At 38.2% G+C, this 71,114-nt stretch overlaps 6 protein-coding genes, 1 non-coding gene and 1 pseudogene across 11 annotated transcripts; 4 read left to right on the plus strand and 4 right to left on the minus strand.

Moving 5' to 3' along the window:
- Nucleotides 1–2,840: 2,840 nt before the first annotated feature.
- Nucleotides 2,841–8,412, plus strand: LOC125592955. The gene is made up of 3 exons (XM_048768679.1): nt 2,841–5,298; nt 5,388–5,447; nt 6,035–8,412. Exon 3 carries the CDS (start codon nt 6,519–6,521, stop codon nt 7,605–7,607), a length of 1,089 nt encoding a protein of 362 aa, XP_048624636.1. The 5' UTR covers nt 2,841–5,298; nt 5,388–5,447; nt 6,035–6,518; the 3' UTR covers nt 7,608–8,412.
- A 5,939-nt stretch (nt 8,413–14,351) lies between these two features.
- On the minus strand, nt 14,352–15,112 carry LOC106407588 (pentatricopeptide repeat-containing protein At1g71460, chloroplastic-like). Its single transcript, XM_048768004.1, has 2 exons — nt 14,594–15,112; nt 14,352–14,444 (listed from the first exon to the last, which is right to left on the minus strand). The coding sequence occupies exons 1-2, from the start codon at nt 15,110–15,112 to the stop codon at nt 14,352–14,354; spliced, it is 612 nt and encodes a 203-aa protein (XP_048623961.1).
- Nucleotides 15,113–19,705: 4,593 nt separating this feature from the next.
- LOC106416604 (WEB family protein At3g51720-like) lies at nt 19,706–22,041 on the plus strand. Its single transcript, XM_013857524.3, has 4 exons — nt 19,706–20,101; nt 20,176–20,378; nt 20,625–20,704; nt 20,795–22,041. Exon 4 carries the CDS (start codon nt 21,160–21,162, stop codon nt 21,733–21,735), a length of 576 nt encoding a protein of 191 aa, XP_013712978.1. The 5' UTR covers nt 19,706–20,101; nt 20,176–20,378; nt 20,625–20,704; nt 20,795–21,159; the 3' UTR covers nt 21,736–22,041.
- Nucleotides 22,042–35,901: 13,860 nt separating this feature from the next.
- On the plus strand, nt 35,902–37,395 carry LOC106416497 (abscisic acid receptor PYL8). The gene is made up of 3 exons (XM_013857391.3): nt 35,902–36,333; nt 36,584–36,799; nt 36,900–37,395. Exons 1-3 carry the CDS (start codon nt 36,211–36,213, stop codon nt 37,113–37,115), a joined length of 555 nt encoding a protein of 184 aa, XP_013712845.1. The 5' UTR covers nt 35,902–36,210; the 3' UTR covers nt 37,116–37,395.
- Nucleotides 37,396–58,613: 21,218 nt separating this feature from the next.
- LOC125592956 (ATP-dependent zinc metalloprotease FTSH 11, chloroplastic/mitochondrial-like) lies at nt 58,614–63,243 on the minus strand. Its single transcript, XM_048768680.1, has 17 exons — nt 62,674–63,243; nt 62,437–62,590; nt 62,215–62,307; nt 62,032–62,117; nt 61,787–61,910; nt 61,361–61,480; nt 61,179–61,229; nt 60,954–61,015; nt 60,779–60,836; nt 60,549–60,674; nt 60,385–60,465; nt 60,106–60,235; nt 59,878–60,026; nt 59,517–59,798; nt 59,337–59,426; nt 59,201–59,254; nt 58,614–59,088 (listed from the first exon to the last, which is right to left on the minus strand). The coding sequence occupies exons 1-17, from the start codon at nt 63,186–63,188 to the stop codon at nt 58,939–58,941; spliced, it is 2,325 nt and encodes a 774-aa protein (XP_048624637.1). The 5' UTR covers nt 63,189–63,243; the 3' UTR covers nt 58,614–58,938.
- A 139-nt stretch (nt 63,244–63,382) lies between these two features.
- On the minus strand, nt 63,383–66,814 carry LOC125592957 (annotated as a pseudogene).
- A 647-nt stretch (nt 66,815–67,461) lies between these two features.
- Nucleotides 67,462–69,656, minus strand: LOC106418021 (bidirectional sugar transporter SWEET3). Of its 5 annotated transcripts, XM_048768684.1 has the most exons (6): nt 69,470–69,653; nt 69,224–69,260; nt 68,928–69,150; nt 68,688–68,849; nt 68,353–68,472; nt 67,462–67,852 (listed from the first exon to the last, which is right to left on the minus strand). In XM_048768684.1, the coding sequence occupies exons 3-6, from the start codon at nt 69,084–69,086 to the stop codon at nt 67,646–67,648; spliced, it is 648 nt and encodes a 215-aa protein (XP_048624641.1). In that variant the 5' UTR covers nt 69,087–69,150; nt 69,224–69,260; nt 69,470–69,653; the 3' UTR covers nt 67,462–67,645. The 5 variants fall into 5 exon arrangements, with proteins under 5 accessions (XP_048624641.1, XP_048624642.1, XP_048624640.1 ...); XM_048768685.1 differs by lacking the exon at nt 69,224–69,260 and having other exon boundaries at nt 69,470–69,656; XM_048768683.1 differs by lacking the exon at nt 69,470–69,653 and having other exon boundaries at nt 68,353–68,401; nt 68,688–68,785; nt 69,224–69,456.
- A 319-nt stretch (nt 69,657–69,975) lies between these two features.
- On the plus strand, nt 69,976–70,078 carry LOC125593786. The gene has a single exon (XR_007329677.1). It is a non-coding gene; the product is annotated as a U6 spliceosomal RNA (small nuclear RNA).
- Nucleotides 70,079–71,114: the final 1,036 nt, after the last annotated feature.

Here is a 71,114-nt window from a genome sequence, read left to right on the forward strand (position 1 = left end):
TCCTACCACCATTTCTTCATTCATTGCATCTCTCTAAAAGGCGGTGGATCTCCAGCTTTAAAAAAAGGTTAGCTTTCATCTGTAAATATCATCCTCAAAAATCTTTAAAACAGTAGAAAGTTCTATTTCGCTTGAATGGCTAACTCATATATCTTACTCCCTGATTTGAAGTCCGGCCCATGTCCTCCACCTTCGACGTGCGACTTCTGAATTTTTGGAAAGCCAGAAACGTTTAAACATGATGGGAAGCTTATGGGTATTGATATGGCCAATGTTATTCCGTTCTTCTAACTAATTTGGTTCTGGTAAATCAATCTTTATATTTTTTTGAGCAACAAACATACTTATATTAGGAATTGGGTTCAAGCCCAAGCAGAGGTCATATTACAAGTGCAGATTTTGCCACTAAATCTGCAGGCCCATTAAGGGTTCTTGGAATAAAAGAGAAATAAACGAAGCTGAAAGGGTTTCGACGTCCGAGAGAATTCCGTAGAGATTCTTTGGTTTTGATGTCGAAACAATGGCTTTGATTAGCCCAAGGGAGTCTGAACGTAGCCAGATTTTGTTGTAGCCAAGCTGAATGGCGTGTGAAAGCGCAACACGGACCGCAAGAGCTTCTGCTTGGAAAGCAGATTGGATCCAAGTGTGCGATTCGGAGCCCTGTTGCAATTGGGAGTCTTGAGCTGTGAAGATCCACCCAATCCCCGCCGCTTTTGTGATCGGGTTCCAAGCTACATCTGTGTTGCACACGATCGCATCAGGGGGAATCGAAATCACCGGAGATTGAGTTATCAAGGTGGGGGTGACTTGGGTACTAGAGAGGTCTCCTTGGACCCTTGTCCATTCTTGTGCGTTTGAGAGAGCTATGGAGATCACATCCATCAGAGTTGAAGATCGTGATTCGAAGATTCGTTGATTCCGGGCCATCCATATTGTCCAAGTGATCCAGAAAAAGATGTCTCTCGTGACTCCAGTCGGTGGTAAGCAGGTCCAGAGAGATGAGACTTCCAGCGTCGTGACGAAGCCTGTGCATGATGCATAGTCGAATCGAGTTTTTATCGGAGCCAAATCCCAGATTTGGGTAGCAAAAGGGCAGTGGAGGAAGAGGTGATCTATGGTTTCGTATTCCCCGCAGTGGGGGCAGGTAGCGATGTGTGGTACTCCTCTCCTCTGCAGGTTATCACCGGTGGGAATGGCGTCATGGAGGATCTTCCATATCAGAAGCTTCTGCTTTGGCGGGCATTTGACGTTCCATATCATCTTATTCCAGTTCAGGGATGCTGTAGCTATCGGCAAGACTGGCTTGTTTGGGTTACTCTCTAAAGCTGCGGCGTAGCCCGACCGTGTTGAGTACGTTCCTGATGCTGCTAGGTACCACACATAGGAGTCTGGCGCTCCAGTCTCGCTTGGTTTAATAGCCATGATTTCCTTTACAAGGTCTGGGAGAAGAGCTATGATCTTTGTGATGTTCCAAACATCAAAACCTCTTAACAGCAGATCGGAGACAGCAAGATCACTCATATCTTCCTGTAGTGGGCTGTGGGGGTAAATTGGAGCTTCAGATGAGATCCAGGGTTCTCCCCAAATCCTGGTTGTTTCTCCATTACCAATCACTCTTCCTAGGTGTTCGACAAGAAGGTCTCTTCCTGCAAGAATACCTCTCCAGCCGTGAGATATTGACTTGTTAGGCTCCACACGAAGGATGCTTGCATTATGGCAGTACTTGCCCAAGAGGACCCGTGCTAGCAAGTAGTTTGGTTGGGTGAGTATCCTCCATGGGATTTTCGCAAGCAAGGCGGTATTAAACCGCTGAATGTCTTTGAGTCCAAGGCCTCCTGAACCTTTAGGTAGAGTCATTTTATCCCATGAGATCCAATTTATCTTTTTCTTCCCGTCGTTTGAGTCACACCAGAATCGAGTCATAACCGCTTGAATTTTCTTACACAGGCTTACTGGTATTTGGAAGATGGGGTAGGTTGAAATAAAAAAATCAATCTTTATATATTTCTAAAAACAAAGCCGGCCTCAAAACTGAACTATAAAAAAATTATGAATATATTTATTTTACATATTTGGCAATTGAATTCTACTAAGATTGTTGAAGGTTTTTCCACTTTTCAATTTGTTGCAGGCGGCTCTCACGCTAGCCACGGTGAACGTCTATCGTCTGCTCACTTTCAGACACCTTTCCAAGGCGGGTTTAATGTACTCCGTCACCAGATTTGATATTATCCGAGCCAATCAAAACTTCAAGCTATTCAACTCTCATGTCTTAATACAGTATAATGACTCAACTGTTTTTGATGAGATAACGGAACCGGTTTCTCCCCTGAAGAACGTTTCTGGTTCTGTAATCACAATGAGCTACTATGCGTAGACAACACTATCACCCATCTTCCAGGTAAACCGAAATTTTGGCTGTTTATACCAATTCCTCATTTTAACTGGTTCGATAATTGCATGTTTTTTATTCTTTCAGACATTATTGGTGAGCTTGCTGCTATAAAGAGTATTGTAAGAGCATCTGCATTGAAGGTTCAATGCAGAAGTTCACACTTTTCCCAAAAAAAAAATATTAAAATATTCTCTTTTTTGTGAACTCAGCTCCTGCAGGTTCAGTGGGATGAACCTGGTTCATCACTGTATCGCGGGTCCCACGCTACGTGGTGGCCCGCGATTGGTCTGCTTAATTTTTTTTTTTTTTTTTTTTAAATCAAACGAAAAAGTAAAAAAAAAATAATAAAAAATTAAAGTTATGAAAGGTTTATTGATGCAGATGCCCTAAAGGGAAATATCGTGTCATGTCAACCATCAAAATTGTCGGGTAATAATTTATTTCAGGTTAAGACCCTCAACAATTTAATAATTAATGGTACAAAGCCCTCATAACTTTTATAACTGATAACGCCCTTTTTGATGAACTTACACGTTGTTTTTTTCCTACTCTGTTTGCCATTGGCAGTGATGTGTCTGTGACCATGAGTATGTTCGAATCACAATGGAAGGCTTATGGGTGGATCCAAGGGTTGTTATCGCAACAATCATAAATCCCAAGATTGTAAGAGTATTTTTGTTTCTATATTTAAAACAATTAACGTCTGCTACTTACTTTGTGACTCACTCTGTTTTTTGTTCAGAGCAATAGTTACTGATGTGTACGTCTGTTGTCCGAGACTAACCTCAAGCTCCCAAAAAAAGACAATCAATCCTTCATGATCAAGACTGTTTTCAAAAGAAAAAAACATGTCTGATTCCTTTTGATAGCAGTCAAACAATGCCCATAAATTTTTAAACGCTCAACCAACAATTATGATTTTCATTGGAACATTGTTTCTAGATCATATACAAGTTTTGCTTTAGATCACCTAAATAGCAACCGCCTACAGTGACCATCACAATTTCAGTCTTCTCACCTTTCAGTTTTAGTGCTCTTTTATTTTGTTTATATTTACTTTGCTACTATCCTTTTCAACAACTATTACTCTAATTTTTATACAAAATCCATTTTCACATTATTATCAGTATCACTCACATTATTACTCTATTTTCCCATTACTCATTTTATTGCATAAAACAAGATTCTACACATACTTGGACTGTGACTGACTTCACATACACCATGGTCGTATTAGTTACAACTTTAACAATATTCTTTAACAATATTCTTATAATAGTTCTTTCTAACGTAAGTAAACTTGATAATGTAACTTACCACTACTAAACCCTTCGGCATCTTCATGCATGAGATGATGCATCACAAACATAATAAAAAGCAGCATAAATATAACTCTGACTAAATGGAAACTTTGATTCTTTCCTCCGTGTGAAGTTGAACTCGCCTCTTAAAAAGGGAATTCATCACTTCAATGATACTCTAAAGTGTAATAATTCCACCTCCACTACTCCTTATATCCCATTTTACAAAACGTTAAAATAACAAGCGAACATTAACATCTGTTTGTTTACCTGTTGCACAGCTATGACCAAACAATTTGAAGAAACTTTGACAACCTCTCGAGATCATCATACTTCGGATAATCATTCCTCATAATTCTTAGAAAAATAATTAAGGCTAAACAAGTTACAAAAATAGCCATAGTCAACCAGTTGAAGATGGAGAACCAATAGATTAGCAAAACAAAATAAACTCCTTAAAGTCTTATAAAGCTTAAACAAACACTTGAAAATATGAATTGGATATAGAAATTGTGACGCAAGAAAGCAATGAAACACTCAGTATGAGTACATTATGATAGTGTGAACCATAAATAATAGACAACCAAAAAAGAGTCTATATACAAAAGCTGACACATACACGATGCTCAAATAAATGATAATACAAATATACATCAAAACGTAGGGCTAATGGAACATTCGTCGAAATCTTTGTACATAATACCTCAAGCCAACCTTTCCACTTCTTCCTAAATTATATTGGTATTGGGTTGTCTTGGACGAGATTAATATGAAAGATCTATAAAATGAAACAAAAAAATTTAAAACCTACATACCAATCCTTCTCAACCCAAAACATAATAAACTACAATAACCTCAAAATTATGAGTTAATCTTAAAAAACAACCAACATCAAGACCATTTTAAACCAACTCTATAATATAGATACAACCATTAGGAGCAACTACAATAATGCATACCACATATAATTCTTCTTCCAATCAAACCATCCACCCTAAGCATAATTAAATACATAAATCATTATCATATATATCCTTCCATTCAAAATCCTAAAACACGAATTTTTTTATCTAACAACAATTATACAACCCAAAATAACAACAAATGCATATCCATATCCCGCGCGTAGCGCTGACCGACTCTAGTAAGTATAAAATTAATACCGTGAATGTGAATGTTAATTTATTTACGTTTATGATGATTGATACGAAAGAAGAAAAATTAAGAGAAAAAAAAGCTATAAAGACTGGATATTGCGGCAATATATGTTTAGAAAATGACCGACCCAAAGTGTAACATCCCGGGCCCGGCCCAAAAGGAAACTCAAGTGCAGGAGGCCCAAGGAGAAGAAACCCTAAACATAACCCCTCCCATTGCTTACAAAAGGAGAAGTTTCCCTAGGGTTCAGCCACAAGAGAGACAGCAAGCGAAGCCCTGCCTGAGCAGAACCCCGCCGCCGCCTCCGCCTCAAGCCGCCGCCGCTCCATCTCCAATGAAGCCAGCCGCCAGCCGCCCGCGAAGCCCTAGCCGCCGCAACCGAGCTCCTAGCCGCCGCCTCCTTGATTCAGTTTCGTGCAAGCAACTGAGATCTGAACCCTAAAGGTAAAACTAAGATCTCTAGCTCTAAGTCATTGGAAAATGACAGATTCTAAACCCATCTCTCTCTTGTGTGAATCCGATTCTCAAATCAGATCTCGAGAAGTGACTGTTCCCCAAACCTAGATCCAGATCTACTTCTGCAAAAAGCTAAGGTGAGGACTTGGCTGTGAACTTGCCTCATGTTGAGTAACCAATGGGACTTAGTCCTTTGTTAATCAGTTCTAGATATTGTGTGTATGTGTGATGTGATATGTGATTGATCTTGTCTAGACGATAGTACATGTTGAAGTGATAAGAACGTAGGCATGTTAGGGTGGTCAAGAATATGATGATAAGGTGTTGAGACGTGTTGTGAATGATAAGTGAAAGATGTAAGAATAAGTACGAATAAGGGATCATATAGAGAGTCTAAGGAAAGTATGTGGGGTAGTAGTCCACGCTAGGTATCCATAGGAGATGTGGCCAATCCACAAGAATATGGAAGCACCCATAGGAGATGTGGCCAATCCAGAAGAATATGGGGTAGAAGTCTAGTTGGGGCTACCCACTGATGAAAAGGACGAAAAGATGAAAAGGATGTGCATTGTAGGGTCTTTAGTTCATGTCGGGTAGTATGGGTTTCTGTGTAATAGATCTTATTAGCTCATGACTTGTGATTGTTTGCTCTTCCTGAGTTGAGCTCGTGGGTTCCTAGAACCTACCCTCACTGAGTATTATGTACTCACCCCTCTTTTTACAGGTAGGGCCGAGAGGGAGCGGGAGTAGATGTCCGTATGGTGCAAGTGTTTTCTCGAGTCTTTCATTTATGACTCCTTTCTTTCAACCATTTCTTCTTAAGTTTTTATTCGACATTTCAGTTTTGTTGAGTTTGGTTTTATGTAAGATAAATTTGAGTTTTAATAAGAGTTTTGAACGAAAAGGTTTGGGGTAAAGCATTTGATAAGGTTCATCGGGCCAAGGCCGTTACAATTGGTATCAGAGCCAGGTTAAACCCACCCGGTGTTGTCCCGGGTGGGAAGGGCAGGGTCGGGTAGAAGTAGGAAAAAAAAAAAAAAAAAAAGGTTTCAAAAGGACTTCTTCCGAACGTTTTTCTAAGTGTTTCAAAAAGGAGTTTAAAAAAAAAAAAAAAAAAAATGCACCACTCGGACGGAACTCCTAGCTCACTCGGTGGACAATAGAATACGAGTAGAACCGTAGCTAATACTCCTTCACTTGTCAACAGAATGCCTCCCAAGAATGCCAGAGTTGCAAGGCCAGCTGCGGCCATCCCGAGAGCGACACGACGGGTCACCAGGTCTGCGTCTCAAGCCTCCAACGAGGCAGAAAGCCGAAGAGAGGGCGCACCCGAGAATGGGAACCAAGTGGAAATGCCGAACGTGGTGAATGCAGCGCTCCTGGAAGAACTGCAAAAATACCGTGATGCCTATGGGGGTCAATTGCTCAATGGTGAAGCCGCCGCAGAGGCGGGGGAAAACCCCATACCACCTGGGGCGGCCCAGAATCTGCCACCACCGCCACCACCCCCGGCAGCGCCTGCGGTGGTGCACGCCCCAGGCCCCAACTACTGGGACATGCTGAGACACATGAAGAGTATGCAGACGGAGTTTTTCAATGGAAAGGCTGACGCAATTGTCGCGGATAACTGGAGACGTCAACTCGAGAGGAACTTCGCTTCTGCAAGGTGCCCACCGGAGTTCCGTAGGGACCTGGCTGCTCACTATCTTAAGGACGACGCACTAGTGTGGTGGGACGAAGTGGTCGAAAGGTCACACGGGACACGACTGACCTGGGATGATTTCCTGGAAGCATTCAATGGGAAGTACTTCCCCTTAGAAGCCATGGACGCGATGGAAAGCAAGTTTCAGGACATCCGTCAGGGGTCAAGGAATGTACGAGACTACGGAGACGAGTTCAACCGACTTCGGAGATTTGCGGGTTACTACCTGAGTGATCACGACTTAATCCGCCGTTTCCTCAAAGGCATGAGAGGGGAACTGAGGAATAGCTGCAACGTGAGGGAATATCGTGATGTCCATGAGCTGATTGAGAAAGCCGCAGAACAGGAATCAGGGCTCGAGGAAGAACGAAAACAGAACCAGAACTCCCAGAACCGGGGTGCCAAACGGCCCCGAGATGCACTGCCCGCGACTGAGCCTGCCCCGTTAAGGCCCGCATGTGAAAGGTGTGGACGATTCCATGCGGGGGAGTGCAGAACAGGAGCATGCTTCGCCTGCGGCGAGCGCGGCCATATGGCGAGGGATTGCCCGAAGGAGAGACAGGCCCAACGCAGGCGCTGTCACCGCTGCGGCTAGGAGGGACATCAGGCGTGGGAGTGCCCAACACTCCAAAGAGGAAACGCGGAAGGGGCGTAACCCTAACAGCAGAGAGGGCAAGCCGCAGGGCCAAGAGCGTACGCCGTCGAGGGTCGCGAAGGAGCCGAACCAATCGCGGGTATGTTTTGATTTAACGCTACGATTATGTTATATGAAAAGAACTGTTAGTAGTCGTGTAGCTTAGTGTTAGTGTTGTGTAGGGTCTGTCGCGGTCGGAGGAGTGACAGCGTTCACTCTCTTCGACACCGGGGCAACTCACAGTTTTGTAAGCCCTAGACTTACGCGTGAGTGGGACTTTAAGGGGAACTTCAACCCCATGGTAACGGGAGTCGAGACGGCAGGAACAGAGAAAATGGCCACGAGGGGAAGATATGAAGAAGTACCGGTGATCCTCGCAGGAGTGAATTTACCCGGAGACCTGCTGGAGTTAGAACTGGGGCGTTACGAGGTGATCTTGGGAATGGATTGGCTAGCACAACACAGAGCCGTGGTCGAGTGTGCCAAAGCATGCGTTAGGATTCCGCTTGATGGGAGGCAAATCGTGTACAGAGGAATGAGAACTAGGACCGGAATAACTGTGGTGTCGATGGCCCATGCTGAAGAAGCAATCCGGAAAGGAGGAGAAGCCTTTTTAGCCACTATTGAAATGGTGGGTGAGACCGAAACGCCAGATCTGGGAAATATCCCTGTAGCAGCAGAGTATGCAGATGTGTTTGAACCATTACGCGGACCCCCACCTCAACGAAATAATGCTTTTACGATTGAGCTAGAACCCGGAACCGCACCGGTTTCTAGGGCCCCCTACCGTTTGGCGCCTGCAGAGATGGCCGAACTGAAGAAACAACTGGAAGAACTAATGGAAAAGGGATTCATACGTCCGAGTAGCTCGCCTTGGGGGGCGCCGGTACTCTTTGTAAAGAAGAAGGATGGGAGCCTTCGACTGTGCATCGACTACCGGGGATTGAACAAGGTGACCGTTAAAAATAAGTACCCCCTACCCCGTATAGACGAACTTATGGATCAGCTGGAGGGAGCCACCTGGTTCTCAAAGATCGACCTTGCTTCAGGTTATCACCAAATCCCTATTCACGAAGGAGATATTAGGAAGACAGCTTTTCGTACCCGGTACGGACACTACGAATTCGTAGTAATGCCCTTTGGGCTGACGAACGCGCCGGCAGCTTTCATGGGGCTAATGAATGACATTTTCAGAGATTATCTGGACCAGTGTGTGATTGTTTTCATCGACGATATCTTAATTTACTCCAAGAGCCGGGAGGACCACATACGTCATTTGAGTATCGTGCTGGACAAGTTAAGGGAGCAGGGGTTATATGCTAAGCTTAGCAAGTGTAGTTTCTGGCAACGTAAGATTGGGTTCCTAGGACATGTGATCTCCGAAGCAGGGATAGCGGTGGACCCCGAGAAGATCACCGCGATCACAAAATGGCCAACACCAAGTAACGCAACAGAAGTACGAAGTTTCCTCGGGTTGGCAGGATACTACCGTAAGTACGTTTTAGGGTTCGCCACAATAACCAGGCCACTCACCCGCCTTACGGGCAAGGAGGTTAGGTTCGAATGGACAGAGGCGTGCGAGGAGGGATTCAAACAACTAAAGGACATGCTGACTAGAGCCCCAGTACTAGTCCTACCTAGACCGGGGGTGCCATTTGTGGTCTACACCGACGCCTCCGGGGTCGGAGTGGGGTGTGTACTCATGCAGGAAGAAAGAGTGATCGCCTACGCGTCCAGACAACTGCGGAAACACGAGTCTAATTACCCGACACATGATTTAGAGTTAGCAGCAGTGGTATTCGCATTAAAAATCTGGAGATCGTATCTATACGGAGAAAAGGTGCAAATTTTCACGGACCACCAGAGTTTGAAATATGTGTTCACTCAAGGAGACTTGAACCTACGGCAGCGCAGGTGGATGGAACTGCTAGCAGATTACGACCTGGTCATCGATTACCACTCCGGGAAGGCAAACCTGGTGGCAGATGCCTTAAGCCAAAGGAAATCAGACATCTCCGGAGCAAAGGAAACTCAGGAACTCGCCACGGCCTTAACGAAACTACACCTCTGTGCGACGACCGTGAACGAGAAGGGCGCCTGGTTAGAGGTTGTGGAACAAGCTGACCTACTGAGTCGAATCAGTAAGGCCCAGGAAACGGACTCCACACTCCAAGGGATGGTCGACAAGGAGGTGAGCGGGTACCGTACGGCTGGGAATGGTACTATCCTGTTTAAAGGCCGAGTGTGCGTACCACAGGGAGGGAACTTGAGGGATGAATTACTGGCACATGCTCATCAATCACGGTTCGCAATTCACCCGGGACGGACAAAAATGTACCAAGATCTGAAGCGGTACTATCACTGGGAAGGAATGAAGAGAGATGTCGCCTTGTGGATAGCCCGGTGTCAGACCTGTCAGCTGGTTAAGGCGGAGCGCGGAGTTCCAGGAGGACTGCTGCAGGAGTTACCCTTACCACAATGGAAATGGGATATGGTGACAATGGATTTCGTCACGGGGCTACCACGGACCACGAGAAACAAGGACGCTATATGGGTGATAGTAGACCGCCTGACAAAGACGGCTCATTTCCTACCTATACAAACCACCGATAAGACTGAGGACTTAGCTCGAGAGTACCTGAACACCATAGTGAAGTTGCATGGGGTACCGGTAAGCATAGTATCCGACCGGGACCCGAAGTTTACCTCAACTTTCTGGCAGGCGTTTCAAAGAGCGTTGGGAACCAAGGTTCGCCTTAGCACCGCGTATCACCCACAGACGGATGGACAATCCGAGAGGACCATCCAAACACTTGAAGATATGTTGAGGGCGAGTGTTTTGGAATGGGGAGGTAAATGGAGCGAATATCTACCATTGGTGGAATTCTCATATAACAACAGCTACCATGCGAGCATTGAAATGTCCCCGTATGAAGCATTGTATGGGCGACCCTGTAGGACCCCCTTATGTTGGACCGAAGTGGGGGAGGAACGAGATATGACCCCCGAACTAGTTGGAGAAACGATCAAGCAAGTAGAACTCCTCAGAGACAGATTGAAAACAGCACACGATCGCCAGAAGAGTTACGCCGACAAACACCGGAAGAAACTAGAGTTTGCAGTAGGGGATGAGGTGTACTTGAAAATGAGAATCTCTCGAGGGAATGACCCAAACCGAAAGTTGAAAAAGTTGAGACCCAGATACATGGGCCCATACGTGATAAAGGAGAGGATTGGTGCAGTCGCGTATCGGCTGGTCCTACCGCCGGAACTATCAGATTTCCATGACGTGTTTCACATCTCCGTGCTACAGAAGGTTGTAAGGGAGCCTGAGCTGATCTTTCCGCACCCGCCTACGGATGCGCAACGTAACTTGACCTTGGTTAGCAAACCCATAAAGATTGTGGAGGAAAAGGAAGTAAATAACCGGGGACGAAAGGAAAAGATGGTTCTCGTACGTTGGGAGAGGGATGGAATCCACGAGGATGTGTGGAAACATGAGTCGCATTTGAAGGTTAACTACCCCGGGATTTTTGGAAACGCGGAACGGGACCAGGAGGAGGTCCAGAATTCGGGGACGAATCCTTTTCTAGTGGGGGAGAATTGTAACATCTCGGGCCCGGCCCAAAAGGAAACTCAAGTGCAGGAGGCCCAAGGAGAAGAAACCCTAGACATAACCCCTCCCATTGCTTATAAAAGGAGAAGTTTCCCTAGGGTTCAGCCACAAGAGAGACAGCAAGCGAAGCCCTGCCTGAGCAGAACCCCGCCGCCGCCTCCGCCTCAAGCCGCCGCCGCTCCATCTGTGGCGAAGCCAGCCGCCAGCCGCCCGCGAAGCCCTAGCCGCCGCAACCGAGCTCCTAGCCGCCGCCTCCTTGATTCAGTTTCGTGCAAGCAACTGAGATCTGAACCCTAAAGGTAAAACTAAGATCTCTAGCTCTAAGTCATTGGAAAATGACAGATTCTAAACCTATCTCTCTCTTGTGTGAATCCGATTCTCAAATCAGATCTCGAGAAGTGACTGTTCCCCAAACCTAGATCCAGATCTACTTCTGCAAAAAGCTAAGGTGAGGACTTGGCTGTGAACTTGCCTCATGTTGAGTAACCAATGGGACTTAGTCCTTTGTTAATCAGTTCTAGATATTGTGTGTATGTGTGATGTGATATGTGATTGATCTTGTCTAGACGATAGTACGTGTTGAAGTGATAAGAACGTAGGCATGTTAGGGTGGTCAAGAATATGATGACAAGGTGTTGAGACGTGTTGTGAATGATAAGTGAAAGATGTAAGAATAAGTACGAATAAGGGATCATATAGAGAGTCTAAGGAAAGTATGTGGGGTAGTAGTCCACGCTAGGTATCCATAGGAGATGTGGCCAATCCACAAGAATATGGAAGCACCCATAGGAGATGTGGCCAATCCACAAGAATATGGGGTAGAAGCCTAGTTGGGGCTACCCACTGATGAAAAGGACAAAAAGATGAAAAGGATGTGCATTGTAGGGTCTTTAGTTCATGTCGGGTAGTATGGGTTTCTGTGTAATAGATCTTATTAGCTCATGACTTGTGATTGTTTGCTCTTCCTGAGTTGAGCTCGTGGGTTCCTAGAACCTACCCTCACTGAGTATTATGTACTCACCCCTCTTTTTACAGGTAGGGCCGAGAGGGAGCGGGAGTAGATGTCCGTATGGTGCAAGTGTTTTCTCGAGTCTTTCATTTATGACTCTTTTCTTTCAACCATTTCTTCTTATGTTTTTATTCGACATTTCAGTTTTGTTGAGTTTGGTTTTATGTAAGACAAATTTGAGTTTTAATAAGAGTTTTGAACGAAAAGATTTGGGGTAAAGCATTTGATAAGGTTCATCGGGCCAAGGCCGTTACACAAAGCATCAAATAACTGGTCGATAACAACGTCATCGACGTATGTAACTACATATAGATGAAGAGATGCATAATACATACATAATATAAGCAAGCATTAAAAAAAGAATTGGTAGTTGTAAACTTCGTAACATTGGATTGCTAGTTCGTAATACCGGACAAAAACTTGGCTTCGGTAGTCTGGTTCTCCCGATCCATCCCAAGACATTCCACTCATGACTGATGATGATCTTAACTAGATTTCCAACCAAAGACATGATGCTTCAATGGGGACTCCAAGTTGACACAACTTGTCTCCTGTGTAACCTGCATACAGAATCAAGAGACCATCTCTATTTTAACTGCTGCTATAGTTGTTATATGTGGTCTATGATAGCGAGGAGATGCATGATCACCCCTAGGCGTGCTTGGGATGAAACGGTCACCCAGATGCAAGCGCTGCTTCCGCAAAAAGCGAACCGCCTCCTAACACTTCTTTCATGGCAGGAAACTCTTTGCTGGATTCGGAATGAGCGGAACTCTCGCATGCACACCAACACTTTCTGATCCGTTGATGCAATCTTCACAATCATTGATGGACAGATCAGAAACAAAACCCAAAGCTTTAGGGATTCAAACCCAACCCTATCTTCTACTATGTTCCAACGATAGATTGATATCGCTCCTTGATATGCTTCATCGTGAACTTTTTCCACTTCCTCTTCTCTGAAAACTGATGTCGGAGAATCAACATTCCTCTGCATCATCCAACTAGGTCGTTGTGCCTCACATCAACATGAGAGTTCCTAATTGAGATTCTAGGGTTTATTTCAATTTGTATGGGTTGTACATGCACTTGCCTTCCAAACACTAGCCCATTGGGTTTGTACTTTTTTTTATTTTTGGTAGTAACGAAAACCAGTTTACAAAAGAAAAAACATTGGATTGCTAGTTGCTACCATGGTAGGTTAAGCGTTAGAGGATAGTGTGGAGAGACCAGTGGTTGCCTGATACAAACTAAAATCTGATTGCCTTCTACTTTGAGAAGATAATTACTATAAAGAGCTCATTATTAGAAAGACACTTAGACCGTGATTAACCCGGGGTTCTTAGAGAGGGGTTTTTAGCGGAAGTTAAGAAACTGTTTCTTAACTTCCGCTAAGAACACCATTATCCTAGAGACCCTAAATGGGTTTCTTATTTTTTTTTTAATATTTTTTAATTGTAAAAGTGAATTAAGAGACTGGAGTAAAAGACCCAAAAATTTACGTGATCCACTGCATGTCTCTTATTTAAGAATTCTTAAAAAAATTAATTAAACACCAAATTTTTTTAATTTTTGTTATTAAACTTAAACTTTTTTTTAAAACATATTATTTTAAAATAAAAACATAAAAAATAAAAACAAAGAATTTGTTTGATGATTTTGTGAGAAGAATGAAAATTGTTTTGTGATTAAATAGAACTTGTGCATGATTGTGAGAATGAGAGAAGAAGGAACTTGTTTGATGAGTGAATGACTTTGTCTATAAAATGACCAAGCTGAATAAACACATATATATATAGAACAACACAACAACAATACTAAACTCAGAGATGGGAGAGAGTAACCACAAACACAGAGACACATACAATGGATCATTGTAACGTTTCCTATATATGGGACAGCCTCTCAATATGAAGAGACAGAACCAACTTAAAACCACAAACACAGAGAGATATAACCAATAATTGTAGCTTTCCTATGAGACAGCTTCTCAGTATGAAAAAAACTTCTAAAGGGCACAGTTTTATTTACACTAACTTCCATTTTAATCTATCTAAAACTCAGAAACAAACAGAAGAAGCTACAACTTCATATCAGCAGTTGAAGCTAGCTTATAACTCACTACAACATTGTAGCCCAAAGCTAGCAATCCTCCAAGTGTCATCCGACCAACCTGCTAGACAATAGCAACCAAGTCACACAGAGAAGCGTTGTGAGGAATATCTTTAAAAAAGATATGTTCAAGCTGGCTGCCATTAGGACCATAGCCATGATGCTTTTCAGCAGAGACTATCAGAAATTAACAAAATCAAGGAAAAATACTGCACCAGAAACCATAAACATTGTAATTATAACAGAGTTTGGATAAATCCCGTCTTGACTTATCATCATCCTAAACAACCCCAATGCTTCCCACTGCCTTTTGTTGTGAGCCAATCCAGCAATCATTGCCCCCCAAGAAACTATATCCTTCTCTTCAATCTCATCAAACACTCTACGCGCAAGCCCTACTTTACCACATTTAAAATACATATCAACAACCGAAGTCTTGAGAAACTCACTACTAAACAAACCGTTCTTAACCGCAAGAGCATGCGTCTTCAACCCCTGCCTCAAAGCAGACGCGCCAGCAAAGCTCTTAAACACGTTAGACAAACTATAAACATTCAAATCAACCCCTTGCTCTCTCATCTCCGTAAACGTAGAGAGAACATCCCCATACCTCCTCTTCCCGGATATCACCGTCCCTCTAAGCAACGCGTTCCACGAATAAACATTCGAGCTAGAACTTTCGTCGAACACCTTCTGCGCATCCTCAATTGAACCGCAAGCAGTGTACATATGAACAAGCTTCGTCCCAAGGAACTAGATTTTCTCTAACCCGTTATCTGTATGTGAACGTGGACCTGCTTGCCGTGAACGAGCGACTTCCGGCGAACACAGGCGGTTAAAAGCGCGGAGAAAGTCGTCGCGTTTACGGGGATCCCTCTCTGTTCGAGGTAGTCTAGGATGGTGAGAGCGTAACATCTCGTCGGAGAAGCGGTTCTCCGAGTATGGGAAGCGGGACCGTCTCACGCACATGTTCACAGTCGCCGATCGGAAGGAAAGCAAATGTGCGCGACTGAAAGAGAGCTGGTGTATCGCCGGCGAACGGAATCCGGTGGAAACGGCGGAGGAGGACGTCGACGCGTGGAGGCATCTGAGTAGTGTAGTAGCCATGAAAATCGTATCGGCGACTTCAACGTTTTGGTTTTGGTGGCTGCACCAAATTAAGAAACGTCTCCTATTTAGGAGAAATAATAACCGTCTCTTGTTTTAATAGCTACTAGATCCGGACCGCCCGACCGGGCGGTGTTTTTCTATTTACGTGATGTAACTAAAAATTATTACACCATTATATAATGTATCAAAATTATAATATAAATGATGACAAAAAAGATCACATAATACCAAAATTGTTGTAACATAATTTGATTACAAAATTGATCACAGTGTGATAAAGTAATTTAAGTTGGGCCACATTTCTATTGACAACCATTAAAATATGATGAAATAAAGAATTATGAGTTAGTATGATATATGAAAAAGATAAATAATGTATAATTTTTTACGGAAATTAATTTATTCAACGGCTATGAAAAAAATAACTTATTTAAAATTTGATTAAGATTTGTAAAAGATTTTTTTATACAGATTATGAATAATATTGAAAAAGTTACAATTTAATTAAAAGCTTGAGTTTGTGTTAAATAGAAAACTATTTGAGTCATTTAGCATTGAAAAAGACCCATAATTTTAAAAGCCCATGTGTAACAGTTTTTTTTTCCGGGAAGCAGACATTTTTTTTTTGGGAACTCGGTTTTGGCAAACGGTTGATGTTCTCTTATCTCTCTCAATCTTCTACGATCTCTCTATCTTCTTCAATGAGAAGAAAACAAAACAAATCCGATTCTGCACCTCGAATTCCTTCTTATAAAGATAGATGATCGAGAATACTAATTCCATCAGAAGAGCTATGCAAGGTTATCAACTGTAAACCTAATCGAGTACTTTAAATAATTTTTTTGTTTAGATATATATTGAACTTGCAGATCTTACAGTGATTTGGAGATATTAGACATGGAACAATCAGATCTTCAAACTTGATAGATCCACCGACGACTTCATCTCCTACGATCATGGAAACGGGTTAAATATTTTACTTCTCTTTGAAATCCAAAGCCTCAGCCATAGTTGGATTGAGATCCAAAAGCGATGCATCAAATGCATTTGTTATTTGAACTTCACTTACGATATTGATAGTTAAAAACAATTATAAAATCGTATAAATGTTTGATATTAAACAAAATAATTAATTATTTTCATACCTCCAAATTCACTGATTTTAGCAAATCTTATCAAGCAAACAATGTCTTCACCAACATGTTTCTCAAGATGATGTTCGATTTTCTCAGTATAACGGCCCCATAGACAACATGCCAAAGCATTACCACTGTTTTACACACATGAAAACATAATTTTATATTGAAATCAATCTAAGTTTATTGAAATCAATCTAAGTTGCGATCTAATTTATTATATTGCGTTAACTACAATACATGTTGTCTCGTATGCGAAACAGAATCCTTTTCCTGTCTTCATTATGGACTTGGATGATCTGAACTTCACCAATATCAATAGCTTGGCCTATTATGTCTGTCATAAGTAAATATAGTAACGCTAGTCAGAATATGTAGTACTGAAAAGATAAAATAATCTAAGAAAAGCAGTTCAAAATTATATACCAATAAGACACTTAGTATCAGCACTTCCATTTAATATCTCTTCGTAACTTGCTAGAGATAAAAAGCTGCTATCGTCAGTGAGATCTGAATCTGTAAAAACAGTATCGTTTGTGATATTCATCTTATAGCCCAGTTTTGTTGGTTTGTATTTGCCACTGGTTCCAGATATTTTCGTGTTCTGAATAACACGCCATTTTCCAAGAGGAAGGTTACGTTGAACTCGCTTAATGAGAGTTATCTTGCACGAGCACTGATCTTTAGCACCCTAATAATAACAAATGATTGTTTCAGAAATAAAATCTACTTTATTAAAATTCAAAAAAAAATACAAAGATTATAGAACTAACAGTTTGATCAGCTAAAACCATTTATAATGTTTCATCAGCGTAAGGTGGGTTTTGTATCCATGAGTGAACCAGTTTCACTTGGAAACGCCACGCATCCTTAAAGGGTTTAAGATCGCTGATCAAATGAAATCTTTTGTTAGCAGACATGATTTTTTTGTGAGGTAAGTCGTAAAAGAATGTGTAGAATGGGTTTGTACTCGGGTAGAATATATAGTAGAGGGACAATACCCTAGTTGAGAATAAATACCTTTGCTTATTTTGCAAGGCATATTAAGCGAAATAAATGAAAAGAAGATTTTGTTGATTCTGTTTCTTGTTTTCGAAATTATGGTAAAATCTTAATGGTTATGATTTGAATAGGAAATGATAAGATCTTGTTCTTGTTCCGCAAGTGTGTGGGTCAATTTTTTTAACGCAATACAAAACGCTAAAGTTGAGGAAATATCTTAATCACTCTCGCAAGGCATCTCTTGTTTGCATTAATATGCAGAATATTTTGTTTATTGTGTGTTATTGTTAAACCAACAAAATAGGAAATGGTAAGATTATATTAGTGAAATTCGAATATTGTGTTTATTGTTTAGTAGTTATGGATCAAATTTTATATATATCTTTCTTGTTCCGAAATTGAAGGGGAAATCTTGTTTAGAAACAAATTAGTAAACTCTGCAAATATTTCTAATTATTTTTTCTGAAGTCTAAGTAGAAGATTGTTAGGGAAAAAGATTTTCAATTCAAAAATATTAGATTTTAATAAGATAGATAATGATTATTAATTATTTGGACATATGGAAGTCAGTGGAATATTTCCATATAATAAGGTGGTTATAAATATGCTACTGACACCGCCGTGAAATTAATTGAACTGAAATTGTTCAAACTCGTGTGAGAATCATTGTTAGTTTTTCTTAGTTTAATTACTTATAAAGCTTATATAATTTGATGTTCGTGCAGGTTACGCAAGCTAAGGATGAGATTCATATAATAAGCAATGTTAGGGTGTCGATATTGCAGGGGAATTATTTATGTTTGTTCCTTTATTTAAAAATATGTATTTTGTTTGAGTTTATTAATAATATGTTTCCTTTTTTTGTGGTTCGTTTGAGTTATTTTAGGAAAACAATGAATAACTGGAAAAGACAATTATTTTTAATGTAAGACTAATTTAATTTTCAATGGCAGTTGACTATAAATATTGTATAACTTTTAGGGTTATTCTATAAGTGTACTTCTGTTTTAATAAAGTAGATTTTTCTTTTTCTTTTTAATCTTAACTATGCCGAGAGACTCAATAAAAACTTGGGATAATGATGCTTTAATAACCTTATCCTAAGAATCCTGCTTAATCGTGCTTTTATTGATGTAGTTTCTTGAAGAGGATACTTTTGGCACGTTACAAAGTTAGCAATGAGTTTATCTTTTCCTAGATTTGACTTATAAGAGCAAAAACCTTTTGTGTTATAAAAAATCTTTGTGACTTAAAAAGAGTGCTGGATAAAGCACGTGGGACCATTCGCTCTCTCTCTAGATTGGCTCTTCGAGTCAGGGAAAGTTAAGGAAGTGCAAATCCTTAGACTATTGAAGAATTTCGTTTGTCAAAAACTAATTACTTTACTTCGATCATCTACAAATATAAATTATTGTCATGTATAACCCCACTTGGACGTAAAATGACATGAACTATGTGCGAATCAATTTTATAATTCACGTAGAATAAACCATGACTGGTAATAACGTACTATATAAGTAAATAGGTTTGGCCAAAAGTCTATCGATCTTGTGTGTATTTAAGGAAAACTAGGGGTTGGATTGTTAATTATTTTATTTAAACAATTTAGTTATAATGGCTAACTGTTAATATACTAGTGATCTTGGCGCGAAATTTTTGCATTTTAATCTATTTTTGTCTCTTGCTTACTAATCTAGCATTCAGTTTTTCAAAGTATTTTATCTTCACCATCTCCTATTGTCTTGTTTACATTTGTTTTCACGTTCTGTCGTTTGATTTGTCTTAGTTTTGGCTTGTGTAATAACTTAATCATGCTCATTCTTCTTTCATTCTTTATTGATTGATATTTTTATCTCGCTTAACTCTGTGTTGCCACTAATTTGCTCGAATCATTTTTCATCATCTGCTTCGTATTCTTTTCATATTCATTAACTATTGTCTTCAATCACAATACTAAAAGCCAGATATGGAGAGATTCTAGCATGTCCATGTCACTTATTAAATTCCTCCAATCACAACATTTCATTAAAACACGTCAGATGGGCTTGCGTTTAATATGAACTTGACACCTGTCCCTGGCCCGAGATTCCTCCTTTGGTTTTAGTTCTTTATGGGCTTTATGCTACACTCTTATTGGACTCTTTTACGTTATTAAGTTTTGTAAAACTCAACATCTTAGAGAGACGATCATCTTAGTTGAAGGCGATATCGAAAACTAGGGTTAATAGTCTTCTTCGATCTCTGGCCATCCAAACCAACAATGGAGTTTCAAGAGAGACGAAACGTCGTGAATCTCTGTGTCAAGCTTCGATCGTCTCACCTTCTATGAAAACCAGGATGGTTACGGAACTCGGTTGTTTCAATAATTCAAATTAACTTCCCAATTAACTCCATCTTCCCACTCATTCCACGATTTCTGATTCACTGCATCTCCCTTTCTTCCAGCCGGTGAATCTGCAACTAATTATAGGTGAATTTGTATCCATAAATTCATCATTCTCTTCTCATTAGAGTTTGAATCCCCAGAGCCTTTTGAATTCTCAGGTGGATGGCGGTGTAGGAATGAGAGCTGATTGCATACGGATCAGGTGTCTGTCTCAACGGAGAGCCATGTCTCGGTTGTTTACCTCAAAGTGACGACAAAAGCTGTGGCGAGAAGCCATGTGAGAGACTGTGATTCGGGGACGGTCAGAAATTTCCTGGAGGATGATCGGCATGGAGTTGGGCGTGTAGGACCATCAATTCAGGTAACTTTGTTACCATTTGTTATAGCTTATTGATAGGTTAGGTTTAGTGTGTATAATATAAAGTTTGACCTGAATGTCGATATATTGATGAATCAGAATGCTAATTGTGAGTTGAATTTAGTCTCATTGCAGGATCGATAATTGTATAAAAATTTATTTGTCTCTCATTTTGTCTTTATAACTGCAAAAAGGGTGATTTTGTTCATCACTGGATATGAAGGTCTTTATATACATTACATGTTTAAGGAAAGGGAAGAAAATTCTGGAGGAGAAAGGGATCAGTTTGAAGCATAAGCTCAACCCGAGTTTGAGCTTCCAAGCTTATGGTAAAGTACTAGACATTAAAGTCCTTGAGATTCAAGCAATTATTGATTTTGATTCTTTGTCACACATTGTTATTGTGAAACTGTTTACAGGAATTTTCAGAGAAGAGTAAAGATTTAGAAGAAACTATGTTTGTGTTCAGGACCATTGGTGAAACAACAAGGAGTATGACCTTATGAGCTAGAGAGAAGGCTACACGAGCTCATGGTGACAAGACAAAAATATGAGATAAAAGAGATGCAGACTGCATTGGAAGAGGCTAAGATAAGGCTTCATGTGACAGAGGCTGAAGCTTCTTGGTGGAAAGTCACCGCATATATAGTCTCTAAACATATCGTCTTCTATAGTGGAACTGTTATTGTTTAATGGTTTACAGCAGGTTTCAGATAGGATTTAGAAGAAAGTAGGTTCAGACATATGTATTCAGGGCCATTGGAGGAACAAGGAGTGTGATCTCATGAGCTGGAGAGAAAGCAATACGAGGACGAGGAGCAATATCAAAGCTGTGTGTGAGATCGAACGGACGAGGAGCAATATCAAAGCTGCTGAGATGCGTTTGGTCACTGCTATGAAGATGAAGGAAGCTGCTAGAGCGGCTGAAGCAGTTGCAATAGCTGAAATCAAAGATGTCACCAGGAGAAGAAGAACAAGAAAGATGTTGCAGGAGGAGATTCCTGAGAAGATAGAAGAAACGGCTCAAGAGATTAAAAGCAACAGGAGGACGATTGAGGAAGGTCTGGAGACAGTGAACTCCGCAAAAATGAAAGCAGGAGAAGAAGAGACACAATGGCAGTGGTCAGAACGTAGGAGGAGATCATCATCTTACAAGGGCAAGTACAAGAACAGGAGAGAGACAGTTCTGATGGATGAAAACGGTCTGGATATGATGATGAATGGAGACGGGACAGCATCTTCAGTTACTGTCTTGAAACCAGCGACGTCTATTGGGCAGATACTGAGCAGGAAGGTACTTCTTGCGGATGAGTCAGCGATGATGATGAACGGGAGAGTGTCCTTGGGTCAGATTCTTTGAAAGACTAATGTGGAAGAAAGAAATGGTGAAGGGAAGGAAAAATATAAGAGGGTCAATGGGAAGAGGAAAAAGTTCGGATTGGCTAAATTATCTGTGATGTTGAACAAAGAGTGCAAGAAGAACAAGAAAAAGAAGGTAGCTTTGAATTTAAACTAATGAAGCGAGTGACTGAGTTTTTTGAAAATGGTTAAATCTCTTATCTTAGGAACTGTTATGTGTTTGTGTGTGTTAAGGAGATAGCTATTGGTTTATCATAGTAAAATGTAGTGTCATTTGTTTTTAAGAGTTTTCTATATTATAATGAGAGCAATAAGATTACAAAGCTAAAACTTACATAGTCATACAGTTCGAGAAAGTATATTCAAAAGAAGGGAAACTTCTAAACACAAAGGAGCAGTATAAGTTTATGAGAAGTGAGGAGATAGACCGGCATGTCTCCACGGCCGCCGTTCGACACAGATGTCTGTGGTGGAAGATAAAACTCGCAATCAAAAATTTAATTAAATAAAAAATAAGGTTTAGAAACACATAACAGTAATAGTGTTGACGTTGATTGTATTTGTGGTGTATGAAGTTGTGAAAACGGACCACATAACAGTTAGAACATATTAGTTTATTTTTCTTTTGGAAATTGGAAGTATATGCAAATCGCTTTTTTCCTGCTTTTCTGACTATGAAATGGAAAATGAATAGAAATGCAACTTAATCACACCTCGCCTAGGTTTAACACTCAAAAAATTGATTATTTATAATATGTATATATTTTGAATTTAGTTTTAGTTTTTTTAACATATTTTATTTTAAAATTAGTGATTTAAATATTGCAATTGCAAAAATGAATATATGATTTGCAGTAACAGGAAATAATTTGTTTAAAAACATAATGAAAATATAGTATTAGTTATTAATATTTAAATAAAATACATGACTGAATATTTTCTGTTATTATATTTGAAGACTAAATAAACAATATATATATATATATATATATATATATATATATCAAATAACCAATTACGTGTTGTAAGATAAAATTTACACATTAATTTTAGATTTTTTTAAAACATTGGTTTTTTTATGTATAAATTATTTATTTTTAGAGAATGTTACTGTATTTTTTCCTGATTTATTAGACTATCATTTATTTTAAATAAGTTATTTTATACATATAAAACATGTTAAAATAATTTTTTACTGTAACTTTAGATTAATCAATGTTTATTCACAAAAACATGCATATTATTTTTCGCAATCAGAACATAGTAGACGGAACTAGCGAACTTAGACATTACTCTATATCTTGCTAATAAAACCTTATAAATAAACACTTGACGGAAAAAAAACATTACTCTCTCTCTTCAGAAAATGTTTTGCAGGAATGAACTTAGATTTGGACTAATAGTTTTGGTTTGATGATTCCTTTTTAAAAAGTGGGTTGTTTTGTGGATGGAATCTGTTAGAGCTACTAAATTATAGGTTTTCATTTTGATTTACTTATTTTGGTATTTCTTTTGTTCTGTTTTGTTTTTAGGGGAAGTTCACTACTGAACATCTTTAAATAAACCAACAACAAAACAAATACTTTTACGGAAAAGTTAGCAGTCACTTTTTTGCTTCTTTGTATTGTTTGTGTTCCATTTATGTTTTATTACAGATTTAGAATTTAGTTTGGCTCAAAACCACAACACAAGTGGTTCTGGACTGTTTCTGACGAAGTCTATCCGTCTTCTCCTTTGATCACCAGCCCGAGCCATTCTGATTCTGCTGAGACCAAAAATAAGAATCAATTAGCATTGAGTTTAAGATTTTGAAGTTAAAGGTACAAAACTTAAAGCAGAGAACCTCACTCTACTACTTCCATTGTTATCTCTATATCGCTCTCTTCTTTTTATCAAACTTGCATGAACTGAGGAACATGAAAGCTGTCTATAAACTATAAACATGTTTGAGATAAAGTAAGATTATATAAGGAAGATGAAGTTTCTTTCATGATCAAAATTTGAGTATCGCTTTACTACGAATCTATTTAAATTTATATTCTTTAATAGTATAGATAAAAAAATTATTACAAATAGAAACATATGCAATTTTCTTAAAAAAACATCCATATAAATACCCTATTAGACAAGAGTATGCTGCACTAAAATAATGTAAAACTCATTGATTGTTTGGTCAATAAGATATTGCTAAGCAAATACATACATAACAAAACCAAAAGAAAATTGCTCCAACAATATCCGACTACTCAAAAACGTTACATGCAATTGACAAGCCCATACAAGACCTGAAGACCACATTAACAAAAGTAATAGCCCAGTGTCTCTGATCTCCCTATAAAATACAGCCGACATACGTTCGAAAATATTACATGTGTAACGACTTGAAATCACCACCTCTTTCAAATATTCCATACAGAAACAGTCAACACGACATGAAACTAGACAATACCTAAAAACAATGCTTTTACAATTCTGTTCAAATGGAAAGGACACGTAATCCAAATCCCGCGCGTAGCGCGGACCGACCCTAGTCTCTTTAAATCCTAAAAATCCTACATGTTCTTTTGTTTATTAAATCACATATTAAATATTGTTGAAACTGTTTATTTATTCTAATAAATCCTTACGATTATAACTAAGATGATATGGATAAAAGACTGATTATAATTTAGTTGAAATAAAAGTCTAAAGTAGAAGTTATTAAACTTGCAATCTTCTTTTTGTCATCCAAGATAGCTTTAGTCAAATCAATTATATTGATTTAGAAAACCCATAAGCTATTTCAATCTCAAACAACCAAAAAACAGGCGCATTTGTTATTGACGCTGCGGCGGGTTTCCTTTACTATAAACATAATTGCTTGTCACAACTGTTACTAAACCCAAATGTGTTTACAAAAGCTACTCATATAAGAGTTTCATACTCATTTCTCTTTCTCTAGTCATCTCCTATGTTAGTAGCTATCATAATGCAATCATCAAACAAAGGACATATCTCTTGGTTCCATATAGAATATGCAAAAGGACTGTTTTCTGCAGACTTCATGATCACTGAGTATTATAAATATCAAACTCTGTCTATGGTCTATTTATATGTTGAGGAAATACCTCTAAATGTAGCTTCCAAATAATGATTTCCAGGTCAACACATTGCATGTTAACCTCCACAATGAGATCAGCGGATCTGCAGATACCGCTACATGTCGAGTCGAACGCAGCTACACATATGTTCCCTGCTTGTGTCTTTCATTCACAATCTGCAATCCTCCCAAGAACCAGAATCAATGTAAAATGAGGTAAAAGTTTTAGAGTCACAACAGACTTTGTATAGCCAAGCCCAATAAACCAATCACCCAACGTAACATCCCCACTTGCCTATTTGTGCAGAAAATGACTTGATCATTGTATAGTAGCACCGAGAAGTTAGATGGAGAATGAGGTATGAATGCAAAGTAGACAAAACAGTTAAAATCTTACTGATTATGGGAAATATAAGAAATCAATTCTCTTGAAATGGCGTATAACTATCCAATAGCGTGACAGAAGTACTTGTTCCTGTTCTCACCAAACTTTCAATTCTAAATGTATATATAAATCTATTAGAGTTATTGTCAGCGCTCTGTTGCGATATTTGTTAGCTAAAATAATCCATCCAACATAATAGGAAAAAGAAACCAACGAAATTGTAAAGCTAACCATCAGCTGAGATGCTTTTGCTGTCCTGACACATTGCAAGCTTAGTGATTTCACTGTCAAAAGCAACAAACTAAGCAGTCATATACATCCGAGACATTTATTTACAAACGGTTCCTAACACAGAAAAAACATATTATTATGTTACGGATGATAAGTTTGATGCATAAATACAGTTTATAATTTTTTTTCAACTGAACATTTGTGCCTACTGAATTACCTTACAACACCCACTGCATTGTGATTTTGGCATGTTAAAGCTGAGAATCAACATTGGAGCTTGCGTTAGCATTTGGAACATGAAATATAGCACCATCAATTTCCAGTGTTAATTCCATTGACAATAACTGTGCAAAAGAACTCTGCTAGTAAGGTAATCGTGATTAGTAATTCTTTACATCTTAGTGTCGTACAACTTCAAAACGATAGACACTTACAATAGACGGCTCTCAAAGATGGACCGCAAACCATCTAATGATATGCTTACCTCGTCGTATAAGTAATCCATGTCACTTCCCTCCCACGGGTAACGTTGCTGGTGCAGATCAATTCCCTCCATCTCTTCCTCATCCTAACCCTCCACCTCTTCCTCATCATTAGGATGCTCTGCAATATATCCTCTGTAAGGTTCAAATTTATGTCGCTAGAATTATCAGAGAAAGAAATATAAAGTACCCTCCAAATCTTCAGGAGCATCAACATTTTCTTTATTCAATGATCTTCATTCAACCTAACAACCATCAAAATAAAAAGAATGTGAGGCACATAATCTTTAAAATCCAAGCTTAATGAATGGAAAAAAAAAACTCAGGAAGACAGAAAATGTCAAACACTCACTGGCTTCTTCTTCTTTTACTTCTTGGCTCCCGTGAATGAACTGTCAAGGCCATCATTATTTGCAGAAAAAAAGATTAAACAAAGCAAGTGATGAAAAGAAACAAATATGTTTCACAGCACATAAACTCTTCTTGAACAATCAGACAACAGATAGTATGTCTCCAGTGTGACTCAGCTGAGTCCTCGATGACATCTTGAACGACAAATGTCTTCTTCTTCTTCTTGGTTAGATCGAAGGGTGCAAGCTAAGGATGACCAAAGAAAATTAAAACCACACAATCATGATTTATCAGGCAAAATAAGAAACCGATGATGAATTTATTAAAGATGGGGAGATGTAGAGACTAAAGAAGAAAAATTGATTCATGAAACTCAAAGAGTCAATCTGTGTTTCTTAGATGAGTCATGAACCGATGATTAAAAATTGAAAGCCCTAAACTTCCATTGAAGAGAACGCTTACGGACCAAAGAGGTTTATTGAGCTTTTTTTTTAACGAATCCCATGTCAAAACGTGAGTTATAAAGTATTTATTAAATCATTAGATAAAATAAATAAGTGTGGGGTCCACAGAGAAAACTGAAGAAGCAAAGATTTCTGAACTTCATAAATATATATTTGTTTCATCCATCAATGTAAAAAGAATCCTTTAGCTCAGTGGTATAAATATTGTTGTTTAGATTTCAATAACCCAGGTTCGAGTCACAGACTTAACATTTTTTTCACACTTTTTAAAAGTGGGATCCACATATCACTAACGTGTCGCATCAGGAGTGATGCAACTGCCCTATTATAATGTAGATTTTATGGAAATTAATAGATGAAATACTCTTTTTGCCGTGGCACTTTAGAAAAAATAAGTATAATAAATAAAAATGTATATTAATAATTTTGTGAAAATATATTAGCCTTCTATATAGTGCTGGGTTCGCGGGTCAACCCGCCCCGCCCCGCCGCGGGTCGAATCATTTTTTCGATTCAAAAACTCGATCCGCATAACCCGCAAACAAAAACTTTATATCCGCACCCGCCCCGCCAAAACCCGCGGGTAACCCGCCAAACCCGCGGGTAATATTAATTATATTAAAATAGTTATTTTAATTAAAAATGATTATTTTCTAATTATATAATAGTTATTTTAATTAAAAATAATTATTTTTTATTTATATAATAGTTCTTTTTAAAAAATACTATTAAAAAAATATATTTATAATTAAAATTATACAAATATTTATTGTTTTTTATATATTTTACAAAAAATGTTTTTTTTTTTCAAATTTTTCTTTTTTTTTTTTTAATTTGCGGGTTGGCGGGTACCCGCGATTCAAATTCGGCTGACCCGCACCCGCCCCGCTCAAAATAATCTCGACCCGCACCCGCACCCGCGATTTAAAAATTTCAAATGGTTCGACCCGCACCCGCCCCGCGGCGGGTCAAACGGGGCGGGGCCCGCGGGCAATGATTAAAATTTCCAGCTCTACTTCTATATATAAGTATTTTGTATTAACATTTAGTGCTTCAAAATACTTTGTAATAAAAGGATATTACGTTTTACATTGTGGAAATAGATATTGTAGTATCTCATTTAACTCAATATTATCTTTACAAAATTAAAAAGTGAATTTGTGTTGCTTTGAATCTCTAATGGATCATAAACCAAATGAATATTATTTAAAAATATAATCAGATATATAAGTGATATATATACTTCGGTATGTTTATAATCTAGACCAAAGAATATAAAACATGTTTTGCATATTTTGGCAGAATATAGTTTCTGAAAAACATATATAAATTATTTAGAATAGACCAATATCATCGAAAGTGATGTCTTATAACTGAGAGAAAAAAAATATGAAATATACTTTGCATATTTTGGCAGTGAAAAACAGATATAAATTATTTAAAATAGACTGTATCATAAAAAGTGATGTCTCATAATCTTATATAAATATTCATATTCATATATATATATATATATATATATATATATTTATTATGTTGGTTTATGTATATTTATTATGTTTACAAATATATTCACTTGCAGTTCCATGAAAATGTATTTTTTACATTGTGAATCTTTTGCTGTTCCAACATGAACTCACTGCATGAAATTGATGATGCACTATGTACAAAATCCAGAAGCACACCAAACTAAATCAAAACAAACCAACAAAAGGTATCTACAGTAAGACTTTCGAGATGTGAGGCAACCAAAATGCTAATCAATCTGTTTCTATAGGTTTCGCAAGCAGACAGTTAAAATGTTCCAGATTTGATAAACTTCAGATGATGATGAAGTTCTTGAGATATTTAGTAGGAAGCTAGAATATGGTTATTAATCTTCACGGATTACTTTAGAGGTTGATACTTATCTGTATGTTCCTCTGCTTCATTATAATGAAGATCTTATAGTAGTGTAAAAGTGAAAAAAAAGAACTGGCATGATCTAATGTATGAAGTCCCTGAGAAAGATGATATGAAAACGACGATGCCATATGATCGTTAACTGTATGCTATTCTTGAAGCTTAAATTTATCATTAACACAACCATATTCCAACAAAATTTTATTTATAAACAAAACACCAACTTCCTAGTCTTAACAACAACAAAAAACCAAGGATAAAATATACCCTGAAACTGGTTTGCATTAGAGAATATATCGGAGATTAAGATATTTAAACTGTAGAATAAACAGGGAAACGATAGAGGTGAGGTAATCGAGTTTGAGCTAAGGTCCTTCTTATTTTCTCAAGCTAAGAAATGCATGGCTTCTTTCTTTCACGCACATCCTCTGTGGGTGGATCCTTGAGTCGTACGTATCCAACTGAAACAGCTGCACCAGTGGCTAGAGGTGGATCAGCCTTACTTCCTTCAACAACCCTAAGACTATCACTCAGCAGTTGTTTTATCTGAGGCATCACGGATCATCCTATCAGATGGATTAGTTGAGACCAATCCGGCTCCAGGCATGTCGTCACTACGGTGGTTACCACCTCCTGGACAAAAAATGACAAATATTAAACAGCAGAAAAAATTTGTTCTGCTTAGGTTTGTTTTTGTCTAGATGTGTGCCTACTTGTTCTGAAAAGCTCGGGAGTTGCGGCTGCTGATGTTTATCAAATATGCGGGAGATGGTGAATGATTGAGCTCTAATGTGAAGTTGAACTCAGATAGAGTCAGCTGAAAAGTGAAGGTTCTACCCACTAACTCATCTCATCGTGGCAGTGATCTCTCATGGGCTTCCTCAGCATATGAGTTCTGAGTATGTGATCCTAATATATAAGAACACATGTACATGTATCTGGGCTACCTCTGCAGCAAGGGTAAAACTTAGTTCTATTTCTAGACTCGAAACAAACTTAGTACACACCCATAAGATCACCTCCCTTCTTGACATTTCTTGCTTCCCAGAAACGCAAAACACGGGTGACAACAGTCTTACGACACTGGCCTGCCTTCAAATCACCGGAAAGAACCTGTGGAATAGTCATAGTTAAAACCGGCGTGTTAGAAAGATAATAAGCTACGAAAAGCAAGAAGGACAATAAAATATAAACAACTCTTTGTGGATCTATATATATATACAACCTTTTAGTACCGTAGAAGACGTTGATATAGAATTGAAGACTAAGTAGCGGGAGCTCCGATTCAGTGCAATGATTTACAGCGGTAACAGTATCAATTGAACTCGTTAAGAGGTGTTACCCGCTGGACTTTCAAGAGACGGTGGTCGTCTAGGAAAACCTAAGGACACATATAAGGAAAACTCAGTTGAGGTCGTTGAATAACTCATATCGGAAACAAAGAAAAGGAAGAACAAACGGAAATGAGCTTCCTGGGCCATTCAGATCAACATGCAGGCTCGTAAAAAAAAAAAGAAACCCAATAATACCCAAAATCCGTGTGTGACGTGGCAAAAAGCAATTTCCCTATTGGACGATTTTCCAAACTAACGTAGATGTCTTCCTTGAAGCTCATATTCTCTTTTTATTACTTGTTTAAAATATATTAGGAAGTAAAAGTTATTGACATTGAGCAAAAACTATTTTTTCTTGCATAAGAGTTTGTGCTTAGATTTTCTTTGTAATTATTAATTATCAGCAACTTTTTTTGTCAACATCAGCAATTTAATAGCTCAATGTCAAGAACTTTTACTTCCTAATATATTTCAAACAAGTAATAAAAAGGGAATATGAGCTTCAGGGAGGACGTCCACGTCAGGTTGGAAAATCGTCCAATAGGAAAGTTGTTTTTTGCCACATCACACACGGATTTGGGTATTATTAGGTTTCTTTTTTTTACTAGCCCGCATGTTGATCTGAGCACAAACTCTTTTAAGAGCAATTCAAATTCATAATTACAAGGAAAGTTGTTTTTTGCCACGTCACACACGGATTTGGGTATTATTGGGTTTCTTTTTTTTTTTATGACCGCATGTTAATTTTACTCCTCTTAAAAAAATAAAAAAAAATTTCGAAAAAAAAATCAAATTTATTTTTATATAAAAAAGTTCGAATTTGAAAACATATAATCTAAAACTATATAAAAAAGTTTTAATTTTTTTATTTTTTTATTTTTTTATTTTTTTGTTTTTTTTATTTTTTTATTTTATATATTTTTTTATTTTATTTATTTTTTATTTTTTGTATATCTAAGGTATTAGTGTCATTTTACCTGTTAAATGATATATTTTGGTCATTTTCGTCCTTGTGATCTATTTTTGTGACCAAAACTTGAAAATAGTATATTTAGGAGAATTGCTCTTAAAAGAGTTTGTGCTTAGATTTTCTTTGTAATTATTAATTTTACTCCTCTTTTCTGAAAAGAGCAATTCTTCTAAATAGACAATTTTCAAGTTTTGGTCACAAAAATAGATCACAAAGAAGAAAATGACCAAAATATTTCATTTAACAGGTAAAATGACACTAATACCCTAGATATACAAAAAAATAAAAAAATTAAAAATAATAAAAAATTTAAAAAAAAATAAAAAATAAAATAAAATAAAATAAAACTTTTTTATATAGTTTTAGATTATATCTTTTCAAATTCGAACTTTTTTATATAAAAATAAATTTGATTTTTTTTTCGAATTTTTTTTTTATTTTTTTAAGAGGAGTAAAATTAACATGCGGTCGTAAAAAAAAAAGAAACCCAATAATACCCAAATCCGTGTGTGACGTGGCAAAAAACAACTTTCCTTGTAATTATGAATTTGAATTGCTCTTAAAAGAGTTTCCTTTTATTTGACGTGGCAAAATAAAACTTTTTTTATATAGTTTTAGATTGTATGTTTTCAAATTTGAATTTTTTTAATAAAAAAATTTTTGATTTTTTTTTTTGAATTTTTTTATTATTAATTTTTTTCAATTTTTTTTTTATAATTCGAAAATACTTTTTGAAACTATTTTTAAAATTTTTATTTTCAAATTTTTAATATTTATCTTTTATTTTATAAAATTTTAAACCTCAATCTCAAATCCCCACCCCTTAACTCTAAACCCTAAGGTTTGGATTAGTTAACCCTAGGGGTATAAATGTATATTTACCTCTTTAATGAAACATTTTGGTCATTTCCCTCCTTGTTCCAAAACTTTTTTAGTGCTATCCTAAGGTATTTTTCTTCTCAAATTGTATGTGTTATGTTTCAACACATATTAAATTTTGATAAATAAATATATTATTTTATGTGATTATCATTTTTTAATGAATAAAATAATATTTTTCAAGTTCTTAATTTATCATAATTAATTAGTAAAAATTGCATAGAAAACCTAAAATATGTACCTAAAATATGTATCTTTTATATATAAACTAGGTGTTTTGTCCGCACATGCGGGCATAATTCTTTTATAAATACTTATTAATAAATGTACAATTATTTAAAAGATAAAAAAAAAATCAAATATTAATTTAACTATTTTTAATTTATCAATTTCATAATTTTCTAACTTGTATTAATTTAAAACATTATTTGGATGACAACAGTAATATTTTTTATTTTAAAATATGTTGTTATCTTTAACCATGTTTTTACTATATTAATTTATAAAAAATATCTAATTAATAAATATATATATAATTGTTAATATAAAGCGATGCTATTAAACCAAATTTTTGGACTTACCAAAACCTACAAAGTCTCAAAATAAATCAAAAACACGAGAATATTTAACCCAAGCCAACTTTACATATTATATTAATTAAATTAATAAAAACTATTGATATTAGTATAATTATACTGTGAAATATCTCTCATAATAACAGAATAAACACTCAATCAGACCAATCTTGCTGAGAAACAAAACATTAATATGTAATGTATAAGATAAGAACATTTTCTATATATTGTTATATTCATTTCTAAATTTTCAACTTCAATAACAAATAAATGTTATTATTTCAATTGATTAATAAGAATAAAAATAAAAATGAAAATACCATGACAAAAAATCACGTTAAATAAACAAATACAAATCAAATTTATTGTTATTGATTATATACTCTTTAAGTACTTTAATACCAAAATAAATTTAATAATTTAGAAAACTATGCCATGAAATATTAAGTTTACAAACAAATATAAATTATTATTTTCGTTATTTTATAAACTAATTTTAATATTTTAGTATAATGATTCTAATTATTATATGTGTATATATACTAATAATTATATTAAAATTAGCAAATAAGAAGGGCAAATCTCCAAAATAGCACATTTCTAAGTTTATATCACAAAAATAGCACTCAAAAACTAAAATGACCAAAATAGCACCTTTCTAAGTTTATCCTTTGAAAATTTTAATTTTTTTATTTTTCAAAATTTGAAATCTTATCCCCAAAACCTCATTTCTCAACTCTAAACCCTAAACCCTAAACTCTAAACCCTAAACTCTAAACCCTAAACCCTAAACCATAAACCCTAAACCCTAAACTCTAAACTCTAAACCCTAAACCCTAAACCCTAAATCCTAAAATCTAAACCCTAAACCCTAAACTCTAAACCCTAAACCCTAAACCCTAAACCTTAAATCCTAAACCCCACCCTTTAACTCTAAACCCTAAGTTTGTGACTTTTGATAAAACATTAAGTGCTATTTTTGTGACTTTTGACCTTGAGTGCTAGTTTGGGAACATAAACTTGATTTAGTGCTATTTTTGTCTTTTTCTCAAATAAGAAAGAAAGATGTAGATAAACACAAAATAAATAGATGGAAACATTTTTTTTTTCCAACACGTTTTTCATTATTTTTTAGATAATATTTATAATACTTATGTGGATTATACATGTAATTATCATTATATTTTAAAAACTTTTGATTATTACTATTATAAAATATTTATTTAAATTATTATGACTATTGGTTATTAATAATGATATAATATAATTATTTCTAAAATCATGGAGAAATTGAAAAGTAAGCTAATTCACTACTCAAATAATAGTATAGATAAATTTCTAAAAAGACATTGGGAAATTGGCAAAAATATCATTTTCAAAGTACCACTTTTCATGTTTACAGTAACCACTTTCACCTTCATCTTTAATGAAGAGTAAAAGACATTTATAACCTTTTGATTACCTTTTACAAAAAAAACATAAGGTTAACTAATCTAAACTTAAAACATCAACTTTAAACCCTAAATCATCAACTCTAAACCCTAAACCTTGAAACATCAACTCTAAACCCTAAACATAAACCCTAAAACATCAACTCTAAACTCTAAACATAAACTCTAAACCCTAAATTTAAACTTAAAACATCAACTTGAAACCCTAAATCATCAACTCTAAACTCTAAACCCTAAACCATGAAACATCAACTCTAAACCCTAAACCCCGAAACATCAACTCTAAACCCTAAACCCTAAACCTTCAAATCAAAACCCTAAAACATCAACTCTAGACCCTAAATGTAAACCCTAAACTTTATATTTTTCTGAAATTCGAGCCCTAAATCCTAAAATCCTAAACCTTCAAATCTAAACCCTAAAACATCAACTATAAACCCTAAACGTAAACCCTAAACCCTAAATCTTCAAATCTAAACCCTAAAACATCAACTCTAGGGTTTTAGGGTTTAGGGTTTAAGGTTTAGGATTTAGGGTTTAGAGTTGAAGGTTTAGGGTTTAGGGTTTATAGTTGATGTTTTAGGGTTTAGGGTTAATTTTTTAAGGTTTAGGATTTAGAGTTTACTTTTTAGGGTTTAGGGTTTAGTGTTGATAGTTTAGGGTTTAATGTTGATGGTTTAGGGTTTAGGATTGAAGTTTATGGTTTAGGGTTTAGAGTTGATGTTTTAGGGTTTAGAGTTGAAGGTTTAGGGCTTAGGGTTTAGATTTGATGTTTCGGAGTTTAGGTTTAGAGTTGATGTTTCATGGTTTAGGATTTATTTCAAAAAAAAATAGGGTTTAGGATTGATGGTTTAGGGTTTAGGGTTCGTATTTCAAAAAAAAAATAGGGTTTAGGATTGATGGTTTAGGGTTTAGAGTTGAGTTTTAGGGTTTAGGGTATGAATTTCGAAATAGTATAATTTAGATAAAAATTTAAAATTTTTTTTTTTTTTTTTTAGATTTTTATTTATTTAAATATTTATTTATTATATATATAAAAAACATGGGCATAAAAGTCTTTTCTACTTAATGAAGAAGTTATTTTTGAAAACGTTATTTTAGTGGTGGTAAAAATGAAAAGTGATAGCATGAAAGTGGTAAACATGTAATTTCCCCAAAAACATTTACTTTACGAAAAGAGGGAATACATAAGTATTGAAAAAAAATAGGAACGCAGTGTCTTTGTTTAGGTTAGTAATGTTCATCTATCATCATCCAAATAAAATTTTCATAGTACATAATATTAATACATGAGGAATGTCCAAATTAAGTTGATGTAAGACGAAAAATCAGTCGACAAAAAAAGAACAATATAGAAAATTCATGTATATATATTTATAAACAATGAATTATCGGTTTGGACTAGCTTAGTAGTTTAAACTTTAATTGATTTTACTTCTATACAGTTAAATGGTTAATAGCATCTGTAAACGATATATTAAAATGATTTTACTTAGTAATTAATTAATGATCTCGTATTCTTTACATTTCACTTTGCTTTTCTACTTTTAGAACAACTGCAGGCCCATAGTCTAGTTTGGATAAGAACCAAGCTTCTAACAAAAGCATTGCAATTTTTAACACTTTCTGTTTAACTAACAAAAGCACTACACCATGTTAATTTTGGCCTCTCAGTGTTCGCCTTTTCTGGCTTTCTCTTTTTAGTTTGAATAGTCACATGATACACTCATACTCCGTTCCCGGTTGACTTAGCAACACTAAATCAATTTTTTTATCTTCGTGTGTTAGAGAAAAAAAAAACTAAAACATGTTTCTCAAAAGAACTAAAATATACATTTGCTGTATGTTTTAAAACAACATATTTCTGAACTTTTTATGTTGTGGATTAACAAAACTGTTAAAAGTTGGGAAGAACAGAACATCATTTATCTAAAAGAGAAGAACAAAAGACGATTTAGCAAAGGTAAAAAATCGAGAAATCGACAAGAATGGCATTACTGTAAAAAAACGTGAACTCTGGGGATAATATATAAAATCTCTTGTGTCCAATGAGAGTTGTGAAATTGGAGAAAAGACATTAGCTTATTTAACTAATTATCAAATATTAAGAGAGAGAGAAAAAAGTTGGTTGGGAAGGAGTCTTCTCTCTCCTCACTTCTTTATCTCTCCCAGAGGCGACTGAAGTCTCTCACATGCATTGACGCTTATCTGAAAAAAGATCTAGCCGGAAAACTTTTCTCCAAAATCAGATCTCCGACGTCGCACTGATTAGATCTTACCCCTCTTTTTTTCTTGTGCTTTTAATTTTCTTCCTCATCATCTATTTCTTTGTCTGCGCCAAGCTTTTGGGTGTATAGATTCAGAAAGAAGAAAATGGAAGCTAATAACGGGAATCAGGAGAGAGAGTATATAAGGAGGCACCATAAGCATGAGCTCGAGAGGGAGAATCAGTGTAGCACTACTCTTGTTAAACACATCAACGCTCCTGTCCATATCGTAAGTCGTTAATGCTTAATTATATACGGAATCTTTAGTCCATTCCACAAATACGAAATCTTTTAATTAGCTGATTTGTTGAAGCTCACTAATCCAATCCTCGATCCAATGTTCTTATAGAGAGGAAAAAGAGATTTAGAAAGATTAATAAAAAAAGCCCGCGAAATCAAATCTTCACTGATTTAGGAAGTTAGATTTAAGAAAAAATAAAAGATTTTATGTATTGGTTTATATATATATATATATACAGGTATGGTCACTTGTGAGAAGATTCGATGAGCCACAGAAATACAAGCCATTCATTAGTAGATGTGTGGTTAAAGGAAACATGGAGATTGGTACTGTAAGAGAAGTTGATGTGAGATCAGGGTTGCCAGCTACTAGAAGCACTGAGAGGTTGGAGTTGCTTGATGACAATGAGCATATTCTCAGCATCAGGATTGTCGGTGGCGATCACAGACTCAAGGTTAAACATTACTTCTTCTTTCTATAAATGGTTCGTTCATTCAAAGGTCACAAATTTAAACCCATTTCTTAATTCTGTTTTCTTTTTCTGGTGTGACTAGAACTATTCTTCAGTCATCTCTCTTCACCCTGAGACGATAGAAGGAGGAAGAATAGGGACACTTTTGATCGAGTCTTTCGTGGTGGATGTACCGGAAGGGAACACAAAGGATGAGACTTGTTACTTTGTGGAGGCTCTTATCAAATGCAATCTTAAGTCTTTAGCTGATATCTCCGAGCGTCTTGCGGTTCAGGACACAACAGGAGGTTTCCCATGAACAGAGTCCAAGACAACAAAAAAAAGACTCAAGAAAGAAACTAATGGCATGTGGAGTCAAGAGAGATGATCGCTGCCGTGGATGAAGCTTTCAAAGGGAAAACGGAGAGAGAGTCTCTTTGAGGATGGACAAGGCAAATAATCATCATCATCATTTACCGTTACATAATAAGTTTCTTTCTTTATTTTAAACTTTTATTGGCTTCTTACCCATTTTTGGTTAATTTGATGAATGTTTTTGGTTTCTTCTCTCTATAGAACCAACCAAATATGATTTTGCAGTTTTCCCCCCTTTTTTTTACAATTTTCAGAGAGACATGTTAAAAAGTGTGATCATGGGGTTCCACTCTTTCTTCCCTTTTTGTGACCCACCCATAAAGGCAACATACCGTCTCTTTTTATAATATACTAACTTTACTGAACCAATAGCATTTGTGGGATGTGAAATCTCCACAAGTACCGACCATTAAGGAAATGGATATTTATTGTATGGGGAATTGGGTTGCATATCCATAAGAAATACATAAATTAAATGTCTATCCATTACCCATCTTAGGCTACAATATACTACATAATATAATATGAAAGAAAGAGACGAAAATAGCCTTCATGCGCGTGAAAAGTGGTGCTTTGCTCGCTTCAGTTTAAGAGACAGCCAAAATAGCTAGTTTTATTAAGGGCCACAAACACACAAATTGAACTTTGTAAACGGAGTCAGTGATACACGTAGATTTGCGATGAAGGTGAAAGAGGAACTTAAGGTGAATTAATTGATGGGATAAAAAGAAAGGAAACTTCGGCGGGGTAAGACAGTGTGCGAATGGAAACAATCCGACATCGTTGGTAAAGTAAGAAATTGAACCCTAATCTTTAAGAAGATAAAAATCAGACGATGGATTGAGTTGGAGAAGATGAACAGTATTTTGTATAATATGTTATATTATATTTTATAGTCACAGTATAGTATGTTACAAATTCTAATTCTTTTCTTCGCCAAATTGTATCTACTTCGCTTATGATTATTATTTTCACTACTCCATCATCTCCCCCGTCTTTTCCTTCAGAACCATTGCAACTCATCACCATCCCAAAATCAGATGTTGGATTGCACTGGAAAAGAACAATTAATGCTCTCTGTTAGTATGTTTTATTCTATGGTGTTGTAACAAATAAAATAAAATGCAGATTCATGAAAAAATTAAAAGTTGTATGCCACTGAAATGAACCGGCTGCGAACAATACATTTCAGTGAAGAATATACACAAATTCTAGCAAAATTTATTGTAACTATTATAGTATACTATTTTTTTATTGTCAAAATATAGTATAATACAATATTTCTTCTTCTCTTTTGTTTCTTATTCTTCATCATCATCTTTACTCTTTTCTTCTCTCAGCTTCTTCTTTTTCGTGTCACTATCAGTTACTACAAAAGATCAATGAAGATTAACAATATATGTTTGTGTGTTCTCTTCTAGTATGTAAAACAATGTATTATTTTGTTACTGTCTCACCTGAAGCATCACCACCATCACCACCACCACGAGCACTCATTTCATCACTGCCACCATATTTTCCTCCGCTAGTATTGCAACCCGCCGTCTCCCCACTTACTCCCACCATAATTTTCTCCTCCTCTACTTCTTATGGTGGCTTCTCCTCTTGCATTAACCTTTCCAACGTCTCTCCCACCTCCTCTGCAAATTTTATTTTTCTAGTAATCTCCATGTGTTATGTTTTGTTGGTGTATCATTTTTATGGACCAATTGGTTTATATTTATTGATCAAGACTGAGAAATTACGAGCAACAACATATCAATACTATATTTTTATAATCGACAAAGAACAAGAAGGTAGTAAATATCAATACATATCCTCCTCCTCCTCCTCCCTCCTCCTCCTCCTCCTCACTTCATACGTAACTTGAATCAGTGAGCCACCCTGGTAGACGAGTCCCTCGTAATAGTTTAGTGTGTATATGTCTCGTCTATAATTGTCTCAACAATTTTGTGGAATTTAAGTTCACTATTTTTTATCATGTGTTTCTTTTTTCATAGTACTATACATCTTCACAACTGTTATACCCCATATGTAATGCTTTTTGAAGAAAAACATTTGCAATGTAGGAAGAGATAAGTATAGTTGTCTTTTCAGACTATATTATATTTTATGTAGTATAGTATAGTATGTGCATTGGAGTCATCCGCACGCACACGCGATTAAGGACATATTACGGACAATTTTGGGTGAACTTGTCACATCGATGGACTTATACTGCATAATGAGTATATTCTTTATTTTAGTGCTCCTTATGAATATTCAACAAATTGTCCCTTGCTGTATTCTAGTTTTATAGATTTTGTCTTCACTTGTGATTGAGGAAACACACATTTGCTCCATTAGCTGTAAAAGCTATGTGTATACCTTTTCTTTATTAATTTTTTTTTTTGTTTTCTAACATTTGTGACTGTGTTTTCTTTAAGGGAATTTGAACCCAATAACCAAACAAAAATCCAAAATTAACTAACTAACCAATTTCACACTCTCTCCTCTTTTCTCTTCCTATCTCTCTCTACCTTCTCTCTACGAAACTAATTTTTCATTTTTTGGTTATTTCACAAATAACCCCTTTTTTTAACACCATTTTGACAGTGTTTATTCCTTTTTTTCTCCAAGGACGTTTACTTTTTTTTTTTTTTTGTAATTACAATAGCAGAGTTTTAAATTTTTTAACACGTTTGTCCAATTGGAATGATGAAACTTAATATTCGAGTTGCTCACATGGACAGGTAGCTCCATTTACAATGACTAGATCCTTTCTCTGCGCTACGCGCAGATAATATATTTAAATTTGTTACATTTATCATTTTTATTTCTATGTGAATTTTTGTATATTAAATTATATATAACTAATTTTTAAATTGGATTTTTTTTTTAGTTTGAAGTAAGTATTTCTATTATATGTAACACAATTAACCAATAACATATGAAGAATCAAGTCCGAGATTTAGAATTATGTAAAAAAAATATAATTATGTATAGAACATAAATTATCTTAGTTTAAAAGATCGGAATCTCATCTCGAATAAATTCGCGAAAAGAAAAAGTACTCCAATAACCTATTTAAAATATAAAATCCTTTTTTTAAAAAAAGGCGTACTTAATAATATTTTTTTACGTGTAATAGTTGAAAACTGACAATTGAATATCGATCTAGAATATTATTTTAATATATCTAATGGTAAAATATTAATTGTAATAAACAAATTTTGAATTTTGTAATATTACATGAATTAGAAGTCTTTAAAATCTAAAATCTATTTTATTAACATAATATATTTTTTTATTCATTTATTATTTTGACGTTACAAAATATTGCTTTAGTTTTATTTGTATATTAATTTTTTAATAATTTAGTTTCTTTTTAAGTAATTTTAAAATTATCAAGAATATAATAAATTTAAAATTATTTATTTAAATATATCCAAATATGATGTCTCATTTTTATGTGTGTTTGCCTTGAGCATATTTAATTTGAAGTTTGTATATTTAATAACACCTTGTTCCGTGCCGTTCTATGGTTTTAATAAATGTGTTGTCAATTTCATTTTTATTACTACTAACATGATTTTTTAGTGATCAGTGATAATGTATTTTTAACGTTATGTATTATATTTTATCGTATATTTTCTAACTCTTCATTCTGACACTTTTTTTAGTTAATTAGATAATAAGTTTAAAGATGTAAATAAAACTGTGTATGTTGTAAATTTAGACTTTTTAGTGTAACTAAGCACTATCAATTAAGGAAATTATATTATGATTTTATTTTACTAAATCTTTCTTTCTGTGTATATTTTTGTTTTATTTTGTATTTTTACAATTTTATTGCCTTATTCTTTAACTGTAGAGAATTGCTATTTCCAATTTTTGTTTCATATATACCTTAAAAGTCTTCGGTTGATTTTTGTTTCTTTTCTTTCTCAATTACAATGTACAGTTCGACCATTTTTTTTTTTTAAGATCAAACTACTAATATCATTAGATAGAAAAGCTTAAACTCCAAGAATGGAGTGGGTATTTGTGCTAGAGAAAACTGATTTAACCATTAATATAGTGAGATATTATAATATTAGAAGGTATGAAAACTCTTCTCTGTTGTTCTACGCTGGACATAATTAAGTTGTTGTCAATTGATTTTATATTTGTGATAACTGGAAATACATCTTTATGTCTACCTTATATCATCCTTAATTGGTTTACGGTTCGACCATTTCTAATATACTGAGAGTAACATAATATTAGATGTTGATTATCTTCTTTCAATTAGGAATGCACAAAATGAGAGAAATTAAGGTGAGACCATTTTACAATTTTGTCTTCTTATCTATATAGAGTTAGTTTATAGATTACTCTATCTGTTTCAAAATGTAATCAATTTTAATTAAAATCTGTAATATTTAAAAGTTATTACTTTAAAAAACTGTAATTTAATATATAAATTTAATCAATTACACAGTATGTAACATTACAATTTTCAATATTTATTTTATTATTAATTTTGTAATTTATATACGTTACCAATTAATTTTCTAAAATGATACTGATTAATTTTTCACTACAAGAAAACATAAGTTTAACGAGGGCGGTTTTCCTCGTGAGTTCGTCGTAAAAGAGGCTTTACGAGGAATTAGCGAGGAAACATGTTTTCTCGTTAATCGTTCGTCGTAACACATATTTCCTCGCCAATTCGTCGTAACTTAGCGAGGAAAATATTTCGTCGTAAAGACGAAGTACATCATTTCGTCGTAAAGACCACGTAAATATTCCACGTAAGGAGGTCGCTATATTTCCTCGTAAATACCTCGAAACATGTTTCTCGAAAACTACACGTAAATACCTCGAAAGTGTTTCCTCCTAAAGTACACGTAACTATCACGAAAGTATTTCCTCGTAAAATACTCGTTTATCTTTCCTCGTCATTTCCTCGTAAACGTTTCCTCGTAAAATACTCATTTATGTTTTCTCATTATTTCCTCGTAAAGTTTCCACGTAAATAGGTCGTAAATTAGCTACGAATTTACTTCGTTTTTTTATTTTATAGAATTAAAAAATATATTTGAAAAAATAATTAAAATTATTTAATTTATTAATAAAATTATAATTTAAAATAAAAATCAAATCAATACGAAAATATTTTATATATAAATAAGTTTTGAATTCATAATACAACAACCGGAAAAAAAGAACTAAGGGTCGTTCATCGCCTGGTAGAATTCCTCACTCCTCCTCGCAACATCCGCCTCGTTATGTGTGTCAGATGACTCGCCTGGAATGGGATGTTGTTGTCGCATGTTCCTCAATATGGACTCCCATTCCGGATTTGTGGCCACTATAACGTCCAAGAAGCCCTCGACTCCACCCATGCGAGCTTTTGTCAAGGCCAACTCGTTACGCAGCTCAGTGACTTCATCATCCCGTCGCTGACCATAAGACGATGTCGCTCTCGGAACATCGTTGACGGAACCAATCTCCAACGTCCGTCCCTTTTTTTAGGGACAACCTTAAAAACAAAAAATAAATATTGTTAGTAAAAATTTAAAGTTAAATTAAATGAATAATAAAAAATTAAAATTTTAGAAAATTTATCTCCTCGTAAATCTTATCCACTTCAAGTGTGGATAAGGTGATGGATAATCCGTCGGTAGATTGCTGGGTCAGCTGTGTCTGGCGGTCTTCAACCCGAGAAACCATGTCGTTGTAGATTTGCTCAGACTTGCCATCTACAAATACGCCCGCCTTGTTCTTGTGAGTCCTCTCGTAAAGTTCCATAAGAGACAAGAGATGTCCCGTCTCTTTGGCCTAAAAAACATTTAAGAAAGTTAGAAAAAAATATATATATTAAAAAATTTATTTCATAAAGTATTTAATTACCATTTCCATACGGACACCGGCGTGGGGTTTTTGGCCCGTAGTGTGAAGCATCGGCCCGTTCCCGTGCTCATCGACCGTGTTACGGGAGTTAGAGCAAGACTAGGCAATTCTAATGGAATCAGGAAGACGCCAATAACAGATGAGGCCATCCCACACATCCGTGGTGAGCTCAGCGGGTTTGCCACGCTCATACCCCTTCACGATCCAGTCACCCTTCCAGTTGGAGACCGTGTCCAACAAGCGAACTTTCGCCTTCGCGTAAAACGCTTTCCTCACCCTCTCAGTGACCCCCAAGGCCCAATGATGTCATTGCTGTGGAAAAAATTAAATAAAAATTAAAATATCCGATGCAAGACATCCGTCAACCCCCCACCTGGAAAAAAACAAATTTAAAATATAAATTATTTTTTAATGCTATAAAAGCATTTTAAACGAATTAAAAAAAAATTAATGTAACATACCACAAAGTTCCGTCCGGTCGGTCGGGGTCGATGACTGGTAAACCTTCTCTGCCTGGCAGACAGAGAATGTCCTCGACAGTGTACTGCGAGTAAGGAGCACTCGGAGGCACCATCAAATCGGGATGAACATCGGCGGGCATCGGAGGAGCCATCGAAGGAGGCACAGGAGGAGGCATCGTCGGAGGAGCTATCGGAGGAGGCACAAGAGGAACCGATGGTGCACTAGAAGAAGGCGACCGAGAGACTCTCTGAGAAGGCTGAGTCTCGGGGACAGTCTCCGGACCCGAAGAACCGGGAGCTGAAGAAGAACCGGGAGCTGAAGAAGAACCGGGAGCTGAAGAAGACGACGGGTCTAAACGACTACTAGGCTCACCGAACATCTGTCTGTAATGGGGAGTAAGTCTGTTCCTTCGAATCGTCTGGAAAAAAAATTTAATTTTTAAAATTAACATCAACAGTATAATTCCCTACATTATCCACCTAATCAACACTAATTAACATAAAACCCGTAAACCTATCTAAATTACCTATACTAACCACCTAATCTGTCCTAAACTAATCAAATTAGAGAGGAATTAGCGAGACTTACCATTGCTACGAAATAGAAAGGAAGTGGAGAGGAAGTAGAGAGGAAAAAAAGAGTGAGCGCTCAGGAGTATATTTAAGATTACTTATCCTCGTTATTTCCTCGTAAAGTTACGAGGAATTACAAAGGCCCGTGTTTAGCTTTACGAGGAATTACAGAGGCCCGTGTTTTATTGTACGAGGAAGTAGTGAGAAATTACAAAGGCCCGTGTTTAGGTTTACGAATTATTTACGATGATTAAGCTTACGTGGAATTTACGAGTCAACATTTTACGAGGAATTTCCCGCTTTTCTATAAATACCCGCAACTTTCCTTCTCAAACCACACACAAACTCACAAATCACACACAAACTCACAAATCACACCCTATCTCAAATCACACAACTCAGCAAAATGCTTTTCAAATTAGAAATATTTGAAAAAAAAAGGAAGAGAAGAAAGATATTGGGACACATGTCGGCTAGACTTACGTAAGTCTCGCCACATGTGATTCCAGTATCTTTCTTCTCTTCTCTTCTTCTTTTTTCTAGTTTTTATTCTACGAGGAATTAGCAATGACAGCTTTTTTTTTTTTTTTGGTTACGAGGTATTTACGACGATTTGCGCTTACGTGGAATTAACGAGCCCCGTGTTCTTTATTTTTATATTTCGTCGTTATTTCCTTGTTGTCTTACGAGTGCTTTACGACGATTTCTTCTTACGTGGAATTAACGAGCCCCACGTTCTTTATTTTTATATTTCGTCGTAATATCCACGTTTATTTACGAGGAATTAACGAGTATTATGTTTAAATCCCTAAAATCCGAAACCCCAAGCCCCATCTTCCGTTTCTTCTACTTCATATTTTTCAAACCCCAAACCCATCTACCCTTTAAACTCAATATATTCTTTCACGTCAATCTATTCTTTCCATTCCAAACCCCATTCCTTAACTTATTATCTCAATATCTTATTTATAAAACAAACTCCCACATTACCTTACACAAAATCAAATACATCAATCCGATACATCGACATTCTCGTCATCACTAGAAACATCATCATTTTCATTAAACTCGTCTTCAATAGCTTCTTCTATGGCACCGTCGGTAAGATCTTTGTACTCGTGATTATGCGGATCAATGAGAAGGATGTCATCAATTTCTTGTTCAGGTTCCTCGACTTCATTTATCTGTTCTTCTTGCAAAGGTGGTTCTTCTCCACTGATGATTCGTCCTCGAGGTGTAACTTTGATCACAGCTAAACAATTTATACCCGAATCTCTCATCCGAGGGTATGGAAGGAAGCTAACTTGGTCTGCTTGTGAAGCTAAGATGAAATGCTCGAATTTGTTGTACCTTCGTCCACCGTTGACAGCAACTACACCGAATTTGTTAAACCGAACACCTCTGTTGACGACGGGGTCAAACCATTCACATTTGAAGAGGACGCATTTCAGCTTCAATATCCCTGGGAATTCGACTTCAATAATCTCCGTCAAGATCCCGTAGAAATCAGTTTCCCCTTTCACACATATTTCATAGTTACTGGTCGCCCGGCAAGTCCAACCTTGATTTTATGTTATCTTTTGTTTTCCCCGGGACATTCAATATTGTATTCATGATGTTCTCAAAGAAATTCTTCTCTATATGCATCACATCGAGGTTGTGGCGCAGAAGAAGATCCTTCCAATATGGCAACTCCCAAAATATACTCTTCTTGTGCCAGCTGTGATGAACACCGTAAGAATCAGGCATATTACGAGGGACATACCAATTACCACCCCAACGAACTGTTTCGTTAGCTCCGTAGTAGTCGATTTGCGCTTCAATTTGTTCTCCAGTTAGATATGGAGGAGGAGTGTTTCTCACAACCCTTTTGTACCTAAACAAATTCTTGTTTCTTCGGTACGGATGGCCAATGGGAAGAAATCGATGGTGACAATCAAACCAACTTGTCTTCCTACCATTCTTCAGTTGAAACGTATCTGTCGTTCCATTACAATATGGACAAGCTAATCTTCCATGTGTAGTCCATCCAGACAACATCCCATAGGCAGGAAAGTCACTTATGGTCCACAAAAGCATCGCTCGCATCGTAAAATTCGTCTTCGTTGAACAGTCATACGTCCTCACCCCTGTTGACTACAAATCCTTCAACTCTTTTATCAGTGGTTGTAGGAAAACATCCAGGGACCTTTTTGGATGGTTCGGACCAGGTATTAATATGGTCAAGAATAGCAACTCCCGTTGCATGCACATCTCCGGTGGCAGGTTATATGGCGTAAGAAAGACTGGCCACCATGAATATTGTCTCCCTGACATTCCGAACGGACTAAATCCATCTGTGCATAATCCGAGATACACATTTCGGCTATTGCTAGCGAAATCCCGATGTACTTTGTTAAAATGTTTCCAGACTCTTGCATCTGATGGATGAGTCATCTCACCATCCGTCTGATTATGCTCGGCATGCCATCTCATCTTTCCAGCTGTCTGCTCTGATTGGTACAATCTTTTCAATCTGTCTGTAATTGGTAGGTACCACATCCTTTGGTACGGTACCCTATTACGTCCCCATCCTTGCGGCTTGAATCGTGGCTTCTTGCAGAATCGACATTCTTCTAACTTCTCATCATCTCCCCAGTAGATCATGCAGTTGTCGATCCAAACATCTATCATCTCCGAAGACAACCCAAGACTATAAACAAGTTTCTGAATCTCATAATAAGAATCAGCAAACACATTGTCTTCCAGCAAATACTCTTTAAACAAGTCTGCCCATTCGTTCATGCAACTTTCAGATAGATTATGATCAGTTTTAATATTCATCATTCTAGCAGCCAACGACAAATTAGAGAGACCTTCTCTACAACAACTGTAAAGTGGTTGATTTGCCGCGTTTAACATTTCGTAAAACCTTTTTGCATCTATATTAGGTTCTTCGTCTTCATCATGAGCTACAAATGCATCAGCTACCATATCATGAACCCTATCATAATCTACCATCTCCTCCTGATGGTAACTATGTTCATTATGCAAATGATGATCAACCGGTTCTTCCTGAAAATTGCTATTACTACTACTAGCTTCATTCTGATCATAATTATAACCTTCTCCATGTTGAAACCAGATATAGAAATCTGCTTGATGTATAAATGTCTCCAGCCCCGCAAGGTATTCTTTTGTCACTCTCCCGTTGGCATATCTATGCATATACATCCACTTCCGCAACTCGAAAATATTCCCGGAGCCAGCCATTTTTTTTTCTTTCACGTTTTTTTTTGTTGGTGTGTTTAAAATGATGTTCAAACGTCCCTATTTATAGAAAATTTTCGAATCTGGTAGTTGTAATTTTCCTACGAATTTACGACGAAAATTAGTTAGGTGGCCGAAAAAAAAACGTGTGACAAACAAAGTTGGTGGATTCAAAATATCGTCGCTAAGTAGACGTAAATTATTTCCTTGTAAAGACCACGCTAAGTTTACGTGGAATGTACGAGGATATACGATTTCCTCGTAAAAGCCACGTCACTTTACATCGACTTTATGACGAAACTGTTTCGTCATTACTTTACGAGGAACTAACGCTGATTTTATTTTTCCGCGTAATTTACTCGTAAAGTCGACGTAATTAACGAGGAAAAATATTTCTCGTTAATTTTACTCGTTAAGCTTGTGTTTTCCTGTAGTGTTTAGAAAATAATTTTTAACACTGACCTCATTAAATATAATTTATTTATTATATATTAACATTCAAATAATTTATTTTTATTTATTAATATTCTGATTATACTTAAAACTAATAACTTATATATATATATATATATATATACTCTTAGACGTATATTAAGCTATTAATTTCTGTATAGCAATAATGGTTAATGATCATATGACTATTTGATGGTAGTGAATAGTGATGGTGGTCGGAGATTAATAGCATCGAATAATTAGATACGTGTTGTATTTATTTGTATGTTTTTATTGTGTATATGTTTTTGATGTGTATAAGACTATATTAGAGATATACTTTCTTTTATAATCAATTTTTGTTTGTTTGTTATTATTTTTTTAATTTCACAATCAATTTGGTCATACTTTTGAGTGATATTGAGATGTCAGGCGTCAAGAACTATCCGGCTTCTTTGTTAAGAAAAAGAACTATCCGGCTTGGGTATTGATGATTTTTTCATGTTTTTAGTTTTCTCTTGTCCTTGTTCTTTCAATAATTGTTGAATTATATTACTGGTTGTTGGGGTCAAAAATGGTTACGACAAATTTAACATTCAAAACGTCCGAGGAAGAAAAAAAGAATTTCTCCGAAGAGTACTTTTCGAAATAGATTCTTCCTTACGAAAAAGCTTTACGGAAGAAATAATCGAGATGTCCGACAAAAGCTCGAAACAGGTCGTTACGCAGCGACCGAACGTCCGTCCCGCTTGGTCGCTACGTAGCGACCGATCTCGAGCCTAAGCTCGGTCGCTACGTAGCGACCGAGCTCGAACCCCAGCTCGGTCGCTACGTAGCGACCGAGCGCTCGTCCTGCTCGGTCGCATCGTAGCGACCGAGCTCAAGCCAAGGCTCGGTCGCTACGTAGCGACCGAGCTAGCGACCGAGCTCGAGCCAAAGCTCGGTCGCTATAGCGACCGAGCGCTCGTCCCGCTCGGTCGCTATGTAGCGACCGAGCTCGAGCCAAAGCTCAGTCGCTACGTAGCGACCAAGCTCAAGCCAAGGCTCGGTCGCTACGTAGCGACCGAGCTCGAGCCAAAGCTCGGTCGCTACGTAGCGACCGAGCGATCGTCCCACTCGGTCGCTACGTAGCGACCGAGCGCTCGTCCCGCTCGGTCGCTACGTAGCAACCGGGCTCGAGCCGAAGTTCAGTCGCTGTGTAGCGATCGAACCCTTCCGAACATCGATACGACATCAATCCATGCATTCTCGTCAAACCTTCGAATGCTATCTCCCGAAGACCGTAGCAAGATCAGTCCATGTTTTCCGCTATTCAAATCCATCAATCGCGGATTAGAAACCGCGGAAAATTCGTTCTTTATCGAAAAGAATTCGTAGTAAATGTGTCGAGTCGGAAGACGGCCCAAAGGGATCTAAAACACGACTCGAGGCCCATCCTACGATTTCTTAACCAAAAGCCCGTAAACCGCAGCACGGTTTACGCTTGGTCCACAAGGAAGGATAAATGTCAAGTTTCCGCGGATAAATACGGAAGTTTTGAAGATAATTGGAAGATTGGGAAAAATGGAATATCTCCATTTTTATGCTATGACGGCATAAGGGCAGAAGAGTAAAAGCGTAAACCGACTTTGGAGCTAGTATATAAGGAGTCCTAGGCGAGGAGCATGGGAATAAAGACTTTTCAGAGCAAACTTAGCACTTAGAGCAATTTAGGCAATTTTCCGTTTTTGTTATTTCGAGCTGCGACTTAATTAGGTTTAGCCGTCTTAGGGTTGCTAGAACTAGGAATCTCGCCGACAGCTCTCGAGCCCAGGCTTATACCTTGTTGTAAACGCTCATACGCAGATTCGGAATAAGATCAACTTTGCTCTCTTTTTTGATTTCTTATTCTTATCGTTGTTATTCTCGTGTTCTGATTGCTTGACGTGTGGTAATTAGTAGATATCCGGGTCCTCTGGGAAATTAGGGTTTTCCTAGTTTCCTTATTTAAACGGAAATCAACAGTGCGAATTTCGATTCTCACAGTTTGGCGCTAGAGAGAGGGGGGGGGGGTACGGATCAATCTAACCCGCAAAAGCCACATCACTCTTGATCAGACATGTCAACTAACGACGCGGATAACGTGCAAACTCCTCTTAACGGAGGCAGCGGCACCGATCTCCACACTCCAGTAGCGGACGTATCCGTGGCCAACGCACGAGCCAACGCCGCGACGCTCGAGGAGTTTAAAAAAATGTTCGCCACCTATGAGAAAAGGTCGGAAGAACAGGATAAGCTCGTGAATACCTTGACCCAACAGGTTGAAACCTTAAAGGCAAGGACCCAAGCAATCCGCCCCCGCGGAACCACCAAAATCCGCGGGAAAAAGCTCGACTTCGCTACCCCACTCGACAGATCAGGAGTCTCACGGGAACGACCTTCCGGTCAAAACCCTAGCGAGAATTGAGAAATCTCCCATCGAAAAGGGGAACCCTGAAAGTCTTCCGCCCCCTGCAAAGGACTCGGAGGATAACGAAGCTGAACACATTGACCTGGATCCTAGTGATGTTTCCAACGACACCGACGAGGACGTCGACAGACATCCGAGAAGGACCAGAAGCCGATCTGCTCGGGAAAAACCAACGATGGAAGAGGAAGAAATCGCCTATTGGAACGAACAGGAGGAGCTGGCTGAAAGACAAACCGAGCACACTCGCAGTAAACACCAACAGGCTCGGAAATCTACTGACGAGAAATCGGATATCCGCGATCTTCGCGACTACATCACCAAGACTACGGCAGAAGTGAGGGCCGTAAAGTCTCAAATCCATCATGCTACTAGTGCTGCCCCCGAAATCGATCGAATGTTGGAAAGAGCTCGGAAGACCCCTTTTACCAATCGCATTTCGGACATGAGGGTGTCCGATCCGGGAAAAATCAAAGTACCGAAGTACGATGGTACGGCCGATCCAAAAGCGCACCTTCAGGCTTTCCGCATCGCGATGGGAAGAGCTAGACTGAAGGATGGCGAAAAGGATGCCGGCTACTGCCGCCTGTTCGTTGATAACCTGGAAGGAGCAGCACTTGAATGGTTCGCACGCCTTCGTCGTAACACCATCGGGAGTTTCCGACAGCTCGCATTGGAAATTCTCAAGCAATACTCTGTATTCATAGACAGAGAAACTTCCGATGTTGACCTCTGGAGTCTCTCCCAGAGGGAAGACGAACCCCTCCGCGAGTTTATCAGTCGGTTCAAGCTGATAATGTCAAGGGTCAGTGGGATAAGCGACAAAGTGGCCATCGACGCGCTGAGAAAGACGCTCTGGTACAAGTCGAAATTCAGAAAGTGGATAACTCTCGACAAACCACGAACGATCCAGGACGCCCTCCACAAAGCAACGGACTACATCATAGTAGAGGAGGAAACTAAAGTCTTATCGCAAAAACATAAGGCGATAAGACCATCCTCGAAGGACGTGGACCCGAAAGGAAAAAGAAGAACTCTCGTAACGGCAAGTACGTCCATCACGAGGGGGAAGATCTCCAGGGGACGCATAACTATGCGATTAACTCGGATCAGTGTCGGACCACGGTCAACACATGGACTTGCAATCAAGGGTATGACGAAAACACCTTCTGCGAGTTCCACCAATCCCGAGGACATTCCACAACCAACTGCAAAGTCTTGGGAGCAAGACTGGCCGCGAAGCTACTCGCTGGAGAGCTCTCGGAAGTAACTAGCGTCAAGGATCTGATCCTCGATTCTGATCGCCCTCCAAAGATGGACAGAAATCCGTCCGCTGAAAAATCCCCTCAACAAAACCAGCCTGGGGATAAACGCGGAAGGTGGTCTGACGACAAAGGGAACGATAACAATCGCCGCAGAGTCAATATGATCATCGGAGGATCACAATACTGCGGCGACACTGTGTCTGCCATCAAGGCTTACCAACGGAAGGCGGAGTCGAGCGCAAATTGGTCTACATGGTCTCCTCCCCGAGATGGCCAAAATTGCTCGATCACCTTCACAAAGGAAGAGGCCGGCGGCATCTATCAACCTCACTGTGACCCGCTCGTCATAGATCTCGTTATACGAGACTTAGAAGTCGGAAGGGTACTCGTCGACACGGGAAGCACGGTCAACGTAATTTTCCGCGACACTCTCAAACGGATGAGCATCGAACTCGGAGAAGTAATTCCGACGCCAAAACCACTCACGGGTTTTTCAGGCGAAGTATCGATGACTCTTGGATCGATCCAATTGCCAGTCATGGCCAAGGAGATCACGAAAATCATCGAGTTCGCGGTGGTCGATCATCCCGCTATCTACAACGTGATCATGGGAACCCCATGGCTCAACGCCATGCAGGCAGTTCCGTCAACCTTCCACCTGGGTCTCAAATTCCCAACCCCAAGCGGAGTCGCGGCCATCTGGGGGTGCCAAAAACAGTCGCGGCTATGCTTCCTTGCAGAGCACAAGTTAAAGCAAATCACGACTTCTGCAGCTGTAAACGGCAAGCGCACGAAGATAGACCAATCTTCGGCCAAAAGCACCCCAGGAAAAAACGAATTAAAAACATCTACCAACGCAAACGCATCGGACGTCGAAGATCGACACAAGTCTGAAGCCCACGCTACAACTCAACCGGAACATCCAGAAAATAGCGTTGACCCAGCCACGATCGACAAGGTCAAGGCGGACATCGCGACATCTACCGCCGAGTAAGAACACTCGCGGCATGAAACTGAACTACGAGACGGCTTGATCTCCGCAAGGAGTACGTAGGCAGTTTGCCGAAAGGCAAATTCAGCTGTCCCCCCTCATTAAAAAGGGGGGAGTAGGTACGTATACTCGTATACTCCCCAAATCGAAAAAACTTCTTACCACGCTCTTGGTGTTTTCGACTTATCAAAACCTCCTCACCTGTAAAATCAATGCGAGGTCTTCGGATATTAGTCAACCGTTTAGGAGAAGCAACCTTTGGCATCGCGAGACGTCGCAAAAGATGCCTCAAAAGTTTATTTCTTTCGAACGAACGAAACTTCCGTCACAAAAGAAACATATATATGCACACACTAGCACCTATTTTGCGCAAAAAATTCGAAACAACGGCACACGCCACCAAGTCTGATGCTGATGACATCGAACTCACAAAACATCCTAAACAGACATAGCCATCTCACGAAGATGACTCTCTTACATCCGACACAAGGATAATAGCGCTATAAAAGAAATCCAAAATTTTGGTCTAGCACTTCCGGTCTCCGGAGAGATGCTCGATTCGTATCAAACAAGTCGTATAAGTCGAGAACCTATCGCGGACTTTACATCGACACGAATCAGGACGAAATCGCGACAGGAAAAACGATAGCCGGTTAGTCACCGCACAATCCTTAAACCGAGAGTAAACCTAGGTCTTGCCCTAAACCCAGCGCACTGGTCTCTAACATCTCAAAGGCATGATATCGAAAGATAAGAGATTCTTAAACCATGCCTCTATGTTTATGTTCGACATCTTCAGCACCCCCGCAGAGTTCACATCTCGCAGAAGAACTCTCGAAACAGGTCTCGAATGAAACATTTCACAATCGAAGAAGGATATGAGACGACAACTCATCACCTTCCTCCCCACTATTCACAAACTCATAAAAAGCGCTATCCGATTATCTTACCATAAAAAGAAAGCCGCAGAGCGGCAGGGATTCAAAGCCACACACGGCCAGTCCCGAAATACAAATAGGGCCATACAAGGCCGAAACATAAAAACATAAAAAAAATCTCTCGCAAGAGATCTAACCCAAGTCATCCTTAGAACTTACGCCCCCTCTTCACCCACTGCCTCGTCCGAGCCTGGAGCCGCGCCACCTCCGTTTTCTCTGACCATCGGGTCTTTCCCCTCTGGGTCTTCTGAACACGTCGGAAGGAAGCACGCGGATTTCAGGTCGGCCAGGACGAGACCGAAATCTCCATTCTCGGCTGCCATATCTCCCTTGCAGCCGAACAGTCGGGCCTCTTCGGCCTCCAAGGTCGGGGGAGTCTCACTTTGGAACGACCGAACCACGGCCATCCCACCCTCAATCGTCGCCAAAGCTAGATCCCTGCTCCGGATACACTCGAGGGAACCCAGGGAAGCAGAAATCTTCGCCAAGCGAGCTTAAAACTCCGCGCGAAGGGCATCCGTAGCCTCTTGGATCCCACGGCGCGCTAGTCCCGCGTCACTCTCGATCTGACTCTGGAGTCGACGCACCTCAGAGGATTTGGCCTTCCTGGCCTTCTTTTCCTTAAGTAAGGAACTCACCGTCTTCCCAAGGTCCCTCTCAAGCTCTCCTATCACAACCTCGAGCTTCGACACTTTCGCAGAGTGAGAGTCCTTGACAGCCGTCAACATGGCCTCAGTTTCGGACCATCTGCCCTGAAGCTCCACCAACTTCCCGGAAAGGCGACTGGTCTCAGAACCACATTCGCCGATCATCCCATCGATCAACGATATTAACTGCGAACGGTGATAATTCTTAAGACTAAGTCTGAGAAAAGAATGCACAAAAGACGATCGAGAATTCAAACAAGAGATAAACCTTTCCACGAAGTCCCGATGCTAGGCTCGATCCACCTCGCTGCGAATTCTCCCCGTCACCACTCTTGGCAAGTTTCCTCTTCCGACTCTTAGGCTGAGTAGTCAGGACAGCGCTAGGAGCATGCAATGCCAGAACGACGTCTTTTCTGGCTGGAGGAGGAGGCATAGGGTCAGCGGCCTTCTCCTTGTCCTCGACAAGGATCGGAGTCGTGGAAGATCCTGCAGGTAGGGCTTGCGGGAGAAGAGCCATGACTTCGGTCCCATGACACGAGGCAACGACCTGCGCGGAAGAAGACGGAAACTCAGAGCCAGCTTGAGCTAGTTCTTTCTCGGCTTGACGACGAACTAGTTCCTCTCGGAAAGAAAGATGACCGGCAACACAAGCCGGCGCTTCCGCCGGAGAAGTTAGAACCGGAGCCGGAGAAGTGGCCTCGCCCATCTCGACGTCGGAATCCTTCTTATCACCTTGGGAGGAAGACATGTTGAAAGGAAAGTTATGAAACTAGTGAGTTTTTTAATTTTTGAATGAGTTTGAAGGAATGAAGAAGGGAAGGTGTGAAGAAAATGAAGGACAAGAGCTCACTACTTATAGAAGTATGGATTCGGAATATCGTCTCGATAACTTTTTTCCGCGGAGTTTAAAATGTGAATTTCGTCCAATACACTTAACCTTGTCAAAGTCATCTATCCGCCCGCTAGAGTCACAACTCTATCGGGCTGGGGGGCTAACTGTTGGGGTCAAAAACGGTTACGACAAATTTAACATTTAAAACGTCCGAGGAAGAAAATAAGAATTTCTCCGAAGAGTACTTTTCGAAATAGATTCTTCCTTCCGAAAAAGCTTTACGGAAGAAAGAATAGAGATGTCTGACGAAAGCTCGAAACAGGTCGTTACGCAGCGACCGAACGTCCGTCCCGCTCGGTCGCTACGTAGCGACCGAGCTCGAGCTCAATCTCGGTCGCTACGTAGCTACCGAGTGCTCGTCCCGCTAGGTCGCTACGTAGCGACCGAGCTCGAGCCCCAGCTCGGTCCCTACGTAGCGACCGAGCTCGAGCTAAAGCTCGGTCGCTACGTAGTGACTGAGCGATCGTCCCGCTCGGTCGCTACGTAGCGACCGAGCTCAAGCCAAGTCTCGGTCGCTACGTAGCGACCGAGCGCTCGTCACGCTCGGCCGCTACGTAGCGACCGAGCTCGAGCCAAAGCTCGGTCGCTACGTAGCGACCGAGCGCTCGTTCCGCTCGGTCGCTACGTAGCGACCAAGCTCGAGCCAAAGCTCGGTCGCTACGTAGCGACCAAGCTCGAGCCAAAGCTCGGTCGCTACGTAGCGACTGAGCGATCGTCCCGCTCGGTCGCTACGTAGCGACCGAGCGCTCGTCCCGCTCGGTCGCTACTTAGCGACCAAGCTCGAGCCAAAGCTCGGTCGCTACGTAGCGACCGAACGATCGTCCCGCTACGTAGCGACCGAGCTCGAGCCAAAGCTCGGTCGCTACGTAGCGACCGAGCGATCGTCCCGCTCGGTTGCTACGTAGTGACCAAGCTCAAGCCAAGGCTCGGTCGCTAGAGCGCTTGTCCCGTTCGGTCGCTACGTAGCAACCGGGCTCGAGCCGAAGTTCAGTCGCTGTGTAGCGATCGAACCCTTCCGAACATCGATACGACATCAGTCCATGCATTCTCGTCAAACCTTCGAATGCTATCTTCCGAAGACCGTAGCAATCTCAGTCCATGTTTTCCGCTATTCAAATCCATCAATCAAACTTCGCGGATTAGACACCGCGGAAAGTTCGTTCTTTATTGAAAAGAATTCGTAGTAGTGTATGTCGAGTCGGAAGACGGCCCAAAGGGATCTAAACCACGACTCGAGGCCCATCCTACGATTTCTTAACCAAAAGCCCGTAAACCGCAGCACAGTTTACGCTTGGTCCACAAGGAAGGATAAATGTCAAGTTTCCGCGGATAAAAACGAAAGTTTTGAAGATAATTGGAAGATCGGGAAAAATGGAATATCTCCATTTTTATGCTATGACGGCTTAAGTGCAGAAGAGTAAAAGCGTAAACCGACCTTGGAGCTAGTATATAAGGAGTCCTAGGCGAGGAGCATGGGAAGGAGGACTTTTCAGAGCAAACTTAGCACTTAGAGCAATTTAGGCAATTTTCCGTTTTTGTTATTTCGAGATGCGACTCAATTAGGTTTAGCCGTCTTAGGGTTGCTAGAACTAGGAATCTCGCCGACAGCTCTCGAGCCCAGGCTTATACCATATTGTAAACGCTCATACGCAGATTCGGAATAAGATATACTTTGCTCTCTTTTTCGATTTTTTATTCTTATCGTTGTTATTCTCGTGTTCTGATTGCTTGACGTGTGGTAATTAGCAGATATCAGGGTCCTCTGGGAAATTAGGGTTTTCCTAGTTTCCTAATTTAAACGGAAATCAACAGTACGAATTTCGGTTCTCACACTGGTGTTGGCCGTCAGGTAGCCGTGTAGGTATCTCATCCTCCTTAGCCTCATCTTCATCCCGTGTAAGTCCTAAACTGAAACATTCAACAAAACACCAAGAGCTTGCATCATCCTCTGAACTTTAATCCGAGGATGAAGAAGTTGATGCTTAACATTTTGTTTTTCTTGTTCAGAACTAACCCTACGTACTGAAGAATTTTTGTGAGTTTGTTTTGGGCTATGCAGTTATGTAAGCAATTCAAGTCTCTGTCTTATAAAGACACAATTGATATAAGAAAATGTTACATCAGATTATCCTGAAACAATGGGTGGAACTTGATTTTGGTTTGAGAGCTACAAAAAGTAAAAAATCTGGGTTTAGCTTTATATGCTTTTGGATTTGATCATGATCATCGGGGTGTGCATGTTGTGCTGCTGGTGAATTCTCCTGAAATCATACAGAATCTGTTAAAAGAGTTTGGATTTCGGTGAGATATCATTAACATCAAGATGGATTGCTGCAACAAATAACCAAACATTGATTTGTAAATCGAGAAGACATCTAGAGATCAAAGTTTGTCTCATTACTTGTCTCATTACAGATCTGTGAGAATGTTCTTGATTCCCGGGTCTTGCATTCCCCTAGGCCTAGTCTGGAAGAAGAAGAAAATAAAATAATCTTAGCTCACTGGTTCGCTCTAAACCGAAATGAAGACGTAACAGTGAAGCCTTTATACACAACAGTTAAGCACATAAGATGATTAGAATTGGACTTACTGTTGGTTCTTTTGGATTTCTTTGTATCGCTTCAGTGTGATGTCTCACGGCATCATGATACTCCTGCTCCTTGAATAACTTATTACCTGTATTACAAACACAAAATGATGTTAGTATAACTCGCTTTACCAAGATAGAACTGCAAAACCAGATTACCTTTTTGACGCTCCGCCTCACCAATAGTGGGATCGAAATACTATTGATACGGCAAATCTTCTTGGCTCTATCAGCCTCATTCAGCCTCTTCAACGTGTCTGGGTTTTGGTGCTCCGCAAGAGATTTCTGGTAAGTCTCATAGTGAATTACTAAGTCAAACATGATCACGTTTAGATTCAACCACGAAAAAATCAAACATGATCACATTCTTGCTTTCCAGAATCTGAGCAGCCGAACCTCCACCGTGTAAGAAGAACAACTTCCAGCCTCCAAATCAGAGAGCAAGACAGATGAGGTAGCCATTATACAGAATATAATATTTCTCTCAATTTTAGGATCTGTGAGGATGATGCTCAAAGATGAAGCCAAGCCATACATTTTTATAGGTGAGAGTCACCGCCTCGAAGCTAGATAAGAGTCTTTGAATGCGAGATCTTGGTTGTAGTGGCCATGAAGAGTTAAGTTTTGGTTAATTACGTTGAATCAATGCGACTTGTAACCGTTGGGAGGTGAAGAATCGAAACGGGAACGACATGAACAGATTCCGACGCGAAGATTAATGACGAAGCGTCGAGTTTCACGCCATTTCAGAACTGCCATTGCTGGTAGAAGGAATCAGATCATCAAAGTGACGATGAACCCTAGAAAGGCGAATCAGGAAGAAGAGGTAGGCGAGACGGACTTTCTTTTGGTTTGCATTGCGGCCTAGAAAGAAGAGTCCATAACCTACAAAAAACAAAAAATCGTGCAAGCCCATATATGTGTGACGTGGCAAAAAGCAACTTCCCTATTGGACGATTTTCCAAGCTGACGTGTATGCTCTTATTCGCCTTTTATTCCTTGTTTGATTCCATTTTCAGTATTATAACAAGTGTTTTCTGCATAAATTTCATTGGCCGATTTCGCTCAAAAACATAAAGAGAACTTGTAACGAAAAATTAGTTTTGTTTCCCTTTAAAAAACACAACAGAGATAAAACTACAATTACATTAATCCCAATGTTCTTCTACTATTTTTCTTATTTCATAGAATGTCAAATGAAAAATAAAGTTCTAGGTTGAAGTCAGACTAATGAGCTAATGGAATAACAACTACAATAATGTATAACATGAGATGAATAATTTCATCTGTTTATTGTTTTTGTAAAATATGGGAGATGTTTTTCTTTTGTTTAAACTGTGTGAGATTTAACCTGTACAAAAGCTTTGAACCTCCCTTTTTGCACCCAAAAAGGTGTCTTTATGATGTGACTAGGCCAATACCAAGTCTCCTTCTTCTTCTTGTTGCTCCTGTAACTTCTCTCCTTCCTGGTTTGGAAGGAGAATACGCTTTATGTCCTCTGCGGTTAGCGTTTCATACTCCAGAAGTGCGTTTGCTAACGTGTGTAGCTGCTTCTCATGCTGGACAAAACACACATAACCAAATAAATAAAAGTGAGAAAATGACACTCCTAAAACAGTTTTGATAAGAGTCAAAAGTGTGAGATTAGCGTTAAATTTTGCACAAACAAACCCGTTTCAATAGAGATTTCACTCGCTCATATGCCTCTCGAAGAAGTTTCACAACCTGACCATTAAAAATGATCAGACTTGGGAGCAAAGGGATTTAAATAGGAACTATAAGAAAATGAACATAGAGAGTCTCCTACCTCTGCATCGATGCGTGATCGCATTTCAGAACTTGGTCTTTCTTTTATATGAACTGGTCCTATTGCCTCACTCATCCCACAGCTCGACACCTTCCACAATGAACCAAAAGCATTACTACAGCTACAACGAGAGGTAAGAAGCAATGTTCGTGTCATATGAAGGTTATAACAAGTTATTACCATATACTGAGCAAGTTCTGTGGCCTGGGAGAGATCGCTACTTGCTCCAGTGGTGATATGGTCCTGGCCAAAGATGAGCTCCTCTGCGACTCTTCCTCCCATACATACATCAAGACGAGCTAATAATTGTTTCTTGCTCACTGATGTTTCATCGTTTGAAGGTAACTGCGTAACCATTCCCAACGCAGATCCACGTGGCATTATAGTTGCTTTGTGGATCGGGTGTGCACCCCCCGTGTTCAATGCGACAATAGCATGACCACTCTCATGGTAGGCAGTGAGCTAAAGAGACCAAGAAGCAAGTGAGAGAGGTCACAAGCTGTTTTGAACTCTACATCCAAAAGACAAGTATTAGAAATACCTTTTTTGAGTCCTCTGATACGAACATTGTCTTCCTCTCTGTGCCCATAACTATTCGGTCCTTGGCGAATTCCAACTGTTCAGCAGAAAGTCTCTCAGCACCTTCAACAGCTGCCTTAATGGCAGCAATGTTTACAAGGTTTGCAAGATCTAGAAAAATTGATTTGGTGAATCATTGAACCTCCATAGCTCAGTGACAAAATGTAGTTACAGATTTTAAGATACTCACCAGCACCATTGAATCCAGGAGTTCCACGAGCAATTGCTTTAACATCCACATCATCTGACATAGGTTTGCCTTGGAGGTAGAGTTCCAAAATCTCTTGGCGTCCACGCACATCCGGACTAGGGACCACAATCTAAATTCACCTTCTGTCATTAGTTTATTATATTCCTTTTGGCAAATCCAAAACAAAACAATTTTCATTGAAAGCAGATAGAATCACTTCTTCATTTTTCAGTAACTAGCCTGAACAGAGACGAGGGCAATACGGAGCTGAATACTTACATGCCTATCAAATCTACCCGGTCTTGTCAGGGCTGGATCAAGTATATCAGCCAAGTTTGTTGCTGCCATAACTATTATTCCCTGCACAGCAAAAAGTACTATTAAACTCTAGCAGATTATGGGAAGTAAACACAAGGTACACTATCCCTCATTAAAGAAACTACCTCATTCTGCTCAAAACCATCCATTTCAACAAGCAGTTGATGCAATGTCTTCTTTGTATGCCCTTCCCATTGTTTTCTCGTGGAACCAACCGCGTCGATTTCATCAATGAAAATGATACAGGGCGCCTGTAACACATGATTGTCAGCAAATAGAACTTGACTCATGGTGAGAGGCTTCACAGCTTAACAAACATAACTCTTTTGAAATAGCTTATTAGCAGTGACATGACCTTTTTCTTAGCTGCCTGAAACAAGGATCTCACACGCTTAGCTCCGACCCCAACAAACCTGTCAATCAAGTAAATTATGATATTATTATTATTGAAGCCACATGATCGTAATACAAAGTTAATGATGATATTACTCAAGACATAGGCCGGAGAAAAACAAAACTAGAAGGCTCACATCTCTTCAAATTCAGATCCAGCTCTATAGAAGAAGGGTACTCCAGCTTCTCCAGCAATTGCCTTTAAAAAAAATTTTAATGGGTCAGCTAATTGCAATCAATCAATCAAACTATAGGTAGTTTAATAAGAGTTTTGTGAAAGGCACACAAGAAAATGAAATATTTAACTCTTCGATAACTACCCCTACCTATCAACAAAAATTTAATGTTATATGAGAACTTACTTTAGCCAGCAATGTCTTTCCAGTACCAGGTGACCCTGTTAGAAGAATTCCCTGGAAGCAAACATTTTAAGAAATGTCTCTCGAGTATAAATAGATTATAGCCTTAAGTAGACCGAACAAAACCGAGTGCCAAGTAACACGCAATCGAGAAGTTACAATAATTAAATTTACACAGATTATACCTTTGGCAACTTTCCTCCAAGACGGGTGAACTTTGATGGATTTTTAAGATACTCTACCACCTCCTCAAGCTCTTGTTTTGCATCATCACAACCCTTTACATCCTTAAATGTTTTGAGATTCTGCAGGAAGGAAATTTGTCAGATTAAGATACAGTGATCCACTCCGCCAAATTATTCTGCTCAAATGTTGCATGAACAGAAATATTCAAATGTTCACTGCATAAACTAGCATTATGATAGAGAGAGGACCCAGGATTCAAAAAGACAATAATTGTCTCAGGTAAGAAAGATCATATCATGCAACTAATTTGCAATATCTGTCTCTTTACCATACATTTTGCCACTGTTGCCAATTTCCTAACAAGTCTAATTCAGCTACTTTAGAATCCTTGTAAACAGCGAAGAACATTAGGCTTCAGGTAATACCTTTTCAGGCGTTATTTCTTTGTTAACCTCTTTTGTGGAAAATGAAGAAGTTGAACCAACACCCGAAGTTTCAACTCCTTCCAGGCTTCCAATATATTTTTGCAGAGCAGCTGCACCCATAAACCTAAACAAGAAAATTCCATTTTAACAGGAGGAACACAGTGAAAAAAGCAACATTTCCACCTGTGTTATCTAAATTAATCTTATTATAAACTTGATTCAAGTAGAATATAGATAACACATACCAAACTAATCCAACAGCAATTGTGAACAAGATAGTCGAGACAAGCTCTTGTGCAAATCTTGATTTGTTTGAAACTTTCGGATTAACCTAACAAAGTAAAGACGCATGTTAGAGATATGAAACCTTCTCTCACAAAAAAAAAACCTTCTCTCACAAGATGAGCAATGTAAAGCGGAAAACTTACCAAAGTAACATGCAGCGGTTGCCTCTCAGATATACCAGGGTTCGCAAACGAATCGTCCATATTGCCTGATGCACGATGCTTCAGCTCTTGAAGCTGCACATCGACCCAATGATTATTTACATATACAGCAAGACAAAGACAAGTAGGAACATTCTAACTTAGAGATGTATTCATCTTAGTACAGATAACAGAAGTAGTGATGGTAGAAGAAGAATATACTACCAGTGTGGGAAGAGTAGATGGCTTGCTGGATAGCTCGTCAGGAAGATAGTCGGCAATAGCATTAGTAATGACAAGAGCTCGAATATATTCAGCAACTCCTCTACTGTCCACTGCGTGTTCCCTTTGTTCGAACCGTTGAACGACAGCTTCAGGACTGAAGCAAAACAAGACATAATCACACCACACAGAATTGAATTCAGCTACAAAAAAAAAAAACTCAACTCCTAAATTAGATACATGTGTTTGTTGAGCTCAGCCAATAAAGCACCCTGCAAAGCAGCGTCCAATGGATTGGCATCAGCTTGGGCGATGAGTTTCTCGAGACGCTTCTGTGGGCGAGAGAAAGGCCACCACTCCCGTTGCATTACCTTCTCCATGGCTCTCTTTAAAGATGCCCATAGGCCCATCAGCAACACCAGGATCGGAAACTTGCTCTTCTCCTTCTTGTTCCTGTCTTCCGCATTACTAACCTCCGCTTCGTCTACTCCTCTATTGACTAGGATGTCTTCACTCGTCCCTTGTTCAGTCACTGCTGAGTCCGCAACGTTCCGGTCGATATCTCCGCTCCAGGAGGCCTCCTTGGGAAGGAAATCCGAATCGGAAGCGACATTGTCGTGGCCCAATGAGCAAGGAATGGAACGAAACTGTGTTGAAGAAAGACGGTAGAAACTGGACAGAGATTGAGTATTGAAACGTAGAGAATGAAGAGGAGGACGAAGGAGAAGAGAAGCTTGAAGAGTGGACGAAGACATTGGAGACAGTAGTAGGGTTTTCCTTGAATATTCCTTTTTATCTTCTTCCTCTTGGAGACCTCCACAATATCCCTCCCAGACAACAAGTCAACTGGGTTAACAAAACCTTATCCAGATTCCCTCTCTCATGTTTAGCCAATAATCAGGGGATTAGACATCTACTCTTAAGAGATATTATTTTAGATGCAAAACGATGACAAATAACGAATGGTTTTGATCATTGATTCTCTGGACTCGAGTACAAATGTGTTCCATAAACATAACACGGAGAGAGGAGAAATGTAAGAGAGGATAAAACGACTTCGTCTTCTTTGACCTTTTTTAATGACTTTCTTTTTCATAACCATAATGATGTGGTGGTCGCATTTGCCCACCCGACCCTTGATGCATCGAGCCGGGAGAGGGTGCTGCCATGTAAGGACTCTGACCTTGCGTCTCATGGTATTGCTCCGGGTATGGATTAAGGCCCAGATGGTCGAGTCATCACAACATCCGGTGGGTTAGGCAGCGTGTAGTCTCTGCTTCGATCGTTGTTCACCTGTTCAAAATCCAAATATACATAAATATAATCCTTACTTTTGACATTTTAAAAAAAGATTTCTAACTAACACTAACTACTTAAAAGACTACTAACCTTTATGCTGAGGTCGGTGTGGCGTGAGTAAGTGATGTGCAGCTTACAAAATCCACCATCATAAATACAATGTCCTTCCAACGCTCCCTTCGCCATCACAGCCGTTTGAACATCTGATCAGAACTCATTTGATAATTTCACCTTACAACACATCAGTGACAAAGAACAACAGAGCATTTTCATATAAAGAGAATGTTGTTACCTGGGTATTGAATCAATGCTTGCATCCCACCGTTCTTGTCAAACATTGCTATCTTTTGAACAGCTCCGAATGTTGCAAAAACCTACTCGTTAATAAAGAAAAAAAAAAGGGGGCAAGAGACAATTAATATTTTCCCAACGAAACATGCAATGAGATTTCATCGTCTATCGAGTATTACCGTGTGTAAAACATCCAAAGTTACTGCATACTGCATGTTCTCGATGGATGCAAGAAGAACGTTACTTTCAGGCTCCATCTTCTTTCCGTCTACACCCACAATCACCTATTACGAAATGACACATTGATCTTTCAAGTCAGGTCGTAGAACAACAATAAACGATGTGTTTACTTCATCATCTCTTTGGAATATCTACACATCACCAGCAAGATGATTAGACTTTCAAGCAAGAGACTGCTCCCAAACTGCTTACCTGACCAGTACTATCAATGGCTGAAGGAGCAACAGGAAGGTAAGGATTAGTATAGTCCCTGCATATTAAACAGGAATAATTAAGTTTAATATTATCTGGGAGTCATGGCAATCACCAAGAAAACCAAAACATGTTTCGCGTTTCAACACATGATGAGAATACACATACCTGCTCCGATGGCTCTGAAATTTGACAGTCAAATCTGTATGAGCTGAATATGTGATCTTAAGAGAGCACTGGCCCACTTCCTCAGGGAGTAGATAACTGATGCAAAGAAAAAGATGTTACTTACAAGTATCAAACTTTATAGCCTGTAATATCTATAATTAAATAAACAAAAGACTAGTTTGGTTCTACTAGATCCATCACCACCATACATGACTAAAGAAAATTTAACATCAGATGACAAAAAAAGTACTATGGACGTCCGTAAGGCTGACAAACGTCAGATCCTACACGCAATATCTAGAACTATACAGCCCTTCACAGTTAGACTAAATACCGTCTCAAAAAAAAAGTTTAAACAACTGTCACCTAGGGATGTTTCTTCCATCGAGGGCAGTTTTTGCAGAGGTTGCAGTATCCGCGTCAGAAAATTGAACCAGTGCCTAAGAGAAATTACGACAGTAAAATCTATAAGTATTATACCTAGAAAACATCAAAACCCAAAGCATGTAAGGCTAGGTAGTATACCTGATATCCAGCTGTCTTCTCGAAAAAAGTAATCTTGTGGACAAACCCAAAGGCTGAGAATACCTGCATTACAAACCAGCAATTAGAACAACCAAAAATTAGAAGGGTCGACTTTAAAGACTACAGAGCGGTTTCTGTAACTAGTTTGTACTTCAGAAACATTCCCAGACAAATTTAATTTGCCATTTACATATCAAATTCGCACAGCACCGCAGAAGTTAGGATAACAAATTAAACCAACATAATATGGTGTGGTAAGTTTGAGACCGGTATATATTATCTGGAAGGCAAATGATATATGCCTTCCAGCATAACAAACAAGCAGACTAGAAAGAACGTATTCCTCCATAGGTAAGCAGAGACTGATGAACGTCTAGATAAAATCGGTCACAGACGCATGAACTTTTATACAGTTATACATCACAAACAATGTGCAGATAAAGCTGGCCCCTATCATATCGAAGAAAACTACACCTATGTAAGATGATATCTTACACACCCTATTAGAGTATTTGATAAAAGGGAAATGTGAGGGAGAAAGAGTAGGGAAGAGAGAGAGAGAGAGAGAGAGAGAGGCAGTGTTAGGGAAAGGAGAAAGGAAACAAACACACATGTGCTCTTTCTCCTAATGCATAATCCTGCCACTGAAGAAATTGCCTTGACATGGCCCTGCTGATCCATTTGCATTCATGTCAAAAAAGTAAGTTTCCAAAAGCAAGACAAACCTACAACCTAACGTATCTAGAATGTCGTCGAGAACAATCTTTCAGCAAAAACAAAAGGGTGCTTGATCCACTTACCAGATGCAAGACATCAATGCTGACCATGCGAGCATCATCTCCTTCAACTGTCACAAGAAGAACATTCCCCACAACATCTGCCGCCGTTTTGTTGTTCACTATCTCGTGCCTGTTGGAGTACTGGAGGTAGACAGTTTTACCTCGAACTTGAGCAGGGTCCGATGAAGAAGCGTAGTACGAGATCATCTGTATAGCTTGGTTTAAATCTTCCTGCAAAAAAAAAAAAAAGAAACAATTAAAAATCGAAACTTTGTTCTGCTGCTGCAATAATACAATGATAAGTCTCTCTTCACTTACAAACTCAATGAAAGCTTGGTTCCGATTGGCTCCAACATTGCACTTTGTATTCACAACAGTGCCAAAGGGCTTCCCGAGTTCAATCAACTCGTCTTCAGTGCATTCCCAAGGCAAGTTTCTCAGATGAAGAACCTTTGAAGGTGGCTGCGTGTATCGAAACTGTGGCTGGCTTGACACGGAAGACATCGCGGTGGTATAGGGACTGTCAAATTAACAGAGAGAAAAAAGATTATATAAATTGGCACAAGCAAGCCATGTAGTACGAATCAGAAACCCTATAGATCTCAAAGAGTTGATGATTCCCACCAATAAGCAATATCGAGACGAAGAAGAAAATCAAATATCCGATTTTCACCAGCGAAGTTAAGATTATACGAAACGAGCTACTACGAAAGAAACCGAGATGATGAATCGTGAGATATCGTGTAACCTGGCGAAATCGTCTTAGTGATTTGGAACGTGCAGATGAAATTAGGGATTCACGTTTGGGGAAGGAGATAATGTATGAAAGAGATGCGAAGAAGGTGAGAGAGATGAGAGGAAAAGTGGAATCCAAAACTGCCTCGCGGTTTTTCTAAACGCTGTCGTTTTACGGCGTCTTCCTTGTCGGGCTGACAACAGAATTGATATTATATGAGCTTTTACGCTTTCACTGGCCCATTATAAGTATTACGTCTATGGGCTTTCATAAAACAAAAGTAACAGTTACATCGAGAAAAAATAGTAGTAAATGTATGAATGAAAAAGTTTTCAGTTTGAGATCAATTGCCCAAAAATAATGGAGTATGCGAATTGAGTAGTAATTTTTGTAACATTAACCAAAAATACTCTCTGTGTTTATAAAAAATAATGCTAAAATAAATAGTTTCAAACTCGGATTAGGCGGTGTAGTAAGCTTTTGAATTAGTCCACTCTGTAACATTAGGTACGTTTTTCCCGGGCCGACCGGATAGCTGATAGGGTTTATAAAAAAAAAGTATTATATTTTTAATGAAATTTTGATTTGCGAAGAAGTGAAAAACTCTGTTAATTAATTTGCAACAGATTATTACTGTATTATTTTCTATAAAGTGGAAGCTGATGGTGTTTTTCTGCGATTCCACGTGCTCTTTGGATACGTTTTACAAAATACTCAATAATTCTGAATTGTATCAGTCATCGGCTATAGATCGATCTTTTTCTTTTGTCTTTTTGTCGACACAATGAATCTTTGTCGTCGAATACAAAAACTCTTCTTGTTTCTATTCGCATGATCAAGAATAGAGATGTAACATCATGTAATGAAAGCACAACCCACGAGACCTTGACGTTGACCTAACATCTCTGGATGGATTCATACACAGTTTTTGGAGAAGAAAAATACATCCAAGAAAGTTAAAACTCATAAAGCTGAAAGCTAACTAACATGCATTCATGAACTTCTTCTCATTGTCATCAGCATCAGCATCATGATCAACGTCGACTACAAGCTCAAGTTTACTCTTGTTCTTCTCATGGTCCCATTTGCCCACCACCGTTGTTGTAATTGGCGCTTCCTTTTTGTTCTTGTACTTAAAGTAGATGATAAGTTGGAGAATCCCCAATGGAGTCCCCACCATATTAGGCAACTGCATGCAAGTGAAATCTCAACAATTTATTGCATTCTTTATGTAGTCACACAAACAATTTTTAGTGGACCTTATTTGTATTAATATACACCAGGTTTTTCATTCCACAGACTAGTAAATTGCCGTAGAAAGAAGATTAGTAACCAAGGTTCTAAAAATTGCTAGTCACAATGTTGATAATTACCAAGTAGTCTGACTAGACCCCTAACCTGATAGGTTTTATCGCTACGCTGAAAGGTCTAATCTGTGTACCACCCCCTAACACTAGTGATTAACACCAAATTTGTTTTAGGAAAAAGGTTGAGCAGTTAACAAATGTTTTAACAATACATCAAATCAATAAGAGTTTTTTTTTTTCATTCTTAAAATTATCACTCTTTTTCAATCCACAAAGCAACGAAACTTCTAAATCAACAAAAAATAATAATCTTGGACCCGTTTAAATATGTTGAAATAAGAAATAAACCAAAGAAAGGGAGTGAACTAGAAAAGAAACGAACCGCAAGAAAGAGATCATGGCTAAGTAAACCATATGCCAACCAAAGGGAGCTAGCCAAAAATGAAAAGAATGACAAGTAAAAAGGCATGTATTCCACACTTTTTGTCTCTATCACTTTTTTCTGTACACACATTCACATTAGTTAGCTTGATCCGTAAGTATATATTTTTTCATAAGTAATATCTCTAACTAATATTTGACTTGATTGTGGTAGGAAAAACAAAATCTTAAAAAAACATATACATTTGGAATAAATGTAAAACTGTGGCTTATATTTTAGAGAGTTGCTCTCTTTTTTTTCTTGTGGTTTGATCAATGCATATATACATAGCTTACCATAACGATGAGAGGAGAACCATACATGGAGATAGAAGCCACGAGGCCAACACTTCCGACGAATGATTTTCGGTGACGGTGGTCTTCAAACACCACGGCTGAGATTGCCGTTGTTAACCCAAACACAACGATCACCGGAACAAATATAACACCAACCTTAATCTATTTCATATGTTTATATATCTCAATGTCACTATTTAAACATAAAACAATATCATATGATTCTAATGAATATCCTACCTTTTCTTTGGGCGACGCGTAGCAGAAATATACGAAAATGAAGATTGATTCGAGAACGATGCCAACTCCATTAATGCTCACAAGAGGAAAATTCTCCCAACAATGGCTCACAATCGGTAAACCGTACCAAGTGTAAATCAAACAGTTGAAGAGTGTCATAACGTAAGGAAGACATGAGAATTCTTCTGTGCTTTTCTTCTTAAACACCCTTGAAAATGTTAATCTACAGTAAAAAAAATAAGCTATAGTTAACTTTCTTGCCTAATTCAAATTAAATTGGCTTTTATTTTACATACACTGGAGCTGTATAGAGCAGCAAGGAAGCTCCGTTTCCTGTGGAGAGTTCATGCATGAGTTTTAAACAATCAAAACTCATATAAATTTGTTTTAAATATATTATGTTACAAAAAAAAGAAACAATTTCTTATAAGCTAAGACCGAAATTACGTGTTTAAATATAGGTTATATTAATAAATTTTGGAAATATAGCATAGGATGGTTTAAGAAAACATAGTATCATACAAAAATTGAAGAAAAAATACCCAAATTCCGACGGATAGTCTAAGTTTATCACCCATTTTCATTGGCCGGATAGAACAAAGATTATGGAATGGTTGGGAAGTAGAAGCTTACGCATGTAATATGTGTATATATAATACATATAACAACATGTCTTTGGTGTTCATTTTAAAATAATAATCACAAGTTTGGGACATTCTAAATTTGATGATAAGCTTGGGACATTTGGAATGATATATCACACACATTATGTGCTTCAACAACATATTAGCAAACATTCCATCACAACTTACACATGCATCTGCAAAATATATCGTATAAGCAAATTAATTTATCGGATTATAACGTTATATGTCCATCTCAGACTTTATATAAATGCGAATTTGTTTTATAGGTTGTGTAGGTACTACAAAGGACGATTGTAATGCTCAAAAGAGTTGATCCAAATCGTAATTTCGTACATAATTTGATTATTTTGTTTGTATCGCACTTGACTCCAAACATCAAATAAAGAAACTATAGTATTGTAGGTCCTAAAGGAACATCTGATAAAATTGGAATGATATAGAGAAGATTAACATGGTTCATGTGCAAAGATGACACACAAATCTCGAGAAATGGTCCAAAATTTTCACTAAAAAACTATAGTATTGTATTGTTTAAGCATTTATGGAAAATATAACAGAATATTGATAATAATGGATATGAATAAATAGGAACTTAACTAAAAGTATGATTTTAGTTAGCTTTATAGGGGGCCAACATCTGAAATGTGAAACTAACGTCCTCTCTCAGGAAAAAACATTATCTCCTGAATGGATATTTCAGTTTTTGATCGGTAATTCAAACAGATCCATCTACAATTTATAGAGGTTAAAGCTGTGACATAAATATTCACTACAAGAAAATAAGGGCTTTACGACAGGCAACAGCCATATTTGTTGTTAATTTGCCGTAAATGAATATTTACGACGAAATAGCGATACATTTATACTAAATGTGTGTCGTAAATTAAGATTCATCATAATTTGTCGTGAATTTATAACAAAAAAATTGTTGTTACATCATCATTGAGTTGTTCGTCGTAAAGCAGTATGGATGATAGATACGGATATTAACAACGATAGTTGCTGTTAATTCGTCGAAATAGTTGGGACGAATTAACATTGAATTTTTGTGAGATCCTAAAATCTACTCACAAATATGGTACATGCTTATGATAACATATATAAGAACTAATCTAAAAGAAAAAGCTTGAGCTACAATTAACTACGGTATGGAAAATGTATATTTTGTTGATGATAAGGTCTGAAGTAGCCGATGAATACAACGGGATCTCTAAGAACAAGAGAATATGAATGGAACGAGACTATCGTTTAGCCATAGAGAAGACTGGATCCCTTTCTTGGCTTGTCCTCCTTTTTATAGGTCTCAGAGTGTGGATCTTAATGGTGGCGTGATCTCTAGCGTGGATCAGGCGTCTTTATGATTGTCTTAAATGCCGTTGATTCCTTTACGTTATGCTGTGATTCACCGAGTTCGGCGTACGAGACCCTTCATCTCGGGGTGGGCCTGGACCTATCGTTTCTGCTTGGGTCTTAGTGATGTTTGAGCGAGGCTCCATTGCGTCTGGGTTGAGGTCTCGAACTAGTCTTGAGCAGGGTAAAA

The sequence above is a fragment of the Brassica napus genome, chromosome C9 (assembly GCF_020379485.1).
Source record: "Brassica napus cultivar Da-Ae chromosome C9, Da-Ae, whole genome shotgun sequence".
Classification (NCBI taxonomy): Eukaryota; Viridiplantae; Streptophyta; class Magnoliopsida; order Brassicales; family Brassicaceae; genus Brassica; species Brassica napus.

What these genes read in the sequence shown, in the direction of transcription:
- LOC106407588 (XM_048768004.1), bottom strand. Translation starts at nt 15,112, where the DNA reads ATGTACACTGCTTGCGGTTCAATTGAGGATGCGCAGAAGGTGTTCGAC. An exon ending in TGTTTATGGTTTCTGGTGCA is followed by an intron (nt 14,445 to 14,593) that starts GTATTTTTCCTT and finishes ATTGTCTAGCAG; the next exon opens with GTTGGTCGGATGACACTTGG.
- LOC106416604 (XM_013857524.3), top strand. Translation starts at nt 21,160, where the DNA reads ATGAGCTGGAGAGAAAGCAATACGAGGACGAGGAGCAATATCAAAGCT.
- LOC125592955 (XM_048768679.1), top strand. Translation starts at nt 6,519, where the DNA reads ATGCCTCCCAAGAATGCCAGAGTTGCAAGGCCAGCTGCGGCCATCCCG.
- LOC106418021 (XM_048768681.1), bottom strand. Translation starts at nt 69,303, where the DNA reads ATGAGTTTTGATTGTTTAAAACTCATGCATGAACTCTCCACAGGAAAC. An exon ending in CTGCTCTATACAGCTCCAGT is followed by an intron (nt 69,151 to 69,223) that starts GTATGTAAAATA and finishes TTTTTACTGTAG; the next exon opens with ATTAACATTTTCAAGGGTGT. An exon ending in GCCATGATCTCTTTCTTGCG is followed by an intron (nt 67,853 to 68,352) that starts GTTCGTTTCTTT and finishes ACTTGCATGCAG; the next exon opens with TTGCCTAATATGGTGGGGAC.
- LOC125592956 (XM_048768680.1), bottom strand. Translation starts at nt 63,188, where the DNA reads ATGTCTTCGTCCACTCTTCAAGCTTCTCTTCTCCTTCGTCCTCCTCTT. An exon ending in AACCGCTGCATGTTACTTTG is followed by an intron (nt 62,118 to 62,214) that starts GTAAGTTTTCCG and finishes TTACTTTGTTAG; the next exon opens with GTTAATCCGAAAGTTTCAAA. An exon ending in CGGGTAGATTTGATAGGCAT is followed by an intron (nt 60,236 to 60,384) that starts GTAAGTATTCAG and finishes AGGTGAATTTAG; the next exon opens with ATTGTGGTCCCTAGTCCGGA.
- LOC106416497 (XM_013857391.3), top strand. Translation starts at nt 36,211, where the DNA reads ATGGAAGCTAATAACGGGAATCAGGAGAGAGAGTATATAAGGAGGCAC. An exon ending in TCAACGCTCCTGTCCATATC is followed by an intron (nt 36,334 to 36,583) that starts GTAAGTCGTTAA and finishes ATATATATACAG; the next exon opens with GTATGGTCACTTGTGAGAAG. An exon ending in GTGGCGATCACAGACTCAAG is followed by an intron (nt 36,800 to 36,899) that starts GTTAAACATTAC and finishes TGGTGTGACTAG; the next exon opens with AACTATTCTTCAGTCATCTC.